This window comes from Zingiber officinale, chromosome 8B (assembly GCF_018446385.1).
Source record: "Zingiber officinale cultivar Zhangliang chromosome 8B, Zo_v1.1, whole genome shotgun sequence".
NCBI lineage: Eukaryota > Viridiplantae > Streptophyta > Magnoliopsida > Zingiberales > Zingiberaceae > Zingiber > Zingiber officinale.
The window spans coordinates 67,303,412-67,375,500 of NC_056001.1; the positions used below are offsets into that span (position 1 = coordinate 67,303,412).

The 72,089-nt window shown below is 36.3% G+C and overlaps 1 protein-coding gene across 1 annotated transcript; it reads left to right on the plus strand.

The window, feature by feature from the left end:
• The first annotated feature begins 44,991 nt into the window (after positions 1 to 44,991).
• LOC122017837 (ruBisCO large subunit-binding protein subunit beta, chloroplastic-like) lies at positions 44,992 to 48,119 on the plus strand. Its single transcript, XM_042575543.1, has 4 exons — positions 44,992 to 45,138; positions 45,951 to 46,196; positions 46,302 to 46,427; positions 47,967 to 48,119. Exons 2-4 carry the CDS (start codon positions 45,954 to 45,956, stop codon positions 47,970 to 47,972), a joined length of 375 nt encoding a protein of 124 aa, XP_042431477.1. The 5' UTR covers positions 44,992 to 45,138; positions 45,951 to 45,953; the 3' UTR covers positions 47,973 to 48,119.
• The last annotated feature ends 23,970 nt before the right edge of the window (positions 48,120 to 72,089 follow it).

Genomic DNA, 72,089 nt, shown 5'->3' on the forward strand with positions numbered 1-72,089 from the left:
GTCAAGAAGATTGAATTGTTCATGGATCATTCATTTGTCCAATCATAGGGAAAGAAAATATACAAATCATGTGCATTTAGCCCAAAGATTATGGTTGGAAATTATAATTTAAACAACATCTCAAAATCATTTTTGTCTCTTGGTGAAGTCTATCTCTTGATCGGAATCATCATTGATTCATTAGATACACACTTGAAAAAATATTGAAGGGTTCAATGGTTTCCAATTACGTGTCAATTCTTGAAAATAAGGGTTATTTTTATCAAAAACTATTTTTAATAATAGTCTAAGGCATAGGCAATGTATACCCAAAATTTTATGATTTTTGAGATTGTGTATGCTTAGTTTGACATTTCTTAAATTCGATCCAAATCAAATTCAGAAATGCAAACTTTTCAGTAATCCCAATTGATTGGGCAGCCTGTGTTTTTCCCACAAAGCATCATAGGGTCGATCAATGAATTGATTTAGTGCATTCAATCAATCCATCGATCGATTGAGTCGTATGTTCACGCACAAAACCTTCTTGAATGGATCATTCAATCGATTCAATCTATCTCAATCGATCAGACGATTGATTGGGGCATTAGCTTCGTGAACAGTACAATTTGGAGTCGAGTCACTTACTTAAATTTTGTGAAATAAAATTGATTCATTTCTCAAACATCCAAGTCCAATGCCCCAGCTTTCGAGCGATTCTCCCAGTGATTCTCCAGGTGCTCCTCTTTGGCGTCCGATTGTCTTCTCCAACGACGACAGTTAGGGTTTACTGGTCTCCCTCTTCCGTGCCCTCTTCTTCATGAAGAAGAAACTCAAGCTTCACTCAACCATCCCTTCTCACTTCCTAAATGAGGAATCTGAACCCTAAGTAAACCCTAAATCCTAATTCCATTTTTCTTTCATATTCTATGCTATTAGTAGTGTTTTGACTTCTAATATTTTGTGTTCCGGCATGACATTTCACTCATGCATCATTTATGCATGACATTCATTATCATTGCATTGACGGTGCTTGCTGCATTTTCTTTCATCATGGATAGAAAAAAAAGGTCAATGAATCCGGTTAGGGGTCTTCTCAACTTCTACCTCGACCCCAACCTCCCACTGACCAGTATTTTCCAAATGCTGCTCTTTAGCAAGCATTCAACAAGAACACCTTCAAGCTTATCCCTCCTCTATCCATCGATCGACAATTTTATCATGATTCTTGCTTTGAAGTATTTTCCTTAATCGAACATTACAAGCTTTCATCCATTGTCTATTGTGAAAGGAGTGTCAATGCTGGACTTGTTTCTGAGTTTTATAATAACTTGCATACATCAAATGGAGTTATCTACCATACTCGTGTCACCAAGCGTAACTTGGACTTTTCTTATCAGATCCTTCAAACCTTTTTAGGGTGTTGTCCGTCGACGAATGAGTTCATATTTTACTCTATATTACCTGATCTCTTCCCTCCACCATTTGAACATATCACCATTGATTCCATGTATCAGAGTCTCTTTGGTCATCCCCGTCCGAATGGTCCAAATGCGCATATTACTACCTTCTCCTCACTTGAATTATCCATCAGGGACAATGCATTATTCAAAATAGTTATTAACTGTCTTTTACCTATTGTCTCCCATGCCTTATCCCTTATCAAACCCTCTCACATATTTTTGTTGTACGTCATGCGGCATTCCCTTGATGTCAACATCGTTTTGAACATCTTTCATTTTATCATTCATTTCATTCAGCCAATGCATCAGACAATCCATATGCCTTTTGGCAACATCATTACAGACTGGCTAGAGTCCATACACATTGATGTCTCCCAGGGGAAACTAGAGCCTATGACCATCACATATTCCTGAATATTTGCACGGTCCTTCACAAAGACCGGTATTGAGGCTGGGTCGGATGGCATACGATGGATTGACCTGCATGCCCTTGGTGAGGGGCAGAGGGATCGACCTCGAAGGGAAGGATAGGCGTCGGCTCCAGGGGCAGCTAATCTTGAGGAGGATGTTATGGCACCTGCTTCTCCTGGTCCCATTGGAGCTGCTCAGCTTTAGACACTTAAGGAGACCATGGACACTCGTTTTAAGGTGTGTATGGTTATTCTGAGGTGCGCGCAGAGGTTGCCACCATCAGACATCGACATATAGACATGTAGTCGATCATTAACTCTTTGACTGAGCTCATGCGATCTTGGATGTCGGGTCACTCTCCTCAGCCTCCCCCTCCAGCGGCCGATGTGCCACCTGTTATCGATGCTCCTAGGAGTCCCGCTGATCCTGCTGATCTTACTGATATTGTTGATCCTCCTGAGGGCGACATGATTAATTTACTATTCCATTATGGTTTGTAGTTCCCCTTTCTTGCATGGATTGTTTTGTTTGACTTGTAATCTATTATGTGCACCTCAGACACTATTTTGTGAGTCATATACATATATATGATATGTCACCTTATTGGACTTTATGTTTTGTGGTGGTGGTGCTTTTCGTCCTGTTATTAGAGTGCTTTATTTGTTTAATAAGTAGGGGTGTACCCTATAGTATATCTTGTTTTATATTTACTTCTTTATTTTACTTGCATGAGCTAAGGGGGAGTGCCCCTATTTTATCGTGTATCATGACTAATTAATATACTTATTGAGGGAAGCTCTTGTCATTTTTTTTAATATTTGATAAAGGGGGAGATATAAACCTAAGTTTATGCTTATTTGAGATGAAGTTCTTGCAATATAAGCCTAAGTTTATGCTTACTTGAGATGAAGTTCTGACTCACTATGCTCACTTGATAATGTGATAATAACATGTTTATCATTTTTATTTTTATGATATGTTGCCAATTAGCCTAAACTTAAATAGATTGTCCAACATTAAAAAAGGGGAGATTGTTGGTGCAATCATGTGCCCTGAAAGTTTCAATGTGTTAACAATTATTCAAGTTTAGATTAATACGTCAGATCTAACATGAGTTATGAGTTTGCAGGAGTAGCTTTTGCAGGTCAGAAGACCGGATGCGAGGCAAGGGAAGTCTAAGGAGGTCGAGGACTAGATTCTTGGCAAGCGAGGTCCTTGTAGGTCGAAAGACTAGATATAAGGCAAGAGAAGTCCAAGGAGGTCAAGGATCGGATCCTTGGCATGAAGACCCGGAGATGAGGAAGCTCCAGGTACAAAGTCCAGGGAACAGGAGGTTCATCTGGCATGATGTACTATTGAATTGTGAGATAAATTATGTATCAATCAAAACCAATTGATTAAGAAGCAACCAATCGATTGGTTGATCGATTGAGAAGCATTTGCCGAGAACAGAATGCTCCTGGATCGATCAGGCGATCGATTGGTGATCAACCGATCGATTGAAGAGGATTTTATGTAAATGCACATAATGCTGCTGGATCGATCAGGCAATTGATTGGTGGTATTCAATTGATCTGTCGATCGATTGAAGAGACTTTTGCATGAAAGCATAGAATGCTCCTGGATCGATTAACCGATCAATTGGTGGTCACCAATTGATCAGCCAATCGATTAACAAGGCTTTTACGCAAAGCACAGTGCATCTGCATCAATCAACCAATCGATTAAGGTAACTAATTGATCAACCGATCGATTGGGATTCAAATAAAATAATCTACACCGTTGATCTGGAGATGGTAGCGCCCAACATATATCTCAGAATCAATTGGAGATTTACTCGAATTGATTCACGATAGAATTTCTGTGAGAAATGACTATATTTTTGAAGACATAAAAATCTTCTCACCGAGGAGAAATCACAGAACTTTGGAAAACACTGTTCTATTACTCTCAAGTGCTCAAGATCTTTCAAGTTCTCAAGATCAACTCAAGCTTTCCTCTAGCTAGATTTTCAAGCCGCACCAAGAAGAAGAAACTATTTCAAAGCTTGCAATATTCTCCTCTTCTTTCTTGTTGTGAGCTATTTCTTTTGAGAAAGAGAGAGCTGTAAATCTTGTAAGGTTTCTCCACCTTCAACATAGCTCCGAGAAGGAGAGTTTCCATAGTGGAAGAGTGATTGTGGTGGTGTAGATCCTTGGACTAGTCACCTTCTTGAGAAGGAGGTACATACCAAGTAAATACAAGGAGTTAGCATTGATCTCAAGTCTTCGTTGTAAAAAGTCAAGTCAGTCAAGGAATCGAAGTGAGCCATTCATCCTCCCCCCCTTCCCCCTCTAGCTCAACTAGTCCTAATAGACTCTGTTGGTGCAGTTAGTACTAACAGTCTAACTCAGATTTTGATGAATGACAAAGTATGTTAAGTTAGGTTTGTTATAATTTAACACTTTGATTGAGTGTACAGGAGAAGTCCAGATAGGTCGACAAACCGACTGAATATCTGGCACAAAGCCCAGCAAGGTCGACGGGCTGACCAGATAGCTAGCACGAAGCCCAACTAGGTCGACAGGCAGTACGAAGCTCAGGTCGGTCGACGGGCCAACCAAATAGCTTGCACGAAGTCTAGCTAGGTCGACGAGTTGACCTAATAGTTGGCACGAAGTCCAGACAAGTCGACGAGCTGACCTGATAGTTGGCACGAAGTCCAGACAAGTCGACGAGCTGACCTGATAGTTGGCACGAAGTCCAGACAGGTCGACGGGTTGATCGGATATCTGACAGGTAAGTTAAGGTAAGTCATTGGAGGAGAGTGACTTGGTGAAGACGCGTTCCCCGTTCGAGGGAATAATAGGCGTCGATTCAACTTAGAACCAGTTCAGGAATCTAATTTGAGATCATGACTAGATTCCGATCTCGGTGAGACGAAATCTAATTACTATTTTTCTATTATTACTGCACTAACACTTTATTTTATAGGGTAGTAAAATTTACCTTTGTCTCAGACTAACATTTTCTTGCGAGAAATTGAGTTGCTGGAAAATGGTAGTCCGGGTGCCCAGAGTGCAAATTCTATCCCGACGCAACATGGAGCGCGTTGATTGGCTAGGCTGACGTCACGCTCCAGGCGCCCGGAGCTTCTTATATAAGGAGGCCAACACCTGGAGCAAAGAACAACACTTCTTGCTACGACTGCTCTCGTGCGCACTGCTTCCAAGACACTCTTGCTACATTGCGAAGCATCTCCGACAACTTGCGGCTTAAGTTTATTTTCAATTATTGTCGGTATTTCCTTTAAAGAATTCTTATAATTATTTCTGTAATCTTTTTGCGAACTGCTAGTGAATTGTCCAACGAAAGCACTCGACGAGTTCGGGCCTTGGAGTAGTAGTCGACGAAGGCTTCGAACTAAGTAAAACTAGTTTGTGTTAGCGTTGTCTTTCGTATTTCTGCTGCATACTCGATTCGAATTTTTTGATCTCTATTCACCCCTCACCCTCTAGCGACTTCCACGATCCAACAAGTGGTATCAGAGCAGGTACCTCTCTGATTTGGTGCAACCACCAATCAGACAAAGGGGGTGAAATTCTTTTTCTTTTTTTTGATTTTGTTTTATGATATAATCCAAACTGGTATCATTACCTTTTTGGAAAAAAATTTTCGTAGCAATTAAGCTGAACTGGTGCAACACCAATTCAGTTTTAGATTTTTTTATTTAATCCCGCACTACTAATCTAAGACCAAGTATTGGGACCTTTTTTTCTTGTTTCCTTGTGTGCAAGATCAATGTCTCAACTCGAAGGTTTCAACACAGTTCGTCCCCCTCTGTTCAACGGCGATGACTTTCCCTACTGGAAGAAATGAATGGAGGTCTACTTAAAGACCGACTTCAACCAGTGGTTCAGCGTCACTCATGGCTATAAGGTGTCTGTCGACAACTCCGGAAATCCATTGGACCCGGGACAGTGGAATCTGGACATGAAGAAGAAAGCTAAACAGACTTCAAAGCGCTCAACACATTGCAATGTGGGCTGACGAAGGAAGAACTGAACCGAGTGAGACCACACCAAAATGCAAAAGAACTATGGGACTAGCTCATCGAACTACACGAGGGAACCAGCGATGGTAATGTAATCAAACGAGACCTTCTTTTAAATAAATTATTTAATATTAAAAAGTAGGAAAGAGAAACGGCAAGTCAACTCCACGCGAGGATCAAAGATATCCTCAACAGACTTCACGCTATCGGTCACCAAATGGAGAACCGTGATTTAATCAGGTACGCTCTAAACGTGCTTCCTTGAAATGCATTGTGGGCATCCTGTTAGAGTGTATACTAAAAGCCTAGCTTTTGTAAACATTTATTTTTGAAATAAAAAATCACTTTTGGTCAAAAATATCCACATTTATGTTAAGTGTAGTTGTTCAATTAATTTATATCGTAGATAACATGGTGTGTGGTGTCACACACAGAAGATCATGTTATTAGCTCTTTATAAATTATAAACAGTTGCTCATGACTAAGATGGAAAGGAACAAACCATTGGAATAGTCGTAGTGTAATTAGGTATTAGTTTATCTTGACTAATAAATTACACTAGTACACTCTAAGTGTATTGAGTAGGACCATTTAAGGTAAGTTCTTTTTATAATAACTTAATAAAAGAACTAGACCTTAGTTATTATGGAAGTGTGTGCTCTTAATCCTAATATAATAACAAGCACATATATTTAGTATTTATTTCTTTAACTTATCAAAGGGTGAGATTTAGCTCGATAAATCAATAGGCCCGATAAGTTGGGAAATGATATTACTTATAGTGTGTGTTGTTGATTATAGAAGGAAACTGTGTCATAGTAATCTAGGTTGATAATGTCCCCAAAAGGAGCTCATAAAGATTGTCATATTAAACCCTGCAAGTGGACTTAGTCTGACATGACGATAAGGTTGAGTGGTACTACTCTTGGACTAAGACATTAATTAAAATGAGTTGTCAGTAACTCAATTAATTAGTGGACATTCGATATCTTAAACACAGGGAGATTAACACACTCATGATAAGAAGGAGCCCATAATGTAATTTGAGATTGGTGCGATAGTGCAATAATAACTCTCTAGTGAAATGAGTTGTTATTGATGAACTTGAGTTGTGTGTACGGGGCGAACATGGGATACTCAAGCTCATCGGAAGGCCAAAACCAATTTCTCCTCTAGGTCCCTGTCGTAGCCTCATTAGTGCCTTATAAACCACTCATTAAAAGCCCATCTTGGTGTCCAAGAGAGGGCCGGCCCAAGGCTTGGTGACCAAGCCAAGGGCCGACCACCATATCCTCTTAAGGGGCCGGCCCCTTGCTTGGTGCCCAAGCAAGAGGGGGCCGACCACATTAATTCAAACAAGGAGAGACGTTTTGAATTTTTAAAATCTTCTCTTTGTAGAATTCTACAAGTTTTAAAAGAGAGATTTTAAATTTAAAAACTTTCCTTATTTGAATTAGGCCACATGGTTTAAAAGAGAGTTTAAAAGTTTTTAAAATTTCCTTGTTTAACCATCCTCATGGTTTTTAGGAAAAAGGAAGAGAAGTTTTAAAATTTAAATTTTCTATTTTTGTAACCATGTTAAAAAAGGAAATTTTATAAGAGAAGTTTTAAATTTTAAAATATGGTTTTAATTTTTTAAAACTTTCCTTTTTTAACATCCACTTTAGGAAAGAGAGCATGTAAAATTTTATAGGAAGATTTCTTCTTTTATAAAATTTTATAAAAAATTTCCTTCCCCTTGATGATGTGGCCGGCCACCCTTGCTTGGTGCCCAAGCAAGGGGCTAGCCAAAATAAATAAAATTAAATCATCATCCAATTAATATTTGATGATTGATTCAATCAAGAGGAAAGAAAAGGAAAAATAAAAGGGAAAAGGAAAAACAAGTGGAAGATTTTAACTTTTGTAAAAAGTCTTTCCTTATTTACCTTGGGCAAGTAATATAAAAGAAGGGGTGAGGAGGCCTCAAGAGACATCAATTCTTATTCTCTTGGTGGAGTTCCTCTTGGTGGCCGGCCCCTCTCTTCCTCTCTTTTCCCTTTGCTCTCTTTTGCTCCTTGGTGGTGGTGGTGGCCGAATTCTAGAGGAGGAGGAAGAAGGCTTTGGGTGGTGTTCATCTTGGAGGATCGTCGCCCACATGACGTCCAAGGCGAGGCGAGGAATACGACAGAAGATCTCAAGGTTATTAGCATACAAAGAAAAGGTATAATTAGCAATTGTTTTCCGCATCTTGCTAGTTATTTTTCTTTGTATGAATTCCAAACACAAGAGGCATTAGATCTAGTTTTTCGAATTAGTAATTCGTGTTTGTGTTTTTCTTTGTTTTTCGAATTTGTGATTCGATTGTTCTTTTTGGTTAAACCTAGAGTTATATAAGGAAATTAAATATTAGCTTTCCTTAAAAGACTTTGTCTAGGAAGTGGTGGTTGCTCCCATATCCAAGAAGGCCTTGTGCTTCGCCATGTTTAACTTGGAAGCCAATTTTGGAAATTAATATTTAATTGAATTTACAACGTAGGTGGATTTGAATCAATAGTGTTAAGTTCCACTTGTGATCCAAGTCTAAACCATTAAGAACAGATAAGTTAAATTTGGAATCAATAATGTTATGTTCCGTTTGCGATTCCTAATTTAACTTCTAAAGAACACAATAGGTTATTTAGAAAAAGTTCGACACTTGTACAAATTTTTTGTACAGTGGAACCAGTACAATCTTCCTAGAACTAACCAACAATTGGTATTAGAGCTAGGGTTTGCCTCTGTGTGTTTTGGTTTTCAAATTAATTATGCACATGTCATACATAATTTAGGCAGGATAATAGTAGGATGTGCTAACTTTGTGGTTGCAGGCTCCAACTATTATGACATTTAGATTGTGTGTGATTGAACCCTTGGGCATGTCAAGGGCATTATTTTGTGTGTGCATGATTGTATGTATTAAATACAGCAGGAGCTATATTATTTTTAGAATTTTACTCTTTTGTTCGATCTAGAATACATGTACATTCCTTTATGGAATATAGATTCGATATATGTAAAATTCTATTTTTGTCGCAGATCGTATCTTTGTGAGGCGTGGTGCTATTGGAGGACCAGAGGCGCAGCGGAATTAGAAGCAAGATAGATGCAACAGCTCGACCTGATGGCGGTGGCTAAAGATGGCAGTAGCTAGGGTTGAAGCATACTGAAGATAGTGATGGAAAAGACCATAATAGTTGGAAAATTAATTTCCAAATTTATTACTTTTATTTACTGTGATGTTTATGTGCATGTGATATATGCTAGCATAGGTTAAAATTCCTCACCTTAAATAACTAAGTGGGAGAGGGATTTTTAAATAAATTCCACGGTCTCCATTATTGGTTTGTAAGTGATGCAATAAGCTTGCGTGCTGGCTCTGATTGCCTCCCTCCACAACGGATGAGTTTGTTACGGATCACTAGATCAAACTTCCTTTATGGATGGTTATAGGAAATTATTTAGGAGCGTGTAATCTTCTCCAAATGAAGGGGCACAATCCTATTTAATGGACTAAGTATCAAGTAATGGTATACACTTAGACGCATTCAATAGTATCCTCCCCAACGGAGTCACTGCTATTGTTTTGTGTGACCAAAGGAAAATCAACTATTAATTTTATTTGTCATAAAGTTAGGATGACAAGATAATAAAATTAATGGATTACACCCTCCTCTTATAAATGTTGAATTTGTATACGTCCACACTAACGTAGCATGCAATATTCATGGTGTTTTGAGGTGTTGGTAAATTTAAATAGTATTGTTTGAGAAATCAATATTATTCTAAATTTAGAGTCCTGACCAAAATTTATTTTGTGATTGTTAGGATAACTTTCAACCCACTGACCATTATATTGAAAGAGAACAGACTTACTGGTCCCAACTATATAGATTGGAAAAGAAACCTGGATATTGTCTTAACTGCTGAAAGATATAAGTTTGTACTGTCAGAGGTATGCCCAGATACACCTAATGGTGACTTAACTGTTAGAGTGTATACTGAAAGCCTAAGCTTTTGTAAACATTTATTCTGAATAAAGAATCACATTTGGTCAAATCATCTACATTTGTTGTAGTTGTTCAATTAATTTATATTGTAGATAACATAGTATGTGGTGTCACATACAGAAGATGATGTTATCAATACCTTATAAATTATAAACAGTAGCTCATGACCAAAATGGAAAGGAACAAACCATTGGAAGGTCATAGTGTAATTAGGAATTAGTTTATCTTGACTATATAATTACACTAATACACTTAGAGTGTATTGAGTAGGGCCATTTGAGGTCGTTTCTTTTATACTGACTTTATAAAGGAACAAATACCTCAGTTATTATGGAAGTGTGCGCTCTTAATCCTAATATAATAACAAGCACATATATTTGATATTTATTTCTTTAATATATCAATGGGTGAGATTTAGTTCGATGAATCAATAAGCTCGATAAGTTGGGAAATGATATTACTTATAGTGTGTGTTGTTGATTATAGAAGGAAACTGTGTCCTAGTAATCTAGGTTGATAATGTCCCCAAGATGAGCTCATAAAGATTGTCATGCTAAACCCTGCAGGTGGACTTAGTCCGACATGACGATAAGGTTGAGTGGTACTATTCTTGGATTAAGATATTAATTAAATGAGTTGTCAGTAACTCACTTAATTAGTGAACATTCGACATCTTAAACACAGGGAGACTAACACACTCATAATAAGAAGGAGCCCAAAAATGTAATTTGGGATTGGTGCGGTAGTTCAATAATAGTTCTCTAGTGGAATGAATTATTATTGATAAAATTAAGTTGTGTGTTCGGGGCGAACACGAGATGCTTAATTTTATCGGGAGACCAAAACCAATTCCTCCTCTCGGTCCCTATCGTAGCCTCTTATTTATAGAGTACTATACCCACCTATACACACCTTCATACCCATGAGAAGGGGGCCGGCCAAGCTAGCTTGTGGTTCAAGCTAGGGCCGGCCAAGCCTTGGTTCATGGGTGGCCGGCCCTAGCTTGAACCCAAGCTTAGGTGGCCGACCCCCATTAAATTAAAAATAATTTTAATTTTAATTTTTATTATGTGGAAGATATAATTTATTACAGAGAATTAAAATTAAAATATCTCTCTTTAAAAGATCTACAAAAGATTAAAAGAAAGAAATTAGATCTCTTTCCTTATTTGTAGATTGGAAAGATATTTTATTTTTTCTCTTTGAAAAATTATTCACATGTTGAAAATTAAAATTATAGAAATTTCTTTTTATCAACCATGAAGGGATTTTAAAAGGAAATTTTATTTTTTAAAATTTCCAAAGACAAATAAGGAAGTTTTAATTGTTGATTAAAATTATCCTATTTGCTCTACATGAGGTGGCCGGCCACATACAATTAATTAGGAAAATTTATTTAATTTTTCTTAATTAATTATTGTCAAGGAAAGTTAAGGAAATTTTATTATAAATAAATTTCCTTATTTGCCAAAGCCAAGGAATATAAAAGAAGGGGTAGGGGTGCCTTCATGGGTTACAACTTCTATTGTTCTCTTCCTCTTTTCCTTGGTGTTGTGGCCGGCCATCCTCTCTTTCTCTCTTCCTCTTTATGGTGGCCGAATTCTTCATCTCCTTTGAAGCTCTTGTGGTGGCCGGATACTACTTGGAGAAGAAGAAGAAGAAGGAGAGAAAGCTTGCATTCCTTGGAGCTTGGTTGGTGGTTTTCTTCTTCCTTGGTGAAGCTTTCTTGTTTTGGCCGAACCTAGCTAGGAGGAGAAGAAGGTGTTTGGTGGTTTCTCATCTCGGAAGATCGTTGCCCACACAACGTCCGAGGTTAGAAGAGGAATACGGTAGAAGATCAAGAGGTCTTTCTAAAAGGTATAACTAGTAATTTTTCTTTCCGCATCATACTAGTTATTTTTGGAAATAATACCAAATACAAGAGGCTTACGATTCTAGGATTTCGAATATGTTTTTCGATGTTGTGTTCTTTTGTTTTTTCTTTTCCTTGTGATTTGATTATTCCTTTCGGTTAACCTAAAGTTATTTTAGGAAATTAAATATTAGCTTTCCATAAAAGGTTTTGTCTAGTCGGTGGTGGTTGCTCCCATATCCAAGAAGGCCATGTGCCTCGCCACGTCAGTACTGGGAACCAATTATGGAAATTAATATTTAATAGAATTAATAACTTAAGGTGACTTGGGTCGAACGTGTTAAGTTCCGCAGGAGATCCAAGTCAAAACCTAAAAGAACAAATAGATTAAGTTTTGGATCAAACGTGTTAAGTTCCGCAGGCGATCCAAAATTTAATTTAAAAGAACACATGGTAGCTAGGAAAAGGTTCAGACCTTTGTACAAAATTTTTGTACAGTGGAACCTCTAGGTTTTCCGAGTAGCAACCAACATCAACCCCAGAGGAGATTGAGTATCATAAGAAATGGGTAAAAGCTGATGAGATGGCGCGGTGTTACATTTTAGCTTCAATGCCAAATGTATTACAACATCAGCATCAAGATTTACCAACTTCTTATGATATAATGAACAATCTCAAAGAACTCTTTGGGCACTAGAGTCAGACTGCTAGGCAAGAGGTAATGAGAAAGTTAATGACAGCCACCATGTCTGAGGGGACACCCGTAAGCGATCATATCCTCAAAATGATGGCTTATCTGAACGAAATACAAGTCCTTAGAGGAGAAATCGATGGGGAAACCCAGGTCGATATAATTCTCCAAACGCTACCCAGAAGTTTTGAGCAGTTCCACCTGAACTATAACATGAATAAAAGGGAGTATACGTTGGCGGAACTTCTGACATAACTACAGGCAGCAGAAGGTATATTTCGTCAAGTTCTCAGATTCACTATGCTGAAAATGGTTCTACTTCTAAGTCGAAAGGCAAGAAGAAGAAGAAACGGGTCTTCTCATCAAAGAAGGTGAATAAACCTCAGGGAACAGGACAGAAAGATGCAATGAAGAAGCCAAAGGGCAAGTGCTTCATCTGCAAGTAGTCAGGACATTAGAAGGCGGACTGTCCTCGTAGGAATCAGAACAATAAAGGTATATCTCATACTCTAGTAGTTGAAACATGTTTAGCAGTGTTATCTACCAGTACCTGGTATGTAGATACAGGAGCTACTGATCATGTCTGTAACTCTTTGCAGGGGTTCCAGGAAACCCGACGACTATTTGAAGGAGAGATAATTGTCTACATGGGCAATGCTATTAAGGTGACGGTTGTTGCAGTGGGAGACGTCTACTTATCTTTTGATAGGAATAGAAGTTTGGTTTTAAGAAATTATTTTTATGTACCCAGTTTTGGAAAGAATTTAATTTCAGTTTCTAAACTATATTTGGATGGATATTCTGTTTCTTTTAGTAACAATGTGGTTATAAAGAGAAATAAGGTTATTATCTGTTTTGGTGCATTGATTGGTAATTTATATACTTTAAATCCAATTTCTCCCACAATGCAAAATATGGAAATTAATAACACATCTTCTAACTCTAATAAGAGAAAAGAACCTTCGAAAATGAACCAAACATATCTTTGGCATCTAAGGCTTGGTCATATTAACTTAAGTAAGATTCAAAGGCTTGTAGCCGATGGACTCTTGGGTTCATTAGAGTTGGAAAACTTTTCAACCTGTGAATCTTGCTTGGAATGTAAAATGACCAAGAGACCTTTTAAGGCCAAGGGGTATAGAGCCAAAGATATGTTAGAACTGGTTCATTCTGATTTGTATGGTCCTATGTCTATCCAGGCAAGAGGTGATTATGAATATTTCATCTCCTTTATAGATGATTATTCAAGATACGGATACATTTACCTGATGCGCTGCAAGTTTGAATGCTTTAACAAGTTCAAAGAATATAGGGCTGATGTGGAGAAACGTCATGGTAAAAGTATCAAGACACTACGGTCTGACCGTGGTGGCGAATACCTCTTTGGAGAGTTTAGGAATTACTTATCAGAAGCCGGGATCTAATCCCAATTGTCTGCACCTGGTACACACCAACAGAATGGTGTGGCAGAACGAAGGAATAGGACTCCTATGGAAATGGTTAGATCGATGATGAGTTATTCAGAATTACCAAATTCGTTTTGGAGATATGCTCTGGAAACAGTAGTGTACATTCTGAATATGATACCTTCTAAAACAGTTCCTTCTACTCCCATGGAATTGTGAAATGGGCGTAAGCCTAGTCTAAATCATATCCGGATATGGGGTAGTCCAGCACATGTGCTGAAGGGAGATACTGACAAGTTGGAATCACGTACAGAAGTTTGTCTGTTTGTGGAATATCCTAAGGGAACGAAAGGTGGTTTATTTTATAATCCTAAAAATCAGAAGATCATTGTTAGCACCAATGCTCAATTTTTAGAAGATGATTATGTAATGAACCATAAGCCCATGAGTAAAATTGTTCTAGAAGAAATAAGAGATGACACGTCTACTTTAATACCAACAGTACAAGATGAAGTATCACAAGAGACTGCAACACGTGTCACAGATGATGCACAGTTACAGACAGTGCCTCGTCATAGTGGGAGGGTTGTGAGGTAACCTGAGAGATTCATGGTTTTGGGAGAATCTTCAGACTTGATCCCGGGTAAACATGAACCTGATCCCCGGACATATGACGAAGCACTCCAAGATATAGATGAAGTATCTTGGCAAAAGGCAATGAATTCTGAAATAGAGTCTATGTATTCTAATAAGGTCTGGGAGTTTGCAGAACCACCAGATGGTGTAAAAGCCGTTGGATGCAAGTGAATCTACAAAAGGAAAAGAGGGGCAGACGGGAAGGTAGAAACCTTCAAGGCAACGCTTGTTGCGAAAGGGTATACTCAGAACGAGGGAATCGATTATGAGGAGACTTTTTCACCGGTAGCTATGCTAAAGTCTATCCGGATATTCTTATCCATATCCGCTCATATGGATTATGAGATTTGGAAAATGGATATCAAGATAACTTTCCTTAATGGAAGTCTTGAAGAAAACATACATATGAAGCAACCAGAGGGGTTCATTTAAAAGGACAAAGAGCATCTAGTGTGCAAGCTGAATCAGTCTATTTATGGACTAAAGCAAGCTTCAAGATCTTGGAACATCCGATTTAATGAAGTGATCCAGTCATATGGATTTATTCAGTGTCCGGATGAGTCTTGTGTATACAAGAAGTGTAACGGAAACGTGGTGGTATTTCTTGTACTATATGTAGATGAAATTTTGTTAATTGGCAACAATGTCAAAGTGTTATCGGACGTAAGGGTATGGTTGTCCAAACAATTTGATATGAAGAACTTAGGAGAATGTGCACACATTCTTGGGATCAAAGTCATAAGGGATCGCAAGAAAAGGATGTTGTGCCTATCTCAAGCTTCATATATGGATATAATCTTTGCTCGTTTTAGCATGTAGAACTCCAAGAAAGGTTTCTTACCTTTTAGGCATGGAGTAGATTTATTTAAAGAGATGTCTCTGAAGACATCAAAAGAGATAGAGGACGTGAAGGCAGTTCCTTATGCTTCGGTTGTGGGAAGCCTAATGTATGCAATGCTGTGTACAAGACCTGATATTTGTTTTGCCATGGGCATTGTTAGCATATATCAGAGTAACCCTGGACAATGACATTGGACTACTGTAAAGCATATATTGAAGTACCTGAGAAGGACTAGAGATTATATGCTAATTTACCAAGTAGACGATTTGCTCCCTTTGGGTTACACGGATTCAGACTTCCAATCAAATAGAAACAACAGTAAGTCTACATCAGGCTATGTGTTTACTTTAGGAGGTGGAGCCATTGCATGGAGGAGTGTCAAGCAGAAATGCGTTTCAGACTCAACCATGGAAGCTGAGTATGTGGCAGCCTCAGAGGCAGCCAAAGAAGCTGTATTGCTCAGGAACTTCCTAATGGATTTAGATGTGATTCCTGGTTTGCCCAAAATCATCACAATTTATTGTGATAATAGCGGTGCAGTTGCAAACTCGAAGGAACCACGAGCCCATAAGGCGAGTAAACATATAGAGCGCAAGTACCACCTGATACGAGACATCGTCAAGCGAGGAGAAGTTGTCGTCGCCAAGATTGCATCCGCAGATAACCTGGCAGATCCTTTCACTAAGGCCCTTCCAGCGAAAGCTTTTGATCGACATGTGGAGGGGATGGGAATCAGATGTATGGCAACAGATATGGCAGCTTAGTCTTTTAGTATAAGCGAGAGATTGTTAAAGTGTATACTAAAATCCTAGCTTTTGTAAACAATTATTTTTGAAATAAAGAATCACTTTTGATAAAAAATATCCACATTTATGTTAAGTGTAGTTGTTCAATTAATTTATATCGTAGATAACATGGTGTGTGGTGTCACACACAGAAGATCATGTTATTAGCTCTTTATAAATTATAAACAGTTGCTCATGACTAAGATGGAAAGGAACAAACCATTGGAATAGTCGTAGTGTAATTAGGTATTAGTTTATCTTGACTAATAAATTACACTAGTACACTCTAAGTGTATTGAGTAGGACCATTTAAGATAAGTTCTTTTTATACTGACTTAATAAAAGAACTAGACCTTAGTTATTATGGAAGTGTGTGCTCTTAATCCTAATATAATAACAAGCACATATATTTAGTATTTATTTCTTTAACTTATCAAAGGGTTAGATTAAGCTCGATAAATCAATAGGCCCGATAAGTTGGGAAATGATATTACCTATAGTGTGTGTTGTTGATTATAGAAGGAAACTGTGTCCTAGTAATCTAGGTTGATAATGTCCCCAAGAGGAGCTCATAAAGATTGTCATATTAAACCCTGCAGGTGGACTTAGTCCGACATGACGATAAGGTTGAGTGGTACTACTCTTGGACTAAGACATTAATTAAAATGAGTTGTCAGTAACTCAATTAATTAGTGGACATCCGATATCTTAAACACAGGGAGATTAATACACTCATGATAAGAAGGAGCCCATAATGTAATTTGGGATTGGTGCGGTAGTGCAATAATAACTCTCTAGTGGAATGAGTTATTATTGATGAACTTGAGTTGTGTGTTCGGGGCGAACACGGGATACTCAAGCTCATCGGAAGGCCAAAACCAATTTCTCCTCTAGGTCCCTGTCGTAGCCTCATTAGTGCCTTATAAACTACTCATTAAAAGCCCATCTTGATGTCCAAGAGAGGGTCGGCCCAAGTCTTGGTGACCAAGCCAAGGGCCGGCCACCATATCCTCTTAAGGGGCCGACCCCTTGCTTGGTATCCAAGCAAGAGGGGGCCGACCACATTAATTCAAATAAGGAGAGGCGTTTTGAATTTTTAAAATTTTCTCTTTGTAGAATTCTACAAGTTTTAAAAGAGAGATTTTAAATTTAAAAACTTTCCTTATTTGAATTAGGCCACATGGTTTAAAAGAGAGTTTAAAAGTTTTAAAACTTTCCTTTTTTAACCATCCTCATGGTTTTTAGGAAAAAGGAAGAGAAGTTTTAAAATTTAAATTTTCTATTTTTGTAACCATGTTAAAAAAGGAAATTTTATAAGAGAAGTTTTAAATTTTAAAATATGGTTTTAATTTTTTAAAACTTTCCTTTTTTAACATCCACTTTAGGAAAGAGAGCATGTAAAATTTTATAGGAAGATTTCTTCTTTTATAAAATTTTATAAAAAATTTCCTTCCCCTTGATGATGTGGCCGGCCACCCTTGCTTGGTGCCCAAGCAAGGGGCTAGCCAAAATAAATAAAATTAAATCATCATCCAATTAATATTTGATGATTGATTCAATCAAGAGGAAAGAAAAGGAAAAATAAAAGGGAAAAGGAAAAACAAGTGGAAGATTTTAACTTTTGTAAAAAGTCTTTCCTTATTTACCTTGGGCAAGTAATATAAAAGAAGGGGTGAGGAGGCCTCAAGAGACATCAATTCTTATTCTCTTGGTGGAGTTCCTCTTGGTGGCCCGCCCCTCTCTTCCTCTCTTTTCCCTTTGCTCTCTTTTGCTCCTTGGTGGTGGTGGTGGCAGAATTCTAGAGGAGGAGGAAGAAGGTTTTGGGTGGTGTTCATCTTGGAGGATTGTCGCCCACACGACGTCCAAGGCGAGGCAAGGAATACGGCAGAAGATCTCGAGGTTATTAGCATACAAAGAAATGGTATAATTAGCAATTGTTTTCCCCATCATGCTAGTTATTTTTCTTTGTATGAATTCCAAACACAAGAGACATTAGATATAGTTTTTCGAATTAGTAATTCGTGTTTGTGTTTTTCTTTGTTTTTTGAATTTGTTATTCGATTATTCTTTTTGGTTAAAACTAAAGTTATATTAGGAAATTAAATATTAGCTTTTCTTAAAAGGCTTTGTCTAGGCGGTGGTGGATGCTCCCATACCCAAGAAGGCCATGTGCCTCGCCATGTAGTCCTGGAAGCCAATTTTGGAAATTATATTTAATTGAATTTATAACATAGGTGGATTTGAATCAATAGTGTTAAGTTCCGCTTGCGATCTAAGTCTAAACCATTAAGAACAGATAATTTAAATTTGGAATCAATAATGTTAAGTTCCGTTTGCGATTCCTAATTTAACTTCTAAAGAACACAATAGGTTGTTTAGGAAAGGTTCGATACTTGTACAAAATTTTTGTACAGTGGAACCGGTACGATCTTCCTAGGACCAACCAACACATCCATCGTGGATGCCTGCAAGATTTCGAAGAACCTTTCTAAGTTAAAGTTAGATGAACTGTTTTGTGAACTTGAGTTACACGACCAAACTAACGCCAGAACCGAGAAAGGTATCGCTTTGTTTGCAGGTTCTGTTCAGATGTATACTATAAACCTAGCTTTTGTATGAACATTTGTTTTGAAATATTTTGAAATGAGAATCACCTTGGTCAAATGTCTGCATTTTATATTTATATATATTCCAATGCAGTTGTCCATTTAATTTATATTGTAAATAACATGGTGTGTGGTGCCACACAGAAGATCATGTTATCGGTTTCTTATAAATTATAAATAGTAGCTCACAACCATGATGGATTGGGACAAACCATTGGAATGGTTGCAGTGTAATTTGGTATTAGTCTGTCTTGGCTATAAAATTACACTAGTACACTATGTGTGTATTGAGCAGGACTGTTTGAGGTTATTCGATTTGTACTGACTACGTAAAAGAACATAATCTTTGTTATTATGGATGTGTGTCCTCTTAATCCCTATATAATAACAAGCTCGTATACTTAGTATCTATTTCTTTAACTTATCAATGGGTGAGATTTATTCGTTAAATCAATATGCACGATGAGTTAGAAGATAGTATTATTTATATGGTGTGTTGTTGATTATAGAAGGAATCCGTGTCCCAATTATTTAAGTTGACGATGCCCCCTTGAGGAGCTCATAGGGATTATCATGTAAACCCTGCAGGTGGACTTACTCCGGCATGATAATAAAGTTGAGTGGTACGTCTCTTGGAATCAGATGTTAATTAATTGAGTTGTCAGTAACTCATTTAATTAAAGGACATACGATATCTTAAACACAGGGAGATTAACACACTCATGATAAAAAGGAGTCCATATTGTAATATGGGATTGGTGTCGTAGTTCAATAATAACCCTTTAGTGGTATGAGTTATTATTGATGGACTTGGGTTGGGTGTTCGGGCCGAACACAGGAAGCCTAAGCCCATCAGGAGGCATAAACCAATTCCTCCTCTAGGTCCCTGTTGTAGTCTCTATATAAAGCCTCGCATCCACCCATCCTTAACTTGGTTTGGTTTAACTGGGTTTGGTTTAACTTGGTTTAGTTTAACTTAACTTGGTTTGGTTTAACTTAACTTGGTTTGGTTTAACTTAACTTGGTTTGGTTTAACTTAACTTGGTTTGGTTTAATTTAACTTGGTTATAGAAAGAGAGATTTTTTCTAAACAGAATTTGGTTATACAAAGAGAGACTTTTTCTAAACAGAATTCTATTATTTTTATTTCTTTGTAACCGACGGCAAGCCTATAAAAAGGAGTAGGTGGTGGCTCCTAAAACCTAATTTTCTCTCTTCTCCTCCTTGTGGTCGGCGCCCCTCCCTTTCCTCCTCACCTAGGGCTGGCTGTAACACCCCAAATTTCATGATTTGGAGTCCTAAAAGACCTTATTAAAATCTAGAAATGTTTTAGAAAAATTCTAGAGATTTTTAGAAATTCTTAGAGTATTTTTATGTAATTTTTGGAGGTCGTTTGGTATTTTTACCAAAAGAAAGAAGTTTTGACAAAAAATGTCCAAGCCGAGGCTCGAACCGGCAACCCTTGACCCGAGTAAAACCCGACTAACCAACTGGGCTAGCAATTATTACTTGAGTTAATAAAGGAAGAATTTTATTTAAGTAATAGAAGTTAATAGTAAGAAATAATAAGAAGAAAATAGGTTATAGCCGGGATTCGAACCCACAAGCTGGGCTTTAAGCAGAACGCAGCCCACCAACAGACCAGCCGAACTTTTCTTAACTAAATCTATAACGAAATATAGTTAAGTTGTAATGAAACTCTAGTATAAGAAAGAGGAACTTAGGTATTATTCGGCACCTTTCTCCTCACCTCTCGCGTGCGCCGTTTCTGCCCGAGCGAGAACGAAAACGAAGACCTCGCTTCGTCTCCGGCCAAAGGGGATCCTTCCGCGAGCTCTTCTCAGATCCAAGCTCCCCTCGTCAAGAAGAAGGCTGTGAGCACGAAGAGGAAGCCAAACCGCAAGCCACCGGAACCCTAACAGCTCCTCCTTCTCGGTTTGAATCCAAAAACATGCTGTAAGTGCTTCCTCACCTGCAGTAGAGTAGCTCCGGGTTCTCGTTTCTTTCTTGTCTTCGAATTTTGCTATGGGGATTTCCGTTTAGGGCTTGTTGCCGTGAGGTTGATTTCTTGTGAAGCCTGCTGCCGAGAATCTCAAGGAAAGGAATTAATTGGTTTGTTAGGCATACGTTTTGGTTTCTACAGATTTCGGATTTATGCTGTAAAAATCTGTTTAGCACAGCATTCACCTCCTTTGGTTCCCTGCCATGATGTTCTTGTGGGAAGATGAGAAGGGGTTCCATTTGGTTTGGCAAATAGTTAGGCTTCTGATAGCAAGCAAGTTGATTTTCTTAGGTTGCAATTAAGCAAGCTTGATTCCTTTTGTTTCAATTCTGCAAATTTTATTCCTTTTGTTACAAATGCAGCAGGTTAGTTAATTTAGTTTTCTTTCAACAAGTTAGCTAAATTTCAGTCATAGTTTTTGGTGCTAGTTAGTGGGCATGAACAGCCCTATACATATATATATTTAGCATCTGTTTAGACCCTTTTGTACTATGTAGTGGCACGAACAACCCATTAATCCTATACTGGCTTCAGAGCTTGCTTTGCAGATTTTTGATTTATTCTAGCATGTTGTTTAGACCTTCCTATTTGTTGTTAGTTAAGCATGTGTAGTTCTCTTTACTACTAGATATACATGAGCAGTTTCTTTAGTTTTCATTTGTTATTAATTATAGCATGAGCAGTATTGATTTAATTCCTAGTTTTGTTTGCTATGTGTTGAGCATGATCAGTTTCCTTTGCCACGAGATATGCATGGGTATACTTTCTAGTTTTCCTGTGCTATTAGATCAACCTGAGCAGTTATATATATGTTGTTTATTTCAGGATTTTCAGAATTGTTTTCCTTTGTATTAAACCTGTTGTAGCATGTTTGAAGAAGTTAGATATGCTTTCTTTTGATTTGTCTCTGATATAGCATGCTTATAGAAGTCAGATTTTCTTTCCTTTGATTTAATTCTGTTGTAGCATGCCTATATTCTTTTTAAGAGTTTAAGAAAAATATAAGAAAGATAAAGAAAAGAAAGAAGAAGGCCAAGGCCTTAAGTAGATCCCAAAGTCAAGACTTTAGGGATTTTGGCACACAAGGTGCTAAAGAAAATGCCGAGGCATTATATAGAAGTATTAAAAGATAACAAGTATTTTACTTTTATCAGTGGCACTGTGTTGGACTCTCTCCTTGGGTTGGGCTCCCATAGTTGTCCCTAGGTTTAGATAGTCGACGGTCGACGACCATAGGGTCGCCAAATGGGCCGCCGAATGGGTCGGGTTGTTACAAAAGTAAAAGCACAGTTGCCGGGCCCAAGAGAAGTTGATTATTATTTTGAAGTATTATAAGTATAAGTTTTTGAACAAGTAAAGCAAGTTTTACATAAGTATACAGTATTAAAGAGTAAGTCTTTAAGCAAGTGAAATAAGATTCAGAAGGTGTTTAGAATTTAGTAAGTTTAGTCCTTTATGCTAGCATGATTGTATAGATTTACTTTACATGTTTAGCCTTTCAGTATGTTTCTTTCACTAGTAGACGAGCATGAGTAGATTTCCTTTTGAGCATTCAATTTTAGATTTCAGTATATCCTCATGCATATCGAGATTTTGTGAGTTAGATAGCGCTTACTAAGCAAAATTTTGCTTATAGACTACACTTCCTCTTACTGCAGATACAGGAAAGAAAAAGATATAGAAAGGAAGGCGACAAGGAGGTGTTCGAAGGATGTATGATGCCAGGACTATGGAAGCCTTGGGACTTAGTTTAAGAGTTTATTAAGATTGTCATTTATTAAGAATGTATTAGATGAGTCATTTTAGTCTTCCGCTGTTAGTTAATTGTATGTTTTTATTTTGTTTCCGCTATTTATTACTTGCATGATTTGATTTTATTAAACTGCGTGGTGATGTTATTCCTTTTGTGTGTTTGATATGTGTTCCAGCCGCTTGTGGCTGAGTATATATTGCATGTATTGTTGAATAAGGTCACCGGTACAGGGGAGACTCTGTCGAAATTTTTCGGTAGGGTTTCCATGTGATTTTTAATCATACCGGTTAAGTAGAGTTAGTAGTTAAGTAACGGTCATCCTTATAGAGTAGTAGTAGTAAGAAGGGTGGTCGTTACAGTTGGTATCAGAGCAGTTCCCATTCTCCAACATCACACATCAGCACCATCCTTGCCGTCTTCAAGTAAGAAAGTATTTAATTTTCTTTTATGCTTTCTTTATTATTGGTAGTATAGAGTACCTGCTTATATGTGCTTAGGAAAGAAGACAATTCATGTTTTAATTTTCTATGTTTTGATATATATGCTTAGGAAGAATAGAGACAATTTTAGTTTTGTTTCTCTTATATTCATATACATAAGTATATTTAGAAAGGATAGGGAAGATATCAAGTCTTCCAAAGACCACTAATGGGTACGATGTGAGATAAATGATAGAGAACCGAGAAGTTAAGAGACTAAGGAACAAAGAGTATCATTAGTGGGAGTCATTTAGAACCAGAAGCATGAGGAAGTTACTTAGGAGCGTGAGGATAGTATGAGATAGAAATATTCGGAATTATTCTAAGTTCGAGGACGAACTTTTTATAAGGTAGGGAGGATTGTAACACCCCAAATTTCATGATTTGGAGTCCTAAAAGACCTTATTAAAATCTAGAAATGTTTTAGAAAAATTCTAGAGATTTTTAGAAATTTTTAGAGTATTTTTATGCAATTTTTGGAGGTCGTTTGGTATTTTTACCAAAAGAAAGAAGTTTTGACAAAAAATGTCCAAGCCGAGGATCGAACCGGCAACCCTTGACCCGAGTAAAACCCGACTAACCAACTGGGCTAGCAATTGTTACTTGATTAAATAAAGAAAGAATTTTATTTAAGTAATAGAAGTTAATAGTAAGAAATAATAAGAAGAAAATAGGTTACAGCCGGGATTCGAACCCACAAGCTGGGCTTTAAGCAGAACACAGCCCACCAACAAACCAGCCGAACTTTTCTTAACTAAATCTATAACGAAATATAGTTAAGTTGTAATGAAACTCTAGTATAAGAAAGAGGAACTTAGGTATTATTCGGCACCTTTCTCCTCACCTCTCGCGTGCGCCGTTTCTGCCCGAGCGAGAACGAAAACGAAGACCTCGCTTCGTCTCCGGCCAAAGGGGATCCTTCCGCGAGCTCTTCTCAGATCCAAGCTCCCCTCGTCAAGAAGAAGGCTGTGAGCACGAAGAGGAAGCCAAACCGCAAGCCACCGGAACCCTAACAGCTCCTCCTTCTCGGTTTGAATCCAAAAACATGCTGTAAGTGCTTCCTCACCTGCAGTAGAGTAGCTCCGGGTTCTCGTTTCTTCCTTGTCTTCGAATTTTGCTATGGGGATTTCCGTTTAGGGCTTGTTGTCGTGAGGTTGATTTCTTGTGAAGCCTGCTGCCGAGAATCTCAAGGAAAGGAATTAATTGGTTTGTTAGGCATACGTTTTGGTTTCTACAGATTTCGGATTTATGCTGTAAAAATCTGTTTAGCACAGCATTCACTTCCTTTGGTTCCCTGCCATGATGTTCTTGTGGGAAGATGAGAAGGGGTTCCATTTGGTTTGGCAAATAGTTAGGCTTCTGATAGCAAGCAAGTTGATTTTCTTAGGTTGTAATTAAGCAAGCTTGATTCCTTTTGTTTCAATTCTGCAAATTTTATTCCTTTTGTTACAAATGCAGCAGGTTAGTTAATTTAGTTTTCCTTCAACAAGTTAGCTAAATTTCAGTCATAGTTTTTGGTGCTAGTTAGTGGGCATGAACAGCCCTATACATATATATATTTAGCATCTGTTTAGACCCTTTTGTACTATGTAGTGGCACGAATAACCCATTAATCCTATACTGGCTTCAGAGCTTGCTTTGCAGATTTTTGATTTATTCTAGCATGTTGTTTAGACCTTCCTATTTGTTGTTAGTTAAGCATGTGTAGTTCTCTTTACTACTAGATATACATGAGCAGTTTCTTTAGTTTTCATTTGTTATTAATTATAGCATGAGCAGTATTGATTTAATTCCTAGTTTTGTTTGCTATGTGTTGAGCATGATCAGTTTCCTTTGCCACGAGATATGCATGGGTATACTTTCTAGTTTTCCTGTACTATTAGATCAACCTGAGCAGTTATATATATGTTGTTTATTTCAGGATTTTCAGAATTGTTTTCCTTTGTATTAAACCTGTTGTAGCATGTTTGAAGAAGTTAGATATGCTTTCTTTTGATTTGTCTCTGATATAGCATGCTTATAGAAGTCAGATTTTCTTTCCTTTGATTTAATTCTGTTGTAGCATGCCTATATTCTTTTTAAGAGTTTAAGAAAAATATAAGAAAGATAAAGAAAAGAAAGAAGAAGGCCAAGGCCTTAAGTAGATCCCAAAGTCAAGACTTTAGGGATTTTGGCACACAAGGTGCTAAAGAAAATGCCGAGGCATTATATAGAAGTATTAAAAGATAACAAGTATTTTACTTTTATCAGTGGCACTGTGTTGGACTCTCTGTCCTTGGGCTGGGCTCCCATAGTTGTCCCTAGGTTTAGATAACCTAGTAGTAACGGCTCGGCCGACGGTCGACGACCATAGGGTCGCCAAATGGGCCGCCAAATGTGCCGCCGAATGGGTCGGGTTGTTACAAAAGTAAAAGCACAGTTGCCGGGCCCAAGAGAAGTTGATTATTATTTTGAAGTATTATAAGTATAAGTTTTTGAACAAGTAAAGCAAGTTTTACATAAGTATACAGTATTAAAGAGTAAGTCTTTAAGCAAGTGAAATAAGATTCAGAAGGTGTTTAGAATTTAGTAAGTTTAGTCCTTTATGCTAGCATGATTGTATAGATTTACTTTACATGTTTAGCCTTTCAGTATGTTTCTTTCACTAGTAGACGAGCATGAGTAGATTTCCTTTTGAGCATTCAATTTTAGATTTCAGTATATCCTCATGCATATCGAGATTTTGTGAGTTAGATAGCGCTTACTAAGCAAAATTTTGCTTATAGACTACACTTCCTCTTACTGCAGATACAGGAAAGAAAAAGATATAGAAAGGAAGGCGACAAGGAGGTGTTCGAAGGATGTATGATGCCAGGACTATGGAAGCCTTGGGACTTAGTTTAAGAGTTTATTAAGATTGTCATTTATTAAGAATGTATTAGATGAGTCATTTTAGTCTTCCGCTGTTAGTTAATTGTATGTTTTTATTTTGTTTCCGCTATTTATTACTTGCATGATTTGATTTTATTAAACTGCGTGGTGATGTTATTCCTTTTGTGTGTTTGATATGTGTTCCAGCCGCTTGTGGCTGAGTATATATTGCATGTATTGTTGAATAAGGTCACCGGTACAGGGGAGACTCTGTCGAAATTTTTCGGTAGGGTTTCCATGTGATTTTTAATCATACCGGTTAAGTAGAGTTAGTAATTAAGTAACGGTCATCCTTATAGAGTAGTAGTAGTAAGAAGGGTGGTCATTACACTGGCGCCCCTCATCTCCTCCCTCCTTGGTGGTCGGCGCCACCTTCTCCACCTTCTCCACCTAGGGTTGGCCCCCTCCTCCTTGCTTAGGGCCAGTGCCTCTTCTCCCTTGGTGGGCGGCGGCTTGAAGAAGAGGAAGAAGATTAGAAGGTGCCTCATCCTAGAGCCTCCTTTTGTAGCCGCGGCTTGAAGAAGAGGAAGAAGATTAGAAGGTGCCTCATCCTAGAGCCTCCTTTTGTAGCCGGCGGTTTGGAAACCGAGAAGAGAAAGAGGGTGGTGTTGTCTTGGTAGATCGTCGCCCACACAACTTCCAAGAAAAGGAGAGGAATATGGCAGAAGATCAAGAGGTCTTTAGCTACAAAGGAAAGGTACAACTAGTTCTTTAATTCCGCTGCGTAATTAGTTCGAGTTTTCTTTGTATTGAATACCAACACAAGAGGCCAGTGATCTTGTACTTCGATCAAGGTGTGCTTTGATCCATCAAGAACTTGCTTGATTGATCAAACACATGTCTGATCGAACATGCGGGTTGCTAGGAATAGTTCTGTACTTGTATAATTTTTTTACGGGAAAATTTAAACAGAACGGAATTCCAGCGCCTTTAGGTTCCTCCAAGGAAAAGACAAAAGCCAAGCCTGAACCTGAAGATGAGTTTGACCAAGATTCAAAAGACGAAGAGTACCTGGTGAACTTGGTAAGAAAGATGTTCACCACGAGAAAGAAAACTTCAGCAGAAAAGACCTACAGAAGATCAACTCCACAACTGAACCAAGAAACGTGACCTGTTTCGGATGCAACAAGAAGGGTCACTACAAGAACGAGTATCCAAAATTGAAGAACGACAAGTCAAAGACAACCAAGAAGAAGGCACTCTAAGCGACCTGGGGCGATTCTTCTTCAGAGGAATCAGAAGCCGAAGAGCAGAAGCACCAAAGCCACCTTGCACTGATGGCCCACGAATCATAATCGGAGGACGAATCAGAAGACGGGTCCGAACCCGAATCGAGCTATGAGTCTGTACTCATTTCCAAAGACCCCGATGAGGTAAATTTTTATTTAAGAAAAAAGTTTTTTAAGGTTATTTCATGTTTGAATAGAAAATTAACCGAACAAGAAAATCAAAATAAAATGCTCCTTAAGGAAAACCAACAACTCAAGGAACAAATTGAAAAATCAAATCCAAATCAAGTTCTAACACTTGAGGAGGAAAATTCAACACTAAAAGCTGAAACTAAAAGACTAAAAGAGCTTTTTGAAAAATTTATAATGAGATCTAAAAATTTAGATCTTATCTTAAATAGTCAAAAGATTGTTTACAATAAATCTGGACTTGGATACAAGTCAAATTCAAATAAATCATTTATATCACTAATAACACAACACAAACAACAAACTAAAGCTTGGATTCTGAAAGCGTATTTAACCACGTAAGTAGGAATTAATAAATATTATATACCTAAAAATGAAATATATTATGTAAAATCCAAAAACTCAATTCAGAATTCTAAAATGAAATCAACTAAACCAAAATCAAATAATAGAAATAACTATAGAACCAATATAAAACCAAACTATCATCAAGTTGATTACAATTATAAAAGTAGCCAACATAAACCCAAAACTAAAATTTAACTCAGATCAATAATTCAGGGGGAGACTCCAAACTAGTTGACACCTCCAAAAGTAACCTACCCAGTAGGGTAATTAAGATTAGTTTAAAAAGGGACTAAGTTTAACTTGACCTACGGTATTGGTGAAGTTTTGGATGATAGTAGGTTAGGGAAGCTCAGTCTATGTATGCGTAGGAAGATATGACTTCGACCTGGTGCATTTGGTTGAGTAGAACTAACTGAAGCTACCCCTTACCAATCCTAACCAGTTAGACCAAGGTTTTGTATTAAGTTCAGCGGATAGGACTATTTGGAAAACCTCGAAGGCATGGTTACTCTAATGATATCCAGATGACTCACCATAGCCCAGAAATTTATCCAAAGAATGTCTGTTTGTTGAGCCCAAAGCTAAACCTGAATATAATACACAGTTAAACCAAATCCTAAAAAAATTGAACTTAACTTCACCTCACAAAAACTATAGGTTTCCCTGATTGAAAACATAGATTGGGTGAGATAACTAAGGACTTAAAATTAAATTAAATTAAACTAAATTAAATTAAACTAAATTAAATTAAATTAAATTAAACTAAATTAAATTAAATTAAATTAAACTAAACTAAAATAAATTAAATTAAACTAAATTAAACTAAATTAGATTAGATTAGATTAGATTAAATTAAATTAAATTAAAACTCAATCTTAAAAAAAATTATTATTTTAACTTAAAATTTTATTAACTTATAAAATTATTGGAAAAATATTTTTAACTTAAAATTTTCTAACTTAAAAATTTATTTGAAAATTAAATTTAAAAATCAAATTAAGAAATCGACTTAAACTTCTAAATTAAATTTTAAAAAATATTTCAAAAATGAACTTAACTTAAAAATTATCTTAAACTTAACTTAAATTTGATTTTAAAAAATTAACAATTAAAACTTAAAAATTAGATTAAATTGAACTAACTTTTAAACTCCTACCTGCTGTAGAAAATCAAGTAGATATTGGACAGTGGTTGCTCCAAACATATGACTAGAGATCACACCAAATTCACTCAATTAACCTACAAAAGCCTAGGAACAGTTGCCTTTGAAAACAACGGCAAGCTCAAGGTAATTGGGATAGGTAATATTGAACTCAAAACCAATTTCATTATTAAGAAAGTTTTACTTGTTGAAAAACTCAAGTGCAATCTTCTTAGTATAAGCCAACTGTGTGATTCTGGTTATAAGGTTAGGTTTCTTTTTAATGAATGTTTAGTTAAGCACTTAGATAACCCTACTATAAGCCTAAACGGATTTAGAAAAGATAATATCTATGCAATTAACCTAACATCTTCTTCACTTAAGTGTTATTTAACACAAAAAGAAGAAACATGGTTATGACATAGAAGAATGTCACACACAAACTTTAGAAATGTAAGTAAATTAAATGGGTTAGTTAGAGGCTTACCAAAATTACCCAACTTAGACTCAACAATCTGTAATACTTGTCAACAAGGAAAACAGATAAAATTAACTCACAAACCAACTAATAAACTTCAAACAAATTCAATACTAGAACTATTACACTTAGATTTATTTGATTCTCATGTGGTCAAATCAATAAATGGAAGTTTGTATTGCTTGGTAATAATAAATGACTACTCTAGGTTCACCTGGGTAAAATTCTTAAAATGTAAAGATGAAACATTTGAAATCTTCACTAATTTTTGCAAACAAGTTGAGAATGAAAAAGATCTAAAAATTAAAAGAATCAAAAGTGACAACGGAGGAAAATTTAAAAATCACAACTTAAAACAAATTTTGTCTGAAAAATGGATACTATCACGGATTCTCATGCCCTAAAACACCTCAACAAAATGGAATCACAGAAAGAAAAAATAGAACCCTACTTAAAGCTTCTAGGACAATGTTGAATGAATACAACTTACCAAAATATTTTTGAGCAGAAGTTGTTAGTACAACCTGTTATGTACAAAACGACACTACAATAACTAAAACTCATACCAAAATATTATATGAAATATATTATAATAAACAACTTGATGTTAGTTACTTTAAAGTATTTGGGTGCCCAGCTTATATACTAAATACAAGAGAACACTTAGGAAAATTTGCCTCAAAAATAGAAAACAGAATTTTTGTAGCATATTCACTAAACAGTAGAGGTTATAGAATATATAATAAAGTCATACTAAAAATTGAAGATACCTCAAATATAAAATTTGAAGAATCTGATCAAAATTTAGAACAAACCCAGATTCAACCAAGTAATTTTGTTCAAAGTAACCCAAGTGAAAATCTAAGTCAAGAAGAAGAAGAGCAACCTTAATTAAATGAACCTAATAAAACTATAAGAGTCAACCCAAATCATCCAATTGAACAAATAATTGGTAATCCAGACTTAAGGGTTCAGACTAGGTCATCCTTTAGAAACCTAAGTCAAATACCCCTAATCTCAAAAATTGAACCCAAAACCATAGCTGAATCCTTACTTGACCCAGATTGGATCATAGCTATACAAGAAGAGTTGGCCCAATTTGAAAGGAACCAAGTTTGGGATTTAGTACCACCACCTAAAAATAAAAAGATAATAGAAATAAAATGGGTATTCAGAAACAAACTAAGTGAAACTGGGGAAATTATTAGAAACAAGGTCAGACTTGTTGCCAAGGGATTTAGTCAAGTGTAGGGACTTGACTATGATGAAACATATGCCCCAGTAGCCAAACTTGAGTCCATTAGAATGTTGCTTAGCTATGCAGCGCATAAAGGATTTAAACTCTATCAAATGGATGTTAAATCCGCATTTTTAAATGGACTAATAAAAGAGGAAGTGTATGTAGGTCAGCCACCTGGGTTTGAAAGTCTAGATCATCCTGACCATGCATTTAAACTTAAAAAAGTCTTATATGGTCTTAAACAAGCACCTAGGGCATGGTATGAAAGGTTAACCTCTTACCTAATTTCTAAAGGATTCAACCAAGGTCAAATTGACCCAACCCTATTTGTCAAATCAAACAAAATATTTTCATAGCCCAAATCTATGTAGACGATATGATTTTTGGGTCAACAAATTCAAAATTTTTACAAGAATTTACAACTCGAATTGAACATGAATTTGAAATGAGCTTAGTAGGAAAATTAACTTACTTTTTAGGGTTACAAATTAAACAAACAAATGAGGCCAATTATATTTATCAAGAGAAATATGTTAACGAACTACTTAAAAAATTTGGAATGGAAAACACTAAGGAAATAAAAACACCTATGGCAACTAACACAACCTTAGATGATGACCCAAATGGAAAATTAGTTGACTTAAAATACTATAGGAGTGTCATAAGTAGTCTATTATACTTAAGTGCAAGTCGACCTGATATTCTATTTACAATTAGTATGTGTGCTAAATACCAAACTTGTGCTAAAGAATCACATTTGACACAAGTCAAAAGAATCTTTAGATACCTTAAAGGAATATCAAATATAGGAATTTGGTATCCTAGGACAAGCAACTTTGAACTAATAGGCTATTCTGACTCAGATTACGCTGGCTGTAAAATGGACCGAAAAAGTACAAGTGGTGATTGTCAACTACTTGGTCCATCACTTGTCAGCTAGTTTAGTAAAAAGTAATACTGTGTTGCCTTATCTACTACTGAGTTAGAATATATAGCTATAGGAGAATGTGTCGCACAATTATTATGGATGATAGATACCTTAAAAGATTTTAACTTAAACTTTACAAACATAAAAGTACTAATTGATAATATCAGTTCAATTAATTTAACAAAAAATCCTGTGCATCATTCAAGAACTAAACACATTGAAATTAGACATCACTTTATCAGGGATCATGTCACTAAAGGATATATTGAACTCAAATACATTGAGTCCAAGTTTAACTTAGCTAACATATTCACTAAACCTCTCCTTGAAAGTGAATTTAGTAACTTACGTCGGCAATTAGAAATGTGCTTAATAGACTAGGACTCTTACTTTTAATATTGTTTTCAAAAATATTTTTCTTAAATTCTAGGGTAAAACATTTTATATTTTTCAAAATTCCCTATTTTTAGAATTTAAAAATAGTTTTAGCCTTAGTCTAGATCAAACCCTTAGAAAGCATGCTCCTATAGGTCTAGAACTTGAGCATCTCACCTGTTAGAGTGTATACTAAATGCCTAGCTTTTGTAAACATTTATTTTAAAATAAAAAATCACATTGGTCAAAAATATCTACATTTATATGTTAAGTGTAGTTGTTCAATTAATGTATATTGTAGATAACATGGTGTGTGGTGTCACACACAGAAGATCATGTTATCAGTTCCTTATAAATTATAAACAGTAGCTCACGACTGAGATGGAAAGGAACAAACCATCAGAACAGTCGTAGTGTAATTAGGTATTAGTTTATCTTGACTATATAATTTTACTAGTACACTTAGAGTGTATTGAGTAGGACCATTGAGGCAGTTTCTTTTTATACTGACTAAATAAAAGAACAAGACCTCGGTTATTATGGAAGTGTGTGCTCTTAATCCTAGTATAATGACAAGCACATATATTTAATATTGATTTCTTTGACTTATCAAAGGGTGAGATTTAGTTTGATAAATCAAAAGGCCCGATAAGTTGGGAAATGATATTACTTATAGTATGTGTTGTTGATTATAGAAGAAAAATGTGTCCTAGTAATCTAGGTTGATAATGTCCCCAAGAGGAGCTCATAAAGATTGTCATATTAAACCCTGTAGGTGAACTTAGTCAGACATGACGATAAGGTTGAGTGGTACTACTCTTGGACTAAGACATTAATTAAAATGAGTTGTCAGTAACTCGATTAATTAGTGGACATCTGATATCTTAAACACAGGGAGATTAACACACTCATGATAAGAAGGAGCACATAATGTAATTTGGGATTGGTGCGGTAGTGCAATAATAACTCTCTAGTGGAATGAGTTATTATTGATGTACTTGAGTTGTGTGTTCAGGGTGAACACGGGATACTCGAGCTCATCGGGAGGCCAAAACTAATTTCTCCTCTAGGTCTCTATCGTAGCCTCATTAATGTCTCATATCCACTCATGAAAAGCCCATCTTGGTGTCTAAGAGGGGGCCGGCCCATGGCTTGGTGACCAAGCCATGGGGCCGACCTCTTGCTTGGTGCCCAAGCAAGAAGGGGGTTGACCACATAATTCAAAGTATGAGGAGTGTTTTGAATTTTTAAAATATTCTCTTTGTAGATATCTACAAGTTTTAAAAGAGAGATTTTAAAATTATAAAACTTTCCTTATTTGAATTAGGTCACATGGTTTAAAAGAAAGTTTTAAAAGTTTTAAAACTTTTCTTTTTTAACCATCCACATGGTTTTTAAAAAGAGAGTTTTAAATTTAAAACTTTCCTTTTTGTAACCATGTTAAAAAAGAAAATTTTAAATGAGAAGTTTTGAATCTTAAAACTTGTTTTAAAATTTTACTTTTTTAAAACATCCACATTAGGAAATTAAAAGAGAGCTTGTAAAATTTTATAAGAGCTTTCCTTCTTTGCTTATAAAATTTTTACAAGATATATTTTTCTTCTTTTAAGGGCCAGCCACCCTTGCTTGGTGCCCAAGCAAGGGGCCGGCCATTCAATCAATTAAGAGGAGAAAAAGGAATTAAGAAGGAGGAAAGGAAAACAAGAGGAAAATTTTAATTTTTTGTAAAAAACTTTCCTTATTTGCCTTGGGCAAGTATTATAAAAGAAGGGGAGGAGAGGCCTCATGATGTATCAATTCTTATTCTCTTGGTTGTGCTCTCTCTTGTGGTTGGCCCTCTCTCCTTTCCTTTCCCCTTGCTCTCTTTTGTTCCTTGGTGGTGGTTGTGGACGAAACTTAGAGAAGGAGGAGGAGCTTTTGGGTGGTGTTCATCTTGGAGGTTCATCGCCCACACGATGTCCAAGAGGAGGTGAGGAATACGACAGAAGATCAAGAGGTCATTGCATACAAAGAAAGGTATAACTAGTAATTATTTTTCGCATCATGCTAGTTTTTCTTTGTATGAATTCCAAACACAAGAGGCATATGATTCTAGAGTTTCGAATTTGTGATTCGAGTTTGTGTTTTTTTTTATTTTTCAAATTTGTGATTCGATTGTTCTTTTTGGTTAAACCTAGAGTTATGTAAGGAAATTAAATATTAGATTTCTTTAAAAGGCTTTGTTTAGGCGGTGGTGGATGATCCCATACCCAAGAATGACTAGTGCCTCACCATGTAGTCCTGGAAGCCAATTTTGGAAATTAATATTTAATTGAATTTATAACATAGATGGATTTGGATCAATAATGTTAAGCATCGTTTGTGATCCAAATTTAAACCATTAAGAACAGATAAGTTAAATTTGGAATCAATAATGTTAAGTTGCGTTTGCGATTCCTAATTTAATTTCTAAAGAACACAATAGGTTGTTTAGGAAAGGTTCGACACTTGTACAAAATTTTTGTACAGTGGAACAGGTACGATCTTCCTAGGACCAACCAATAATTGGTATCAGAGCTAGGGTTTACCTCTGTGTGTTTGGTTTTTAGTTTAATTATGCACATGTCATACATAATTTAGGCAGGATAATAGTAAGATGTGCTAACTCTGTGGTTGCAAGCTCCAACTATTATGGCTTACAGATATTATGTGTGATTAGACCCTTGGACATGTCAAGGGCATTTTATTGTGTGTGCATGATTGTAATATTAAATACAGTAGGAGCTGCATTAGTTATTAGGATTTTACTTTTTTGTTTCGATCTAGATTACATGTACATTCCTTTGTGGAATATAGGATCGATATATGTAAAATTTTATTTTTTTGTCGCGGATCGTATCCTTGCAAGACGTGGTACTATTGGAGGACCAGAAGCGCAGCGAAAAAAAGAAGCTCGATGGACCCGACGAGGGCTGGCAGCACGCGAAGGACAATGATGGAAAAAGGCCATAATAGTTGGAAAATAATTTCCATATTTATTGCTTTTATTTACTGTGATGTGTGTGATGTGTGCTTACTAGGTTAAAATTCCTCACCTTAAATAACTAAGTGGGAGAGGGATTTTTTAACAAATTCCACGGTCTCCATTACTGGTTTGTAAGTGATGCAAACAAACTTGCGTGTTGGCTCTGAGTGTCGTCCTCCATATCGGATGAGTTTGTTTATGGATCACTAGATCAAACTTCCATTTTTGGATGACTATAGGAAATTAATTAGGACCGTGTGATCTTCCCTATCAGAAGGGGTATAATCTTATTTAATGGACTAAGTGTCAAGTAATGGTATACACTTAGGCACATCTAATAGTATCCTCCCCATCGGAGCCACTGCTATTATTTGTGTGACCGAAGGAAAACCAACTATTAACTTTATTTGTCATAAAGTTAGCTTGACAAGAATAAAATTAATGGGTAAAACCTCCTCTTACAAATGTTTGATTTTGTATACGTCCACACTATCATGGCATGCAAAATTCACGGTGATTTGAGGTGTTAGTTAATTTAAATAATATTGTTTAAGGAATCAATATTATTTTAAATTTAGAGTCTTGACCAAAGTTTATTTTGTGATTTTTAGGATAACTTTCAACCCACTGGTCATCATACTGAAAGAGAACAAACTTACTGGTCCCAATTATATAGATTGGAAAAGAAACCTGGACATTATTCTAACTGCTGAGGGCTATAAGTTTGTACTGTCAGAGGAGTGCCCTAATGTACCTAATGGTGAGTCTACCCAAGAGGAGATTGAGAATCATAGGAAATGGGTAAAGGCATATGAGATGGCGCGGTGTTATATTTTGGCTTCAATGTCAAATGTGCTGCAACATCAGCATCAGGATTTACCAATAGCTTATAATATAATGAACAGTCTCAAGGATCTCTTTGGTCACCAGGATCGAGCCGCTAGGCAAGAAGCTATGAGAAAGTTAATGACAACCACCATGACAGAGGGGACTCCCGTAAGGGATCATATCCTAAAGATGATGGCGTATTTGAATGAAATACAAATTCTTGGAGGAGAAATCGATGGGGAAACCCAAATCGATATCATTCTCCAAACTCTACCCAGAAGTTTTGAGAATTTCCACCTGAACTATAATATGAATAAAAGGATGTATTCATTGGCAGAACTGTTGACAGAACTTCAGGTACCAAAAGGGCTATTTCATCATAATTCTCAGATTCACTATGCTGAATATGGTTCTACTTCTAAGTCGAAAGGCAAGAAGAAGAAGAAACAGGTTGTTTCAGCAAAGAAGGTGAATAAACCTCAAGGTACAAGACAAAAAGATGGAATGAAGAAGCCGAAGGGCAAGTGCTTCATCTGTAAGTAGTCAGGACAATGGAAGGCAGACTGTCCTCGTAGGAAAGAGAACAATAAAGGTATATCTCATTCTCTAGTAGTTGAAACATGTTTAGCGGTGTTATCTACCAGCACCTGGTGTGTAGATACGGGAGCCACTGATCATGTCTGTAACTCTTTGCAGGGGTTCCAGGAAACCCGACGACTATTTGAAGGAGAGATAACTGTCTACATGGGCAATGCTATTAAGGTGGCGGTTGTTGCAGTGGGAGACGTCTACTTATCTTTTGATAGGAATAGAAGTTTGGTTTTAAGAAATTATCTTTATGTACCCAGTTTCAGAAAGAATTTAATTTCAGTTTCTAAACTGTATTTGGATGAATATTCTGTTTCTTTTAGTAACAATGTGGTTATAAAGAGAAATAAGGTTATTATCTGTTTTGGTGCATTGATTGGTAATTTATATACTTTAAATCCAATTTCTCCCACAATGTAAAATATGAAAATTAATAACACATCTTCTAACTTTAATAAGAGAAAAGAACCTTCGAAAATGAACCAAACATATCTTTGGCATCTAAGACTTTGGTCATATTAACTTAAGTAGGATTCAAAGGCTTGTAGCCGATGGACTCTTGGGTTCATTAGAGTCGGAAAACTTTTCAACCTGTGAATCTTGCTTGGAAGGTAAAATGACCAAGAGACATTTTAAGGCCAAGGGGTATATAGCCAAAGATATGTTAGAACTGATTCATTCTGATTTGTGTGGTCCTATGTCTATCCAGGCAAGAGGTGGTTTCGAATACTTTATCTCTTTTATAGACGATTATTCAAGATATGGATACATTTACTTGATACGCCGCAAGTCTGAGTACTTTGATAAGTTCAAAGAGTACAAGGCTGATGTGGAGAAACATCTTGGTAAAAGTATCAAGACACTACGATCTGATCATGGTGGGGAATACCTCTTAGGAGAGTTTAGGAATTACTTATCAGAAGCTGGGATTCAATCCCAATTATCTTCACATGGTACACCCCAACAGAATGATGTAGTAGAACGAAGGAATATGACTCTTATGGAGATGGTTAGATCGATGATGAGTTATTCAGAATTACCAAATTCATTTTGGGGATACGCTCTGGAAACGGCAGTGCACATTCTGAACATGGTACCTTCTAAATTAGTACCCTCTACTCCCATAGAATTGTGGAATGGGCGAAAGCCTAGTCTGATACATATTCAAATTTGGGGTAGTCCAGCACATGTGCTGAAAGCAGATGCTGATAAGTTGGAATCTCGTACAGAAGTTCGTGTGTTTGTGGGGTATCCTAGAGGAACGAAAAGTGGTTTATTTTATAGTCCTAAAGATCAGAAGGTCATTGTTAGCACCAATGCCCAGTTTTTAGAAGAAAACTATATAATAGATCACAAGCCCAAAAGTAAAATTATTCTAGAAGAAATGAGAGAAGACATGCCTACTTTAGTACCAACAGTACAAGATGAAATACCACAAGAAATTGCAACACGTGTTACAAATGATGCACAGTTACAGACAATGCCTCGTCGCAGTGGGAGGGTTGTTAGACAACCTTAGATATTCATGTTTTTGGGAGAATCTTCGGACCTGATCCCAAATAAACATGAACTTGATCCCCAGACGTATGACGAAGCACTCCATGATAAGGATGCAGTATCTTGGCAGAAGACGATGAATTCTGAAATAGAATCTATGTATTCTAATAAGGTCTGAGAGCTTGTAGAACCACCAAATGGTATAAAAGCTGTTGGATGCAAGTAGATCTACAAAAGGAAAAGAGGGACAGACGGGAAGGTAGAAACCTTCAAAGTGTTAGAGTGTATACTAAAAGCCTAGCTTTTGGTATAAACATTTATATAGAAATAAGAATCACATTGGTCAAATGTCTACATTTATGATAAATGCAGTTGTTCAATTAATTTATATTGTAGATAACATGGTGTGTGGTGTCACACACAGAGGATCATGTTATCAGTACCTTATAAATTATAAACAGTAACTCACGACCATAATGGAAAGGAACAAACCATTGGAAGGTCGTAGTGTAATTAGGTATTAGTTTATCTTAACTATATAATTACACTAGTACACTTAGAGTGTATTGAGTAGGACCATTAGAGGTCGTTTCTTTTATACTGACTTTATAAAGAAACAAAGACCTCAGTTATTATGGAAGTGTGTGCTCTTAATCCTAATATAATAACAAGCACATATATTTGATATTTATTTCTTTAATTTATCAATGGGTGAGATTTAGTTCGATGAATCAATAAGCCCGATAAGTTGGGAAATGATATCACTTATAGTGTGTATTGTTGATTATAGAAGGAAACTGTGTCCTAGTGATCTAGGTTGAGAATGTCCTCAAGAGGATCTCATAAGGATTGTCATGTTAAACCCTGCAGGTGGACTTAGTCCGACATGACGATAAGGTTGAGTGGTACTACTCTTGGACTAAGATATTAATTAAATGAGTTGTCAGTAACTCACTTAATTAGTGGACATTTGACATCTTAAACACAGGGAGACTAACACACTCATAATAAGAAGGAGCCCAAAATGTAATTTGGGATTGGTGCGGTAGTTCAATAATAGTTATTTAGTGGAATGAATTATTATTGATGGAATTAAGTTGTGTGTTCGGGGCGAACACGGGAAGCTTAATTTCATCGGGAGACAAAACCAATTCCTCCTCTCGGTCCCTATCGTAGCCTCTTGTATATAAGTTTATACCCACCACATACCCACCTTCTTACCTAACCAATAGGGGTCGGCCAAGCTAAGCTTGAAGCTCGAGCTTAGGGCCAGGCTAAAGGTTGGCCTTAAGGTGGCAGCCAATAGCTTGGAGCCCAAGTTTGGGTGGCCGTCATATCAAAAAGGATTTTTATTAAAATTATTTCTTATGTGGATATCATAGTTTTAAAGAGAGTTTAAAATTAAATCTTTCCTTTTAAAGCTTTCTACAAAGATTAAGAAAAGATTTGAAATCTTTCCTTATTTGTAGATTGAAAGGAGATTTTATTTTTAAGAAAAACTTTCCTTTTTGACCATGATAATAATTTAAAAGAGAAGTTTAAAAATTAAATATTCTCTTTTATTAGTTTCTACAAAAGATTAAGAAAAGATTTGATATCTTTCGTTAGTTGTAGAGTGAATAGAGATTTTAATTTTTAGAGATAACTTTCCTTTTGGAAATTATCCACATGTTTAGAAGAAGAATTTTAATTTATAAAATTTCCTTTTTATTAACCAATCATGAAGGGATAAAAATTATTGGAGAAATTTTTATAAATTTCTAGAAACAAATTAGGAAGTTTTAATTCTTGTGTGAATTAAATTTTCCTTGTTTTGGGGAATTAGAAGTGGCCGGCCATTATGATTAAAAGAAGAAAATTGTTTTTTAATTAAAATAATTTTTCTTTTTTATGACAAAAGAATTAAGGAATTTTTTATTAAAATTTCCTTATTTGTCAAGACCAAGGATTATAAAAGAGGGGGTAGAGGTGCCTTCACGGGTGATCAACTCTATTTATTCTTCCTCTCTTTTCCTCCTTGGTGGCGCCCTAGCTTCTTCCTCTCCTCTTCTCTATGGCCGGCAACCTCTCTTGGAGCTCTTGATGGTAGCCGGTTCTAGCTAGGAGAAGAAGGAGAGTTTGTTTCTTGCATCCCTTGGAGCTTGGTGGTGGTGGCCGGACCTCTACTTCTCTTGGAGAATTGTGGTGGCTGAAACTTGCAAGGAAGAAGAAGGTGCTTGGTGGTTCTCATCTCGGAAGATCGTTGCCCACACAACGTCCGAGGTTAGAAGAGGAATACGGTAGAAGATCAAGAGGTCTTTTTAGAAGGTATAACTAGTAATTTTTCCTTTTCGCATCATGCTAGTTATTTATGGAAATAATACCAAATATAAGAGGCTTACGATTCTAGTATTTCGAATATGTTTTTCGAAGTTGTGTTCTTTTATTTTTCTTTTCCTTGTGATTTGATTGTTCTTTTTGGTTGACCTAAAGTTATTTTAGGAAATTAAATATTAGCTTTCCATAAAAGGTTTTGTCTAGTCGGTGGTGGTTGTTCCCATATCCAAGAAGGTCATGTGCCTTGCCACGTCAGTCCTGGGAACCAATTATGGAAATTAATATTTAATGGAATTAATAACTTAGGTGATTTGGATCAAACGTGTTAAGTTCCGCAGGAGATCCAAGTCTAAACCTTAAAGAACAAATAGATTAAGTTTTGGATCAAACGTGTTAAGTTCCGCAGGCGATCCAAAATTTAATTTAAAAGAACACATGGTAGCTAGGAAAAGGTTCAGACCTTTGTACAAAATTTTTGTACAGTGGAACCTCTAGGTTTTCGAGTAGCAACCAACAATTGGTATCAGAGCTAGGGTTTTGCCTCTGTGTATTTGGTATTAGTTTAATTATGCACATGACATACATAATTTAGGCAGGTTAATAGTAGGATGTGCTAACTTTGAGGATCCAACTATTATGACTTTTAGTTATTATGTGTGTGATTGGACCCTTGGACATGTCAAGGGCATTTATATGTGTGTGCATGATTGTATTATAAAATACAGCAGGAGCTGTATTTAGTTTTATTAGGATTTTATTTTTGATCTAGATACATGTACATTCCTTTTATGGAATATAGGATCAAAAATGTAAAATTTTATTTATGTCGCGGATCGAATCTTGCAAAGCGTGGAACCTTCTAAGGACCATAGGCGCAGCGGAACTAGGAGCAAGATGGATGCGACAGCTAGTCCCGGTGGCGGTGGCCAAATATGGCAGCAGCTTGGGATGACAACACACGGAGGACAACTAGAGATAAAAGTCATACTAGTTGAAAATTAGATTTTCTATTTATTGCTTTTATATTGTGCTGTGTGTGCATGTTGGTTTACATATTTAGTAGGCTAGCATAGTTAAAATTCCTCATTTACAAATAACTAAGTGGGAGAGGGATTTTTAAGTAAATCCCATGGTCTCCATTACTGGTTTGTAAGTGATGCAAACAAGCTTGCGCGTTGGCTCTGAGTGCCTTCCTCCATAACGGATGAGCTTGTTTGTGGATCACTAGAACAGACTTCCATTTTTGGATGACTATAGGAAGTTAATTAAGAGCGTGTGATCTTCCCCAACGGAAGGGGCATAATCTTATTAATGGACTTAGTGTCAAGAAATGGTATACACTTAGACACATTTAATAGTATCCTCCCCAACGGAGTCACTACTATCACTTGTGTGACCAAAGGGAAACCAACTATTGATTTGTCATAAAACTAGATTGGCAATATAATAAAATTAATAAAACCCTCTTACAAATGTTTGAATTTGTATACGTCCACACTAACGTGGCATACAAGATTCATGGTGTTTGAGGTAATTTTATTTGTCCAAAAGTTATATTGACAAGATAGTCAATGGGTAAAACCCTCCTCTTACAAATGATGAATTTGTATACGTCCACACTAACGTGGCATGCAAAATTTACGGTGTTTGAGGTGTTGGTAAATTTAAATAATATTGTTTGAGGAATCAATGTTATTTTAAATTCAAAGTTTTGACCAAATATTTGATCAAAGAGATCAACTATTAATTTTATTCGTCATAAAGTAAAGTTGACGAGATAATAAAATTAATGAATAAAATCTCCTCTTCGATTTTGTATACACAAAATTCATGGAGATTTTAAGGAGTTGATCTTGACCAAATATTTTTGTGATTCTTAGGATGTTTGTCAATTCCTAGTAGTCATACTATAGAAAAAGACTTAGTAGTCCCAATTGTAATGATTGGAAATAGGACTTGGACATTAAGGTAGACTGTCTTCTTAGAACTAAGAACAATTTAGGTGTATTTAATTCATTAGTTGAAACATGTCTAGTGGTGTTATCTACCAGAACCTGGAGTGTAGATACAAGATGCCATTAATCATGTCTGCAATTCATTGCAGGGTTCCAGGAAACCCGACAACTAAATGAAAGGTAAATCACCGTCCACATGGGCACTACTGTAAAAGTGGTAGCTGTTGCAGTGGGAGATGTTTATCCTTTGATAAGAATAAAATATGGATTTTAAGTAATTGTCTTTACGTACCAAGTTTAGAAAGAACCTGATTTCAGATATTGTGTCTATTTTGATAACAAAGTTGTTATCAAGAAAAATAGGAAAGTTATCTATTATGGTATGATGGTTGACAATTTATAATCCAATAACTCCCACGATGCAACAAATGGAAATTAGTAACACATCTTCTAATTTTAAGAGAAAGCAACCTTCGGAAATGAACCAATTATATCTTTGGCATCTAAAGCTAGGTTATACTAAAGTAGGATTCATTGGTAGCTGATGAATTTTTGGGTTCATTGGTAGTGGAAATCTTTCCAACCTGCGAGTCTTACTTGGAAGAAAAAAAAAAACCAAGAAGCTTTTAAGTCCAAGGGGTATGGAGTCAAAGATATGTTGAAATCGGTTCATTCTGATTTGTGTGATCCTATGACTATCCAGACAAGAGGTAGTATTGAATATTTTGTCTAATTTATAGACAACTATTCAAGATACAAATAAATTTACTTAATGTACCGCAAGACTAAGTACTTTGATTAGTTCAAAGAGTACAAGGTTGATGCGGAGGAATAAAGTAAAAAGTCACTATGGAAGATCGTAGTGGCAAGTACCTCTTGAGAGATTTTAGGAGTCACTTATCAGAAGTTGGATTTCAATCCCAACTAACTGCATCTGGTACACCCCAACAGAATGGTGTAGTAGAAAGAAGATAAAGAACTCTTATGGAATAATTAGATAGATGATGAGTTATTCAGAAAATTACCAAATTTATTTTAAGGATAAACTCTGAAAATGAAAATGAACATAGTGCCTTCCAAGTCATAACTCTCTACTCATATAGAATTGTTGAATAGGCGTAAGCCTATTTTGAAGCATATTCGGATTCGGGTAATCTAGCACATATGTTAAAGAGAGATAATGATAAGTTGGATAGGAGTTCACTTGTTTGTAAGTTATCCTAGATAAACAAAAGTAGGTTTATAGTCTTAAAAATCAGAAGGTCATTGTTAGCATCAATGACTGATTTTTAGAAAAGGACTATATAATGAACCACGTGCTCATAAGTAAATTTGTTCTTAAGGAAATAATAAAGGACATGTCTAACCTAGTACCAACTGTACAAGATGAGATACCACAAGAAAACTGCAACACGTATCACATATGATACACAATTGTAGAAAGTGCCTTGTTGTAGTGGGAGGGTTGTTAGGCAACCTAAATAGGTTCATGTTTTGGGAGAGTTTTTGGATTCGATCCCTGGAGGACATGCACCTGATCTCCGGTCATATGATGAAGTACTCCAAGATAAAGATGCAGCATCTTGGCAAAGAGTAATGAATAACAGAATTAGAATATATGTATTCTAATAAAATCTGGAAGCTTGTAGAATCACCAAATCGTGTAAAAGCCGTTGGGTGTAAAAAGGTCTATAATAGGAAAAGAGGGATAGACAGGAAGGTGGTAACTTTCAAAGCAAGGCTTGATGAAAAAGGAAACTTTTTCACTGGTAGCCATGCTTAATTCTATCCGGATTCTTTTATCTATTTGGCAAGTGGATGTCAAGACAGCATTCCTTAATGGAAGTCTTGAAGAAAGCATCCATATAAAGCAACCAGAAGGGTTCATTGCAAAGGGCTAAGAGCATCTTGTGTGCAAGCTCAATCAGTCTATGGACTGAGGTAAAGCTTCAAGGTCTTGGAACATCCGGTTTATCAAAGTAATCCAGATCTATGGATTTAGTAACCGGATAAGTCTTGTGTATACAAAAGGTGTGATGGAAGCGTGGTGGTATTTCTTGTACTAAACGTAGATAACATTTTTGGTAGTTGGAAACAATATCAAAATGTTGTCAAAAGTAAGGGTATGGTTGTCCAAACAATTCGATATAAAGGACTTGGGAGAATGTATATATTCTTGAGATCAAAGTAATAAGGGATCGTAAGAAAAAAAAAATATATTTTACTTATCCCAAGCTTGATACATCGGAAAAATCCTTGCTCATTTTAAGCATCACTACAAGAAATTTTAGATTTAACCACACCTAATAGACAACAGTTTTTCGAGAAACTGTTGTCTTTTTACCATTTAACAACGGTTTTATTGAAAACCGTTGTTGTTCACCATAATTTTTTTTAAATGACAACGGTTTTTAAAAAACTGTTGTCTAATGTATGTCAAAGACAACGGTTTTAAAAAATTGTTGTCTTTTAGTGTGGCTTACATGATAATATACAACAGTTTTATTAAACTGTTGTCTATTGAATGTTGTTGAATCCCAAAAAATAATAGTTTTTTTAACTTCACGAAAAAACACTCACGAACAAAGAGTTTTTTTGTTCGCGTGAGGCTAGGTCACCACTGCCGATTCCCCTTTCCCCTCCTTCCCAACCCGACGCTGATCCTCACCGCCTATCGACGCCGCGATACTTCTTCTCCCCGCATACATAACCACCAGCCAAGAGTTACTCAACGTCGGCTGAAGCCTCATTGAGTCGTGCCTTGCTCCGATCAACGCCATAGCTACCGTCGCCGAGCCCTAACTCTTCCCCAACGCCGGAGCCACGAGGAAATTGATCACGCTAGCACCAAGCGTCCACCGCCGGCTAAGGCTCTTCTCCACTGATCACTGGAGTCTATCCGCCGGAGATTTCTCTTCTTCTAGAGTTGTCGACCCTGCATTGGTGGATCTCCTACATGGTTCCACGGAGTTTCCACTCCGGATCTAACGGCTGAGATTTGCGACTCTCGTCGTGCAGAAAGGAAAGCCCTTCTGCCATAAAACCTCATCCGCCTCCACTTCTATCATTCGTCTGCAGAGCTTTCTCACAAAGCAAGGCCTATACGCCGGAATCCAACGAAGACCTAGTTTCGACTTTTCGTCCGAGGTGAGATTCCTGCCTAAATTTGTATGTCGTTTCGGTCGATTCAGCTTGTGTTCTAGGTATTTTTCGTCTACGAGGTACAGGGCTTGCTTTTTCATGCAAATTTACCTCGCGTCTTCCAGAAATTTGGCTCGTCGGTAAGCTCGTCAGAGTTCGAAGATGACTTGGTTGGATCCTTTTACCTTCTCGTGCTTTGCAGAACAAAATTGGGTTTCTTGTGCACGAGTCTTTTGTCACGGTGTTTTGAAGTGTTTGGTGTTGTTACGGACTTTATCGTGACAAATTGATCACATGTACTTGGAAAGCGGACTGTCAAAACTTATGATTTGGAAACACTGCTTGCCTAATTAGTGTCTTATGGAAATCCAATGAGTATTGTCATCTAAAATTAGTTAAATTAAAACATATTATTCAATTAATACGATCTTCTGCTAGAAATCTTCCATTTTACTTCTTTCTGTCGCTATATGTGTGTGTACATTTTAATATCGGTCTTTACATGTTGCCATAACGGTCTGACAGTAGGTCGTTACTACACTTCCAGATACAATTAGTGTCAACCAATCAACGTAACTGTCCTTGACTTGTTATCACAAGCCGTTAGACACCTAGATGAGCTCTCCTATTTCAAGGGATCTCCCTTTGTAGGTCAAAACAAATCATGTAACTCTACAAAGATGGTTCTTCAATTAGTATTTGGAAGAAAAGGGTGTTTATCTTGTCATGTGTTTGTGGATGATCCTTTAACCAATTTAGTTGTGAATCTAAGTTTCCTTTTTGTTTGGTTATGAAATATTTATGTTTCTCATCAGCAGTCCATGGCTTCAACTTTCTACACAATGTCTACTTTTGGAGCGGTTGCTTCTGCTAGTTCCACAACAGACAATAAGATGCTAGCTTCTAGGCAGAAGCTTTCTTCTCTTGCTTCTATGTCACCTAGTTTAAACATCAGCAACAACAAGTTGAGCTTCAGTCGTCGAAGGAAAGGGAACTGTATGATTAATGCTATGGCCAAGGAATTATACTTCAATAATGATGGCTCAGCCATCAAAAAACTACAAGTATGCTTTGTTAACTGTAAATATTTACCACATATGTTTTTTATTATGTTGTAGATATATCTTTTTTCCTTGTCTATTACATAAAATCCATTTGGGTGTCATCAGAATGGTGTCAACAAGCTTGCTGATCTTGTTGGGGTTACACTCGGTCCAAAGGGAAGAAATGTTGTCTTGGAAAGCAAGTATGGATCACCTAAGATTGTGAATGGTGGGGTTACAGTAGCAAAAGAGGTAGGCAATTTGGTGTTTCCTTTTTCTCATGCTTGATTCATCATGATATGTTTCATTTTTGTTTCATATACATGATGATGGCTACTTGAGCCTGTATAGGCAGCATGGAATGAAACGCTAACGATACTATATGCATTAGCAATATTGCTAAAAAAGTATGCTAGCTATCTCCTTGATGATTGTCCTTTCAACTGTTTTTATATTCTTTTCCTCTTACTAGGAATATGAACAATAGCAACGAACAAACAATGATCCAACTATGCAAAGTCCACGTAGATGTTTTACCTCCATTGAACACTATAAATGGCTATATCACAACTAATATCTTACGCTGGTAGTTACTTCATCATTGTTCTGGAAATTGGCTGCTGCCTGCCAGGTTTATTCAAGGAGGAATTTTATTGTATCTGTATATTGACTGGGAAAGGAATATATGGGCTTAATCAATCCTTGCTTTGTCATGGTGTCAAGTCATTTCAATTTCAATATTGACTTGATTAGATCAATTTATACTTAAATAGAAAAAATAACATTCATTGATTGTTTAGGTGATAATTTTAGGTGAAAAAATAACTGCATCCTTTGCAAGAAAGACTGACAACTAGAAAAATAGTTCAATATCGCTACTAGTATTTCATGTTTGGAAATTGATTTAAGCGAGAAGTTTGCAGGCTGACGACATCTTTGCCATGTGCAATTCAATCTTTGTAGGATCTTGAAGCATAAACAAAGTGATTGTTTGTGCTTTATCTAAGTGATTGTTTGAACAGTTTTATAGCATGCATCTTGACAATTAATATAATTTTGAAGATCACTATCAAGGAAGAATGTTCAAAGGAAAGTAAAGGCTAAGGAGAAGATCACGTAATTAACTACACGGGTAGGTTTCCGTAAGAATTCAACTTTTTCTTGATCTATTCTTATGTAGTCCATGGTACACATTAAAGATTTCACTGTAGCTTATTTTCAGTATTCTAACATGTAAATTAATACACTTCTGTGGATCCTCCAAACAATCTAAGTTGTGATGAATTGATATCAATTAAAGATTGATTAAGAAGGACGTTGGAGTAGCTTGGTAAATTTGTTTTGCTAGGTTATGATAAATTAGCATTCAGCAGAATAGATGTTTGGATTTCTTCTTCAAATCACACAGTAATATTTCTCTTGTCATTGGTGAAACAATAAATCCACTCTCATTATAACTTCCACAACAGAAAATTTTATGTTATTTGCCTAGTACCAATGCAGTTTAACTGATTTTACATTGACTGAACAAGGTTGATTTTATTTAGGTATCAAACTCTCCCATTTATTTTAGATATTACATGTCTTGTTTGTTAATTTCTCCAAACCATTATTTCTCAATTTGTTAACAAGGAAACTCATGTTAGCATAGTCATGATCAGAGCCTAATTATAGTTTACAATTATCTGAGTGTTATTGATTAACTGTTCTGTCCTTTCTTCTAGTTCTTTTTTTTTTTAAAATTTGTGCACTCATTTAGATGGTTTATTATTCTTGTTGTGATGAATTCAGGTTTAGTGAAAATACTGAAGAAGTATGACAAGAGAACAAGAGCACTTATCAGGCAGCCCTTCATCGAAAAGGTACTGCAACAACCATTCTTTACAACTGATCTCCTATACAAACTCGTGAAGGAGTGTGTGGCTATGCTCGACCACCTCTTCCCCAGCAACAACCTGTCAATTTCAGCAGAATGCGACGGACAAAATGGAGTGCCAAAGCCGGCACAATCAGGTGGGAGGGTTCCGGAGTTGGAGGAGATTAAATATATGCAGAGCTTATACATGAAGAGCACCGTAGCAGCGCTGCGGTCCTTGAAACAGATTAGGAGCAAAAGTTCAACAGTCAAAACAGATTAGAAAATCTCGTGTTATATTGTTCTACCTTTGTTTTAATAGTGTTATCATTTTGTTGGTTGCTTATGAAATTTTGTTGGTTGCTTATGAAATTTTTTCAGAATGTTATAGATATTATTTTTGAATGTTAGAAAATTGTATATTAAATTTTATTTTGAAATTTAGTATTTTGAATGATTTATAATATTGGAAAATTGTGTATTAATTTTTTTTATTTTTTATCTAAAAAAGACAACGGTTTTTCACCGTTGTCGTAGATAGTTTAAAACTGTTGTTGAAGACCATGTTATTAAAGGTAGACGCTCAAAGACAACGGTGAAAAACTGTTGTCTTTGAAGGAAAAGACAACAGTTTTTCACCGTTGTAAAAAATGTTGTCTTTGCCTTCAAAGACAACGGTTAAAAACTGTTGTCTTTGCCACCCTTTTAACAACACTACTTTAACAACAGCTCAAATGGTTTACGACAACGGTAAAAACCGTTGTTGTTTGACTTTTTCAGAAGTGCAAAAACTCCTAGAAAGGTTTCTTACCTTTAAGGCATGGAGTGTCTTTATCTAAAGAGATGTCTCCGACATCAAAGGAGATTGAGGACATGTAGGCGGTTCTTTATGGATAGCTAGACAACCTAATGTATGTTATGCACGAGATCGGAATCTGTTTTGCCAAGGCATAGTTAGCCAGATATCAAAGTAACCCTAAACAAGGACATTGATGCGATAAGCATATATTAAAGTACCTTAGAGGAACTAGATATTATACGCTAGCTTACAAGGCAGTTCCTCTCTGGGTTGCATGGATTTTGACTTCCAATGGATAGGGACAATAATAAGTCAACCTGGGGTTTTGTGTTTACTTTAGGAGGTAAAGTCATAACTATGGAAGAGTGATAAGCATAGGTGTTTTTCTGGACTCCACCATAGAAGCTTAGTATATGGCAAGCCTCGAGGAAACCATAAAAGTTGAATGACTTAATTACCTCAAGATAGACTTAGATATGATTTCTAGTTTGTCAAAGATTATTACAATTTATTGTAATAATAATGGCGCAAACTCGAAGAAACCATGAGTCTATAAGGCAAGTAAACACAATGAGCGCAAGTACTACCCAATACGAGAAATCGATAAACGAGGAGAAGTTGTTGCCAGAATGCATCGATGATGACCTATAGATCTTTCACTAATGTCCTTAAGGCGAGAGCTTTTGATGGACATGTTGAAGGGTTAGAATCGGATGTATGGCAGCAAACTTAGTCTTTCAAGATAAGTGGGAGATTGTTAGAGTGTATACTAAAAGCCTAGCTTTTGGTATAAACATTTATCTAGAAATAAGAATCACATTGGTCAAATGTCTACATTTATGATAAATGTAGTTGTTCAATTAATTTATATTGTAGATAATATGGTGTGTGGTGTCACACACAGAGGATCATGTTATCAGTACCTTATAAATTATAAACAGTAGCTCACGACCATAATGGAAAGGAACAAACCATTGGAAGGTCGTAGTGTAATTAGGTATTAGTTTATCTTAACTATATAATTACACTAGTACACTTAGAGTGTATTGAGTAGGACCATTAGAGGTCGTTTCTTTTATACTGACTTTATAAAGAAACAAAGACCTCAGTTATTATGGAAGTGTGTGCTCTTAATCCTAATATAATAACAAGCACATATATTTGATATTTATTTCTTTAATTTATCAATGGGTGAGATTTAGTTCGATAAATCAATAAGCCCGATAAGTGGGGAAATGATATCACTTATAGTGTGTATTGTTGATTATAGAAGGAAACTGTGTCCTAGTGATCTAGGTTGAGAATGTCCTCAAGAGGAGCTCATAAGGATTGTCATGTTAAACCCTGCAGGTGGACTTAGTCCGACATGACGATAAGGTTGAGTGGTACTACTCTTGGACTAAGATATTAATTAAATGAGTTATCAGTAACTCGCTTAATTAATGGACATTTGACATCTTAAACACAGGGAGACTAACACACTAATAATAAGAAGGAGCCCAAAATGTAATTTGGGATTGGTACGGTAGTTCAATTATAGTTCTTTAGTGGAATGAATTATTATTGATGGAATTAAGTTGTGTGTTCGGGGCGAACACGGGAAGCTTAAATTCATCGGGAGACCAAAACCAATTCCTCCTCTCGGTCCCTATTGTAGCCTCTTGTATATAGAGATTTATACCCACCACATACCCACCTTCTTACCCAACCAATAGGGGCCGGCCAAGCTAAGCTTGGACGGCCAAGCCTAAAGGTTGGCCTTAAGGTGGGCCAATAGCTTGGAGCCCAAGTTTAGGTGGCCACATCATATTAAAAGGATTTTTATTAAAATTATTTCTTATGTGGATATCATAGTTTTAAAGAGAGTTTAAAATTAAATCTTTCCTTTTAAAGCTTTCTAAAAGATTAAGAAAAGATTTGAAATCTTTCCTTATTTGTAGATTGAAAGGAGATTTTATTTTTAAGAAAAACTTTCCTTTTGACCATGATAATAATTTAAAGAGAAGTTTAAAATTAAATATTCTCTTTTATTAGTTTCTACAAAGATTAAGAAAAGATTTAATATCTTTCCTTATTTGTAGATTGAAAAGAGATTTTAATTTTTAGAGATAACTTTCCTTTTGGAAATTATCCACATGTTTAGAAGAAGAATTTTAATTTATAAAATTTCCTTTTATTAACCAATCGTGAAGGGATAAAATTATTGGAGAAATTTTTATAAATTTCTAGAAACAAATTAGGAAGTTTTAATTCTTGTGTGAATTAAATTTTCCTTGTTTTGGGAATTGAAGTGGCCGGCCATTATGATTAAAAGAAGAAAATTGTTTTTAATTAAAATAATTTTTCTTTTTTATGACAAAAGAATTAAGGAATTTTTATTAAAATTTCCTTATTTGTCAAGACCAAGGATTATAAAAGAGGGGTAGAGGTGCCTTCAGGGTGATCAACTCTATTATTCTTCTCCTCTCTTTTCCTCCTTGGTGTGGCCGGCTTAGCTTCTTCCTCTCCTCTTCTCTAGTGGCCGGACCCCTCTTGGAGCTCTTGATGGTAGCCGGTTCTAGCTAGGAGAAGAAGGAGAGAAATGTGGTTTTGTTTCTTGCATCCCTTGGAACTTGGTGGTGGTGGCCGGACCTCTACTTCTCTTGGAGAATTGTGGTGGCTGAAACTTGCAAGGAAGAAGAAGGTGCTTGGTGGTTCTCATCTCGGAAGATCGTTGCTCACACAACGTCCGAGGTTAGAAGAGGAATACGGTAGAAGATCAAGAGGTCTTTTTAGAAGGTATAACTAGTAATTTTTCCTTTTCGCATCATGCTAGTTATTTATGGAAATAATACCAAATATAAGAGGCTTACGATTCTAGTATTTCGAATATGTTTTTCGAAGTTGTGTTCTTTTATTTTTCTTTTCCTTGTGATTTGATTGTTCTTTTTGGTTGACCTAAAGTTATTTTAGGAAATTAAATATTAGCTTTCCATAAAAGGTTTTGTCTAGTCGGTGGTGGTTGTTCCCATATCCAAGAAGGTCATGTGCCTCGCCACGTCAGTACTGGGAACCAATTATGGAAATTAATATTTAATGGAATTAATAACTTAGGTGATTTTGATCAAACGTGTTAAGTTCCGCAGGAGATCCAAGTCTAAACCTTAAAGAACAAATAGATTAAGTTTTGGATCAAACGTGTTAAGTTCCGCAGGCGATCCAAAATTTAATTTAAAAGAACACATGGTAGCTAGGAAAAGGTTCAGACCTTTGTACAAAATTTTTGTACAGTGGAACCTCTAGGTTTTCCGAGTAGCAACCAACACAAAGCAAGGCTTGTTACGAAAGGGTACACTTAGAAAGAGGGAAACGATTATGAGGAGACCTTTTCACCGGTAGCTATGCTTAAGTCTAACCAGATACTCTTATCTATTGCTGCTCATATGGATTATGAGGTTTGATAAATGGATGTCAAGACAGCTTTCCTTAATGGAAGTCTTGAAGAAAACATTCATATGAAGCAACCAGAGGGGTTCATTGAAAAAGGCAAAGAGCATATAGTGTGCAAGCTCAATCGGTATATTTATAGACTGAAGCAAGCTTCAAGATCTTGGAACATCTGGTTTAATGAAGTAATCCAGTCATATGGATTTATTCAGTGTTCCGGATGAGTCTTGTGTATACAAGAAGTGTAACGGAAACGTGGTGGTATTTCTTGTACTATACGTAGATGACATTTTGTTAATTGGCAACAATATCAAAGTGTTATCCCACGTAAGGGTATGATTATCCAAACAATTCGATATGAAGGACTTAGGAGAATGTGCACACATTCTTGGGATCAAAGTAATAAGGGATCGCAAGAAAAGAATGTTGTGCATATCTCAAGCTTCATATATAGATACAATCCTTGCTCGTTTTAGCATGCAAAACTCTAAGCAAGGTTTCTTACCTTTTAGGCATGAAGTAGCTTTATCTAAAGAGATGTCTCCGAATACATCAAAGGAGATAGAGGACATGAAGGAAGATCCTTATGCTTCGGCTGTGGGAAGCCTAATGTATGCAATGTTATGTAGGAGACCGGATATTTATTTTTCCATGGGCATGGTTAGCAAATATCAAAGTAACCCTGGACAAGGACATTGGACTATTGTAAAGCATATATTGAAGTACCTGAGAATAACTATAGATTATATACTAGTTTACCAAGAAGATGATTTGCTCCCTGTGGTTTACACGGATTCAGACTTCCAATCAGATAGGGACAATAGTAAGTCTACATCAGGCTATGTGTTTACTTTAGGAGGTGGAGCCACTTCATGGAGTTGTGTTAAGCAGAAATACCTTTCAGACTCAACCATGGAAGTTGAGTATGTGGCAGCCTCTGAGGCAGCCAAAGAAGCTGTATGGCTTAGGAATTTCCTAATGGACTTAGATGTAAATCCTGGTTTGCCCAAAATCATCACAATTTATTGTGATAATAGTTGTGTAGTTGCAAACTCGAAGGAACCACGAGCCCATAAGGCGAGTAAACATATAGAGTGTAAGTACCACCTGATACGAGACATCGTCAAGTGAGGAGAAGTTGTTGTCACCAAGATTGCATCAGCAGATAACCTGGCAGATCCTTTCACTAAGGCCCTTCCAGCGAAAGCTTTTGATCGTCATGTGGAGGGGATGAGAATCAAATGTATGACAACGGATATGACAGCTTAGTCTTTGAGTATAAGTGGGAGATTATTAGAGTGTATACTAAAAGCTTAGCTTTTGTAAACATTTATTTTAAAATAAAAAATCACATTGGTCAAAAATGTCTACATTTATATGCTAAGTGTAGTTGTTCAATTAATCTATATTGTAGATAATATGGTGTGTGATGTCACACACAGAAGATCATGTTATCAGTTCCTTATAAATTATAAATAGTAGCCCACGACTAAGATGGAAAGGAACAAACCATCAGAACAGTCGTAGTATAATTAGGTATTAATTTATCTTGACTATATAGTTTCACTAGTACACTTAGAGTGTATTGAGTAGGACCATTGAGGCAGTTTCTTTTTATACTGACTAAATAAAAGAACAAGACCTCGGTTATTATGGAAGTGTGTGCTCTTAATCCTAATATAATGACAAGCACATATATTTAATATTTATTTCTTTGACTTATCAAAAGGTGAGATTTAGTTCGATAAATCAAAAGGCCCGATAAGTTGGGAAATGATATTACTTATAGTGTGTGTTGTTGATTATAAAAGGAAACTGTGTCCTAGTAATCTAGGTTGATAGTGTCCCCAAGAGAAGCTCATAAGGATTGGCATGTTAAACCCTGCAGGTGGACTTAGTCTGACATGACGATAAGGTTGAGTGGTACTACTCTTAGACTAAGACATTAATTAAAATGAGTTGTTAGTAACTCAATTAATTAGTGGACATCCGATATCTTAAACACAGGGAGATTAACACACTCATGATAAGAAGGAGCTCATAATGTAATTTGGGATTGGTGCGGTAGTGCAATAATAACTCTCTAGTGGAATGAGTTATTATTGATGAACTTGAGTTGTGTGTTCGGGGTGAACACGGGATACTCGAGCTTGTCGGGAGGTCAAAACTAATTTCTCCTCTAGGTCCTTGTCATAGCCTCATTAATGCCTCATATCCACTCATGAAAAGTCCATCTTGGTATCCAAGAGGGGGCCGACCCATGGCTTGGTGACCAAGCCATTGGGTCGGCCACTTCCTTCTCAAAGGGGTCGGCCTCTTGCTTGGTGCCCAAGCAAGAAGGGAGGCGGTCACATAATTCAAAGTGTGAGGGGTGTTTTGAATTTTTAAAATCTTCTCTTTGTAGATATCTACAAGTTTTAAAAGAGAGATTTTAAAATTATAAAACTTTCCTTATTTGAATTAGGTCACATGGTTTAAAAGAAAGTTTTAAAAGTTTTAAAACTTTCATTTTTTAACCATCCACATGGTTTTTAAAAAGAGAGTTTTAAATTTAAAACTTTCCTTTTTTGTAACCATGTTTAAAAAGGAAATTTTAAATGAGAAGTTTTGAATCTTAAAACTTATTTTAAAATTTTACTTTTTTAAAACATCCACATTAGGAAATTAAAAGAGAGCTTGTAAAATTTTATAAGAGCTTTCCTTCTTTGCTTATAAAATTTTTACAAGATATATTTTTCTTCTTTTAAGGGCTGGCCACCCTTTCTTGGTGCCCAAGCAAGGGGTCGGCCATTCAATCAATTAAGAGGAGAAAAAGGAATTAAGAAGGAGGAAAGGAAAACAAGAGAAAGATTTTAATTTTTTGTAAAAATTTTTTCTTATTTGCCTTGGACAAGTATTATAAAAGAAGGGGAGGAGAGGCCTCATGATGTATCAATTCTTATTCTCTTGCTTGTGCTCTCTCTTGTGGCTGGCCCTCTCCACTTTCCTTTCCCCTTGCTCTCTTTTGTTCCTTGGTGGTGGTTGTGGCCGAAACTTAGAGAAGGAGGAGGAGCTTTTGGGTGGTGTTCATCTTAGAGGTTTGTCGCCCACACGACGTCCAAGAGGAGGCGAGGAATACGACAGAAGATCAAGAGGTCGTTGCATACAAAGAAAGGTATAACTAGTAATTATTTTCTGCATCATGCTAGTTTTTCTTTGTATGAATTCCAAACACAAGAGGCATATGATTCTAGAGTCTCGAATTTGTGATTCGAGTTTATGTTTTTTTTATTTTTTGAATTTGTGATTCGATTATTCTTTTTGGTTAAACCTAGAGTTATATAAGGAAATTAAATATTAGATTTCTTTAAAAGGCTTTGTCTAGGCGGTGGTGGATGATCTCATACCCAAGAAGGACTAGTGCCTCGCCATGCAGTCCTGGAAGCCAATTTTGGAAATTAATATTTAATTGGATTTATAACATAGATGGATTTGGATCAATAATCTTAAGCATCGTTTATGATCCAAATTTAAACCATTAAAAACAGATAAGTTAAATTTGGAATCAATAATGTTAAGTTGCGTTTGCGATTCCTAATTTAATTTCTAAAGAACACAATAGGTTGTTTAGGAAAGGTTCGACACTTGTACAAAATTTTTGTACAGTGGAACCGGTATGATCTTTCTAGGACCAACCAACATCACCAATACACTAGGACTACCTTGTTTGTGTATTACTAAACTTGAAAAGGGGTGAGATGCATAGGCAGATTACCTAGACTTAAGATACTTATATCAGTGCATCGAGATAAGTCTGGACGTTAAAATACCAAATAAATAGTAATCAGGTTAAGTATTTCAGCTTAGTCAAACACTGACTGAATTCAGTAAGTAACTTAACCTGACTAACCAAGTGAAAACTGCTATTTTCTGATAGTCAGTAAGTAACTAATGGTTAGACAGTTGAGGATGTTTTAATGTCAAGTTTAGGGGAGGATTAATTCAAATTATTTTCATACTTTTCTCTTCTTTGAAAATATTTTTGCAAATTTATTTTTGAAAACTATTTTGAAAATTGTTTTAAATTTGTATAACTTATTTTTGAAAATTGCTTTGATTCTTTATTTTTGAAAACTTATTTTTGAAAATCTTTTTTTGAAAATTAATTTATAAAAATAAGCTAACCTACAAAGTTAGTAGTTTTTAATACTTTGCAAAAAATCACTTTTGAAAATTTCTTAGTTAACTTAAAAATGAAGTTATTTTGATAATTATGAAAATTCAGTAAGTTTTCAAGAGTGATCTTTCAAAACATTAGTAGATGTTGAAAATTATTGAAAGCTTATGTATTTTTGTCAACTTCCCCCAATAAACCTAAAATTTTCTGTTATCAAAATTTTTTTCTCTCTTTCTTTACTTAGCCAATTTTGTCTGTACTTATTTTTTATAAATGTCAAAGGGGGAGGGTTAGGTAAATTAAGTTAGGTGAAAAGTTAGGTGAAACATCAAAATAACACTAACTTAAACCATATCCTATGTTTATTCATTTTTTTTTACATATTTTCACTAACTTAACCCAGGTTGTCATTGCATCAAAAAGGGGGAGATTGTTGGTGCAGTTAGCACTAACGGTCTAACTCAGGTTTTGATGAATGACAAAGTAGGTTAAGTTAGGTTTGTTATAATCTAACACTTTGATTGAGTGTACAGGAGAAGTCCAGATAGGTTGACAGGCCGATCGAATATCTGGTACGAAGCCCAGCAAGGTCAACGGGCTGACCAGATAGCTGACACGAAGCCCAGCTAGGTCGACGGGCCGATCAGATAGCTTGCACGAAGCCCAACTAGGTCGACGAGCCAACCGGATAGCTGGCACGAAGTCCAGACATGTTGGCGGGTTGACCGAATGTCTGGCACGAAGTCTAGCTAGGTCTACGGGCTGACCGGATGTCTGGAAGGTAAGTTAAGGTAAGTCACTGGAGGAAAGTGACTTGGTGAAGACGTGTTCCCCGATTGAGGGAACAGTAGGCGTCAATCCAACTTAGAACCATTTCAGGAATCTAAGTTGAGATCGTGACTAGATTCCGGTCTCAGTGAGACGGAATCTAATTACTATTTTTTTTATTATTATTGCACTAACACTTTGTTTTGCAGGATAGTATAATTTGCCTTTGTCTCGGACTAACATTTCTTATAGGAAATTGAGTTGCTGGAAAATGGTGGTCTGGGCGCTCGGAAGGGATCCAGGTGCCCGGAGTGCAAATTCTATCTCGACGCAACATGGAGCGCACTGATTGGCTGGGCCGACGACACGCTCCAAGTGCCCGGAAGGGATCCAGGCTCCTGGAGCTTCCTATATAACGAGGCCAACACCTGAAGCAAAGAACAACACTTCTTGCTACGACTACTCTCGTGCCCGCTGCTTCCAAGACGCTCTTGCTACGCTGCGAAGCTTCTCCGACAACTTGCGGCTCAAGTTTATTTTCAATTATTGTCGGTATTTCCTTTAAAGAATTCCTATATTTATTTCTGTAATCTTTTTGCGAACTACTAGTGAATTGTCCAACAAAAGTACTTGACGAGTGCGGGCCTTGGAGTAGGAGTCGACGAAGGCTCTGAACCAAGTAAAACTGATTTGTGTTAGCGTTGTCTTTCGTATTTTCACTGCGTACTTCATTCGAATTTTTCAATCGCTATTCACCCCCTCTCTAGCGACTTCCATGATCCAACAAACTCTATGTTCTAGACTTTGAAAACTCAATCTATAACATAAATACAAAACTGTTCAAATCTAATGATTTAAACCAAACTTATCTCTAGCATTGCCACTTAGGTCATATAAATGAGAGTCGTATATCCCAACACCATAAGGATGGACTTTTAGACTCATTTGATTTTAAACCATATGAGGTATGTGAATACATCGAAAGAGCTAATGACTTGTTAGAACTCATACATACTGATGTATGCGACCCTTTCAAAATAGCATCTACAGGAAACTATCATTATTTCATTACTTTTACTGATGATATTAGTAGGTACAGTTACATGTATCTGATGAGACACAAGTCTGAATTCTTTAAAAAGTTTAAAGAATTCAAGAATGAAGCATAAAATCAACTTGAAAAGCGTATTAAGATGCTTTGATCAGATCGAGGTGGGGAATACCTTAGCCAAGAGTTTCATGACCATCTTGTTGAGTGTGGGATCATATCTCAACTCACTCCACTTGAAGCACTACAATGGAATAGTGTATTAGAAAAAGAAATTGTACTTTATTAGATATGGTACAATTAATAATGAGTCAAACAGATCTTCCTACTTCCTTATGGCCATGTTAGAGACGGTCATTTTCACACTTAACTGCTTTCCATCTAAGGTCGTCATAAAGACTTTATATATGATATGGAATTGGAAGAGTCCCATGCCTTTCATGAAGATTTGGGATTGTGAGGCTTACGTTCGACAACAAGTCTCAGATAAATTAGGACCCAAATTAGATAAGTGGTATTTTGTAGGATATCCAAAGGAAACAAAAGGATATTACTTTTATAATCTCATACAAGGTAAAGTGTTTATTGCCAGAAATTGTGTGTTTCTAGAAAGGGATTTATTTCTAGAAAAACTAGTGGGAGTAACATTAAACTTGAAGAAATTTAAGATATACAAACTAGCACCAAAACCTTAATGGAAATTGAACAGGTACCACAAGATATTGTTACACCACAAGAAGTTATGGAGAAACAATCTGTTCAAGTAGAACAACCTCTATGTAGATCTGATAGGATCCATCATCAACCTAAGAGATATTCTTTTCTCTTGTCTGACCATAGTGATGTAGTTCTTGTTGGTCTCAACAAGCCTACATTTTATCAGGAAGCTGTACAAGGACCAGATTTTGAAAAATGGCTAGAGGCCATGAGATCTGAAATAGAATTCATGTACACTAACCAAGTATGGACCTTAGTTGATCCATCTGAAGGGATCAAACCCATTGGGTGTAAGTGGGTCTTTAAAGTGAAAACTGACATGGATGGTCATATGCATACCTATAAAGGAAAATTGGTGGCTAAAGGATTCAAGAAGATTCATGGTATAGACTATGATGAAACCTTTTCACCAGTTGCGATGCTCAAGTCTATTTGGCTCATGGTTGCTATTGCAGCTTATTATAATTATGAAATCTGGCATATGGTGTTGGCGCAAAGAGTACCAGACGATCAAATTTGTGTTTTGATAATGACAAAGGGTTCAAAGTTAATGTTACCTGTTGTCTAACAAGTGTGAATGAGCTTGCAGGAAAGTCCTAAATGTTCTTAGGTAAAAAGTCATAGTGGATCTTAGGCAGGTGGAAAATCCTAAGGGGAGGTAACCCTAGGTTATGGAAAGTCCTAACTACAATTAGGAAATGAAGTCCTAGTTCGGGGGGCAGCCCGAAGTCTTGGCGGGTCGAGGACTTTGGGTAAACTCCTAGAGTCGGGTACTCTAGGTGAAAGTCCTGGTGGTCGCGGACTAGGTGGAAGTCTGGATGGGTCGTAGAGTGGACGTTCAGCATGAAGTTCTGAAGTCTCGGACGCTGAGCAAAAGTCTAGTCGGTCTGGAGGACCGATCTGACAAAAAATAATTTCTCCTGAGAGAAATAGGTGATGATGTGTTCCCCGTTGAGAGAATAGTAGGTGTCAGTTCGACCTAGGATTTCTAGAAAATCTGAAAGTCATAATCGAATAGTTTAAATACTGTCAACTACTTTATTATTCATATTTTATTATGCTAACTTTGTTTTGCATGGTATATTTTACTTGTGGACTAATATACCTTGCAGTAAGGGAGATGCACAAGGAAATGCTCGGATGAATAGTGTCCAAGGCGCCTCTGGGCTGTTAGAGGTGCCTCGGGTACCTTAGCCAAAGCTTCGCGTAGGAGCGAGCTGGAGGCGCCTTCCAGGTGCCTAAAGGCGGCTTGGATCAGGGATGTAAGGCACCTTTCAAGAGCTTGAAGGCGCCTTCGACCGGATAAGATTTGCATATTGCGGAAACTATCGTCTCTGATGTTACGAGGATAAACTTCACAGTTGGAGGCGCCTTCTGTTGGTTAGTCCTAGGAAGATTGTACTGGTTTCACTGTACAAAAATTTTGTACTAAGTGTCGAACCTTTCCTAAACAACCTATTGTGTTCTTTAGAAGTTAAATTAGGAATTACAAACGGAACTTAACATTATTGATTCCAAATTTAACTTATCTGTTCTTAATGGTTTAGACTTGGATCGCAAGCGGAACTTAACACTATTGATCCAAATCAACCTATGTTATAAATTTAATTAAATATTAATTTCCAAAATTAGCTTCCAGGACTGCATAGCAAGGCACATGACCTTCTTGGGTATGGGAGCATCCACCACCCCCTAGACAAAACCTTTTAAGGAAAGCTAATATTTAATTTCCTTATATAACTCTAGGTTTAACCAAAAAGAACAATCGAATCACAAATTCAAAAAATAAAACAAAAGAAACACAAATTCGAAACAAATCCGAAAACTCTAGAATCATATGCCTCTTGTGTTTGGTATTTCCATAAATAACTATACAAAGAAAACTAGTATGATGCGGAAAACAATTACTAGTTATACCTTTCTTTGTAAGCAAATAACCTCTTGATCTTCTACCGTATTCCTCTTCTAATCTCGGACGTTGTGTGGGCAACGATCTTCCGAGACGAGAACCACCAAGCTCCTTCTTCTCCAAGCTAGATTCGGCCACAATCAATTCTCCAAGAGAAGTAGAGGTTCGACCACCACCACCAAGCTCCAAGGGATGCTAGAAACAAAGCCTCCTTTTCCTCCTTCTTCTCCATGCAAGATCCGGCCACCTTCCAAGCTTCAAAGGTTGAAGAGATTCGGCCACCGAGGAGAAGAAAGAAAAAGGAGAGGGAAGAACTTGAAGGGCCGGCCACACCAAGGAAAAGAGGGAGAGAAAAATAAAATAGAGTTGTCTAGCCATGAAGGCACCTCTACCCCCTCTTTTATAATCCTTGGTCTTGGCAAATAAGGAAATTTAAATAAAAACTTCCTTAATTCTTTTTCCATGAAAAGTAAAATTTATTTTAATTAAAAAATAATTTCTTTCTCATTATAAACATGGCTGACCACCTTCTAATCTCAAACAAGGAGAGTTTTAATTTAACATAAGAATTAAAACTTACTAATTTATTTCCGGAAATTTATAAAAATTTCTCCAAAATATTTCTTTTAAACATGTGAATGATTTCCAAAAAGGAAAGTTATCTCTAAAAATTAAAATCTCCTTTCAATCTACAAATAAGGAAATATATCAAATCTTTTCTTAATCTTTTGTAGAAACTTATAAAAGAGAATATTTAATTTTTAAACTCTCTTTTAAATCATGAACATGGTTAAAAAAGAAATTTTTTCTCAAAATTAAAATCTACCTTTCAATATACAAATAAGGAAAAATTTCAAATCTTTTCTTAATCTTTTGTAGAAAGCTATAAAAGGAAAGATTTAAATTTTAAACTCTCTTTTAAAACAATAGAATCCACATAAGAAAAATTTATAAATAAAATCCATTTTAATGTGATGTGGCCGGCCACATCATGCTTGAATTCCAAGCATTGGTCGGCCACCAACTTGGCTCAATCACTTGGTCTTGGCCGACCCTAGCTTGGGTTTCATGCTAGCTTGGCCAACCCCCTTGGGTTGGGTAAGAAGTGGGTATGTGGTGGGTATAATCTCTATATACAAGAGGCTACGATAGGGACCGAGAGGAGGAATTGGTTTTGGTCTCCCGATGAAAATAAGCTTCCCATGCTCGCCCTGAACATACAACTTAATTTCATCAATAATAATTCATACCACTAAAAAATTATTATTGAACTACCGCACCAATCCCAAATTACATTTTGGGTCCTTCTTATTATGAGTGTGTTAGTCTCCCTGTATTTAAGATGTCGAATGTCCACTAATTAAATGAGTTACTGACAACTCACTTAATTAATATCTTAGTCCAAGAGTAGTACCACTCAACCTCATCGTCATGTGGGACTAAGTCCACCTGCAGGGTTTAACATGACAATCCTTATGAGCTCCTCTTGGGGTTATTCTCAACCTAGATTACTAGGACACAGTTTCCTTCTATAATCAACAACACATACTATAAATAATATCATTTCCCACCTTTTCGGGCTTATTGATTTATCGAGCTAAATTTCACCCATTGATAAGTCAAATAAATAAATACTAAATATATGTGTTTGTTATTATATTAGGATTAAGAGCACACACTTTCATAATAACTAAGGTCTAGTTCTTTTATTAAGTCAGTATAAAAAGAACTTACCTAAAATGATCCTACTCAATACACTTATAGTGTACTACTGTAATTTATTAGTAAAAATAAACTAATCTCTAATCACACTATGACTTTACCGATGGTTTGTTCCTTTCCATCTTGGTCGTGAGCAACTGTTTATAATTTATAAAGAATTGATAACATGATCTTCTGTGCGTGACACCACACACCATGTTATCTATGATATAAATTAATTGAACAACTACACTTAACATAAATGTAGATATTTTTGACCAATGTGATTCTTCATTTCAAAATAAATGTTTACAAAAACTAGGCTTTTAGTATATATTCCAACACCTTCAATAGCTTATAATTGCCCTCTTCGAGTAGTGCATCAAACACAATGAATTCTTATGATCTTCTTATTGTGCACTGCTCCAAAGATAAGTCCATGAGGCTGTAACGCTACTCCGCCGACCGAAAGCTTGCATCTTCAACTCTCTAAGTCATCGATATAATTTCAGTTATAACACTTAATCTATTTTTATTGTAAATTGTACTTATCTTTGTAATTTGATGGATTGATAGTGAATTGCCCAAAATAAACACTCAACGAGTGTGAGCATTGGAGTAGGAGTCGTCACAGGCTCCAAACCAAGTAAAATCAACTTATGTCATTGTTTTGTTTATTTATTTATTTCCATTGTGTTTATCTCCGATTGCTTTAAAACGAATGTGAAAAAGCCACAAATGTTATTCCCCCTCCCCTCTAGCATGCATTGATCCTACATATGGATGTCAAAACTGCATTTCTTAACAAAAAAATATACTCGAGGATGTGTACATGACACAACCTAAGGGTTTTGTCGATCCAAAAGCATGCTGGAAAGGTATGTAAGTTGCAAAAATCCATTTATGGATTAAAGTAAGCTTCTAGAATTTGGAATCTTCGATTCGATGATGTGATCAAAGCGTTTAGTTTTATCAAAAATGAAGATGAACCTTGTGTCTACAAGAGGGTTAATGGGAGCATAGCCATCTTTCTCATATTGTATGTAGATTATATACTTCTCATTGGTAATGATATCCCTACACTACAATCTGTGAATATATGCTTGGGAATTGTTTCTCAATGGAGGACTTAGGTGAAGCAGCCTACATTTTAGGCATCAAGATCTATAGAGATAGATCTAAGAGATTGTTTGGTCTTTGTCATAGTACATATATTAACAAGGTGCTTAATCGTTTCGCCATGTAGAATTCTAAGAAGGGATTCCTATCGATGTCACATGGTGTGAGTCATTCGAAAACTCAATGCCCCTCTTCTAAGAAAGAAATGAACTACATGGATCATATTCCTTATGCATCTACTATAGGGTCTATCATGTACATCATGCTTTGTACTTGCCCTCATGTCTTGTATGCATTAAACATGACGAACAGATACTAATTAGTCTAGGTGAATGTCACTAGACAGCTATCAAGAATATTCTTGAGTTCTTGATTTTTTTGGAGGTGATGAGGAGCTCGCTATAAAGGGTTACGGCGATGCAAGCTTCCAAACTGACAAGGATGATTCCAGATCTCAGTTAGGATATGTATTTTACTTAAATTGTGGTGCTAGTTATTAGATATTACAATGGTTCTATCTCATTCGATAGATCATCGATAGAGGAGAAGTGAGACTGTGCAAAGTTTCGACCAATGCTAATATTACAGATCCTTTAACCAAGGCTTTGGCACCAAGGAAGCATGATGGTCACACTAGGTCAATGGATGTTAGATATTTCAGTGATTGACACTAGTGGCATAAGGAGATTGTTAGTGTAAGCCCTAAGAGCTAATCATGAGATGATTGACAAGGGTATTTTTGTATCATATTTCATTAATTAATAAAAGATAAAGTTGGTTATTATATTTATTTCAATTTAGTGCCGAATAAATAAGTATAATAATGTCCTAGGGTAGTAGGTTTTAGTTTATAGCATATCAATTGTTTGAATTGCTAGTAGGAGCCTGTAGATATATATAGATACTACTCTTAACTATTTCTAATCAAGCATTAATACGCAGGACAATATTAATGCATTTAGACTATCATATAGGTCAATTGATGACTTAATCTCATAAGTCATGGATATGAGATATCACGTTGACACATGAGTATATATTAGAGAATATGTACTGAATTGACCTGTCATGGGATGTTTCATGGATCGTTACATGAGTGTTATAAAAGTTCTCATAGTGACTATTAGTATGAATAGTCCTTAGACCTGAAGTCACTACGGTTCCCTATATAAGGAGTTGTATACTTTGGTATCGACAAACGTCACCTGTAACAGGGTGGACTATAAAGTCGATTACTAGATATGTAATAAATTATGCAGAGGGAAGTGAGTGACGTAGATGGGATATATCCCTTCCATATGATGGAAGCGATATCTGTGGCTCCTTGATTAGTATGACACAAGAATGCATGATCATGCTCAAATGAGTCAATATGAGATATTGAGCTTATTTGTTTGAGTATATCTACTTAGAGATCAAGAAACATAAAGATTTATAAGAGGATGGCACGATCTATGCATCATTGAGCAATCTAGATATCAAGAATAGAAGGATTGAGTCATACAAGATAATAGACACGGATAGGTTAGGTCAGATCTCGACATTCTCATCACTTGGGTAGCAATGATGCATTACCAGATGCTACTCGTTGCTTATATATCTAAACTATTGATTTGGATACATTACCAACATTATAAGAGTCTATTGGGTTACACACAAAGAACATGTTGGTTTGGAGATGAGTATTTTAGTTTGACTAAAATACTAAGGATCTTAAGAATAATGGGTTAATCTAAAGTATTGGTGTCATTTTTGTAATGATTGATACCAGTGCTAGTGGAAGATTGTTAGTATTAGTCATAAGAGTCAATTATGAGATGATTAGACTTATTGGATTAATGGTTAATCTAATATAATAATCCAACCCATTAAGAGGAAGACAAAGAGATAAAAAAAACTCTTGGTATTCAAATAGGGTTTTTTGATTGAATTTTTATGAGATAAAAAATGTAACTCTTGGGCTTCTCCTTCTTCTTCCTCCTTCTTTATGCTTGGCCTAACTACTATTGCTTGCTAGCACAAAAAGGTGGTTCTTCTCCGAAGCCGTATTCGTGCGACGGACGGAATATGTTCGTGTGAATACCGTAGAGGTACGACCACTTGATCGTGCTGAGATCCATCGAGAACAAAGTTGCTGTCGGGAGTTCGTGTTCACATAACAAAGGTATAACTCCCTTTAATAAACTTAGTATATGGTTTTTCCTTCGCATGAATCTTCTGGAAAGGATCTAATTAGTTTTCCCACTGCACTTTTTATATGTTTAGTGCCCCAGATCCTTACATCTAGCTGTAAACCAAATAAAACTCTTTGCCTCTTCTATTTTATGTTTATCTTAATTAACTAATGTGTGTTGGTCTTTGCTAAGTTTTGAAGTAAGAGACAGTGCTTATTTTTATTGCAGGCTATTCACTCACTCTAGCCAGTTTAATGAGGACCTATAACAATTACATAATTATAATTGTAACGTAACAATTACATAATTATCACAATATGAACATTTTATTTTTGATCAATAATGACAAATACTAGCTCCCACTAAACCCGACCCTGGTTCGGAACTGATGGTTTAGCGGTTCGAAACTATCAACTCAACAGTTCCTAGGAGTCGACCCTTAACCTTAACCATTTAAAATGGTTACGATTCACGGTTCAGAACTGGTTCAAGATTCATGTATAGTTCGTTATGATTCACCACGGTTCAAGATGATTGATTATATATATATATATATATATATATATATATATATATATATATATATATATATAAAATTATTTGTCAGACCCCGATATTGTTGGACTTATTTAAAATAATTATATAATAAAAAAATATTAATTTGTTATTAAATAATTAATTAATATATGAAATCATTTATCAATTTAGTAAACAATTATAAATTAATTAATTAATAAATAAATAAGAAATTAATAATAATAACAATAATAATAATTATATAGCAAAGAAACTATCAATTAATTATTATATAATTAACTAACATATTAAACAATAATAGCTATAGTATAGTTGGTTAGGATATTTGTAGGTTCGTGTTAGGCTGATTAGAGGGGAGTGAATAATCCTGAAAATAAGTTAGCTCAATCTCTTGTTTTTATTTAACAAGGATAATCAAATTAATTAAATAATTAAAATAATCAACATAAAATAAAGATGCTCAGAGATTTTACTTGGTTTGTAACCGGAGAGGTTGCTAATCCAAGACGGTTGAAAGCTCACTAAAAATATTTTTCGTTGAAAGCGGAGAAGTCTCTTACACACTTTAAAAGCACAAGAATAACTAGGTAATTGAATACATTGATTATTGTTTTCCTTCCTATCACTAGGGGACTTTTTATAGTCTCTTGGAATGAAGTATCCGTTGATGTTAGTCGCATGGAGGCACCTCCAAGGAAGTCCAAGGTGCCTCCAAGAGGATAGAGTTTATCCTCTAACAATAAGACTTTATTCTCTCTCAATGGCTACAATAGGTACCTCCAACCAGCTTGAGGGTGCCTCCGATGAAGGCACGAGGGCACCTTCCATCTGCTTGAGAGTACCATCCTTCGAACAAGCATGAGGGTGCCTTCATGTTCCTATGAGGTGCCTTAGGTCCCGAAAGCAACATCTCCACTATCGACGCTCAAGGCGCCTCCAAAACCCTTACAGGCGCCTTCACTCCGCGTGGGTGATGCTCCAGTCCACCAGAGTTGAGTTCTCCCAAATCCAACTCTGACCTTCTCCTTGAACAGCGTTCCTTCCCAGCTTCTCGTCCCTTGAACATTGTACACATCCTTCTCGTCTACTAATATACTCTTACGCAACACCTCGTCCCTCGGATGCATCGAGTTCGTCGACTTATTTCCCGTGTTATTTTTTTAGCTAGCCGAGTCTTCCGCTCAACTTCTTGTGTTCCTAAATTTTTGCACACTTAGACACAAGACATCAAAAATAATAGAACCTAACTTGACTTACTTGACCACATCAAAACTAATCTGAGGTATTTACATTCTTCTATCTTTGATATGTATCAACTCAAGTTAAGTTAGAATAACAAATAATAAAATAATATTTGAAATATTAATTACAATTTTTTTTTTGCAATTATTAAGTGTAGAAAAAATTTGTAATAATACAAACATAATAAGCAAAAAAAAAAAAAAAATCAATATCTCCTCCTAAACTTAACCCCTACATTTTCTCCTCCTTTGATCACATCCCAAAAAAAGGGAAAAAAAAACTAAAACTTATAGAAAAATTTTGGATTTTTTTTTGGGGTTTAAAATAAAGTTTTTCAGAGATATTATTTTTTCTCAAAATTAATTTTAAAAGTAATAATTTTTATCAATTAAACATTAGTTTTGGAAAAAATAATTTTAAGTTTCTAAAAATGCTGAAATTTTTGTCATGGTTAAACAAGAAAAGTAGGATCAGAACAAAAATTCACGATAAAATTATTTTTATTTTGACTAGAATACTTATTTTTAAACAAAAATTATTATTTTTGAATTTAAATATTTAAAAATAGATTTTTTAACTCAAAATATCTTGTTGATTTTTCTCAGCGTTAAAATTATAATGGTAATCTCTATAAAAATCAAAATTTTCAAAATTAATCTCTGAAATAATTTTAAAATTTAAATTATATTTTTAGATTAAAAATTTCATAAAAAATCAGATAATTATCAAAAAAATTCTCAAAAAACTTTAATCCGATAGAAAATGAATTTCATTATCACATAAAAATATTTGAATAGAAAACATGAACAATAAGTATATACAATAATTAATTTTCTAAATAATAACAAGATTAAACTAAGTTTTTATTTTAGCATGCATAAAAATTAATTAAATCAAACTAAACTTGATTTGGGCATCCAATATAAGTTTTTACCTACTGTATTAATAAGATAAAATTTTAAAATATTTTTTTATATTACTTTTATAATTTAACCCTTGTGATATCGAAAATACCAGTTTAGTTCTACATTATTTCTAAATTTTGAAGTTGATGAAAAATTCGAGCATGTATCATTCTTTTTTAGTAATTCTTCTTTTAGTTTATCATTTTCAATTTATCACAATCTTCTAATAAACATGTTTTTGCTAAGATAATTTTTAATTAGATATTTTCTATTTTTAATTGTGCATGCTTGGTTTTTAATCTATGCATACTTCTAGACAATATTTTTATAAACTCGTATAATTTTTCAGGAGATAAGGAGCGTACCTTACTTACTGTGTTATTCTCATAGTTCATTGTTTTCCCTTCATCACTATTTTCTTTTGACATATCTCCCTGTTCATCGATGCTAATTTCGGATGAGCTTTTGATGTCTTCATGGCATCCACCATCAATGCTGACCCAGTGTATTCTTCTAACTCAGGTTCGGATGAGGACTCATCTCACGTTGATTTCAGGTTCTTGTGCTTGAATCTACTTAGCCCTATACTTTTCAGCTTCGAGCACACCGAACTTTCCTCTTACTCTGAAGGAATTTTGTTTCTCGTCTTTTGTCAAAATTGTTAGCTCTTAAAATTTTTGAAAGCTTTCTTACCAGAAAAATGTATTCGTCTTCATTGAGAGAGGTTTCGGAGTCTAGTTCATCCCTTTTTGCATTTAGGGCGATGTTCTGACTCAGTTCCTTTCTTAGTCCTGCACATCTAGATTTGTGAAGTTGTAACGTACTTACCTCTAGATCCTTCAAGATGTATTAGGAGTCAATTATCGACATCCAATCTGGGGTCCTCGGGAAAGTATTAAGAGCATACCTAAGGGAGTCTCTGTTCGTTACCATTTCTCCAAGACTTATGAGTCCGGTGATTAGCTCCTTCAGTTTGGCGTACAGTTGAGTGAGTGTCTCTCCTTCTTTCAGTCAGAGGTTCGTCAGTTGATTCCAAAGTATGTCCCATTTTGCGAGCTTGACTTTGGAGGTACCTTCATACAACTCTAGGAATTTCTTCCAGAGTTCTTTTTCCGAGCCGTAGCTCCCGATCCAACTGACTTCTTGGGGTGGAAGAATGCTTAGCAGGTGGTATTCAACTCTCCCATTTGCCACGAAGTCATTCCGCTCCTTTTCCACAAGTGCTCTTCCTTTTTTTTTCTCCATGTTGGTCTTTGGATACTATAGAATCATATTTAATTATTAAAATAATTTCAAATTTGGTTTTAAAAAATACCTCCATCCAGCGTTTTCAGAGTGCGAACTTTCCCTCGAACTTTGGCGGATAGATGCTTGGTTCAACCATTGTCTCCTTGCTTTAGTAGGCGATTAGTCCTTCTAAAGCAATTGGACTCTGGTACCAATTGTAGGTCTAGGTCAGCTAAAGGGGGGGTTGAATAGTCTTGAAAAATAAGTTAGCCCAATCTCTTGCCTTTGTTTAGCAAGGATAATCAAATTAATTAAACAATTAAAATAATCAACATAAAATAAAGAGGCTCATAAATTTCACTTAGTTTTTAACCGGGAAGGTTGCTAATCCAAGACAGTTAAAAGCTCACTAAAGATCTCCTTTGTCGAAGGCGAAGAAGTCTTTTACACACTTTAAAAGCACAGGAATTGCTAGGTAATTAAACACAGTGATTATTGTTTTCATTCTTAGCACCAGGGGTTTTTTATAGCCTCATGGGATGAAGTATCCGTTGATGTTTGTCACTCGGAGGCGCCTCCAAGAGGATAGAGCTTATCCTCTAGTGATAAGACTTTATCCTCTCTCAACGGCTACTAGAGACACATCAAACCAGCTTGAGGGTGCCTCCGGTGAAGGCACGAGGGCGCCTTCCATCTGCTTGAGGGTGCCTTCCTTCGAACAGGTGCGAGGACACCTTCCTTTGAACAAGCGCGAGGGTGCCTTCGTATTCATCTAAGGTACCTCGGGTCCTAAAAGCAGCAACTCCACTGCCGACGCTCGAGGCGCCTCCAAAACCCTTGAAGGCGCCTTCACTCTACGTGGGTGATGCTCCGTTCTACCGGAGTTGAGCTCACCCAACTCAACTTCGACCTTCTCCTTGAGCATGCTTCATCCTCGGCTTCTCGTCCCTCGAATGTCGCACACGTTCTTCTGGTACACTAGTGTACTCTTTCGCAACACCTCGTCCCTCGAATGTATCGATCTCATCGATCCGTTTCCCGTGTCATCTTTCTCTCTAGCCGCGTCTTCCTCTCGGCTTCTTGTGTTCCTAAGTTTCTGCACACTTAAACACAAGGCATAAATATAAAAGGACTTAACTTGACTGTAACAAAATCAACTCGGAGTACTTACAATATTTAGTTTTAATCTAGGCGATCTGTGTTCAAATCTTTAAAAGAAAAAAAGCCAAATCAACGGTTAATTTGGGCATGAACTATAATCGGCCTGGCAACCTGCTAGGCTTATTATGGTTCTGGCCCGGGAACCGGGTCAACGGGTAACCAACCCATTGACCTGATTACTGTTAGGACCTTCGGATAGCCGCTAGAGAGGGGGGGTGTGAATAGCCGACCTCAAATTATCGTTTCTTCCTACAATTTAGGTTAGCGCAACGGAAATACAATGTAGAAACGAAAGTGGAGAAGATCAAACCTCAAATACGATGATGTAACGAGGTTCGGAGATGATACTCCTACTCCTCGGTGTGTCCGTAAGGTGGACGAAGCCTATCAATCCGTCGGTGGATGAGACCCCGGAAAATCGGCTAACAACAACTCCTTCTGGGTGGAGAAACCTCGCCACAAACTCTTTTGCAACAGCAATAAAGGAGTACAAGATAGAGCAAGAAAACAAGAAAAATATGAATGTAACAACACTTTGCTTGCCTTCTTGTCGACTGGAGTTCGATGAAGCAACAACTTCACGATGCCAGCAGCAACTGATCAGCAAATCAGCCGAGGGAAGCTCACACGAAGCTTCAGAAACACAGAGCTCAGCAAAGCTCAAATCACAGTCTCGTGAGAGAGAAGAAGAATTTCCTTCGTCTACTGTAGAGGTCTTATATCCTGCACCTGCGAAGAAGACAAAGAAGACACAGAATCTAGCCGTTGTGTCTCAACGGCTAGGCCTGGACCGATCAGGCTCCAACCTGATCGATGCAGAACTCTGATCGATGCGTGGACCGATCGAGGCTAAGATCGGTTCCGGACCGATCCCAACTCTGTGAGAGTTGGTTCAAGCCTGATCGGTGCGTGGACCGATCGGGCTATAAATGATCGGTCCACGCAGATCCCCTACCTCTCGCCTCGATCGTTTCACGATCGGTGCGGTGACCGATCGATAACTTCTGATGAGCCACTTTGTTTGTTCTTGATCGGTCACCCGATCGAGAAAACTCATAGTATCACCGGATCGGTCAGCGACCGATCCATGCCCATGTGGTTTAGAGCTTCCCATCCCTAAATCCTAAGGCCTTCCTGGTCTTGAGAACGAGCTCACGAGCCCTCTCCGAC

Coding starts and splice junctions, on each gene's coding strand:
- LOC122017837 (XM_042575543.1), top strand. CDS start 45,954: ATGGCTTCAACTTTCTACACAATGTCTACTTTTGGAGCGGTTGCTTCT. Junction 46,197..46,301: donor CAGCCATCAAAAAACTACAA/GTATGCTTTGTT, acceptor GGGTGTCATCAG/AATGGTGTCAACAAGCTTGC.